The sequence below is a fragment of the Myxocyprinus asiaticus genome, chromosome 37 (genome assembly GCF_019703515.2).
Source record: "Myxocyprinus asiaticus isolate MX2 ecotype Aquarium Trade chromosome 37, UBuf_Myxa_2, whole genome shotgun sequence".
Classification (NCBI taxonomy): Eukaryota; Metazoa; Chordata; class Actinopteri; order Cypriniformes; family Catostomidae; genus Myxocyprinus; species Myxocyprinus asiaticus.
The window spans coordinates 10,179,499-10,251,587 of NC_059380.1; the positions used below are offsets into that span (position 1 = coordinate 10,179,499).

General features: G+C 37.4%; 1 protein-coding gene across 6 annotated transcripts; it reads left to right on the forward strand.

Annotated features, from left to right (window-relative positions):
• Positions 1–311: 311 nt before the first annotated feature.
• On the forward strand, positions 312–52,409 carry LOC127428046 (transcription factor EB-like). Of its 6 annotated transcripts, XM_051676067.1 has the most exons (12): positions 312–526; positions 14,510–14,602; positions 18,278–18,426; positions 23,052–23,316; positions 32,503–32,559; positions 34,911–35,198; positions 39,404–39,496; positions 43,484–43,601; positions 45,353–45,409; positions 46,121–46,196; positions 46,357–46,504; positions 48,514–52,409. In XM_051676067.1, the coding sequence occupies exons 4-12, from the start codon at positions 23,116–23,118 to the stop codon at positions 49,027–49,029; spliced, it is 1,554 nt and encodes a 517-aa protein (XP_051532027.1). In that variant the 5' UTR covers positions 312–526; positions 14,510–14,602; positions 18,278–18,426; positions 23,052–23,115; the 3' UTR covers positions 49,030–52,409. The 6 variants fall into 6 exon arrangements, with proteins under 6 accessions (XP_051532027.1, XP_051532026.1, XP_051532025.1 ...); XM_051676066.1 differs by lacking the exon at positions 18,278–18,426; XM_051676069.1 differs by lacking the exons at positions 312–526; positions 18,278–18,426 and adding an exon at positions 12,234–12,357.
• The last annotated feature ends 19,680 nt before the right edge of the window (positions 52,410–72,089 follow it).

The following is a 72,089-nucleotide window of genomic DNA, read 5'->3' on the forward strand; positions in this document are numbered from 1 at the left end:
ATTATTATGGCAAGACCTCCTTCAAAAGTTCATGCGTCGTCTTACTATAATATTAGATTTAGGATGGGATTTTTTATATAGGTATTATATATTTTCACATAAAATTCCCAATATAAATGGTTCGTTTTGATCAAAAGAAGTCGTTCTACCGCTTCAGCCCATCTGAACTACATTTCCCACAATGCATTGTAAGCGCTCTGATTGGTGGCTTGGGCTGTCACAAGCGCTCACAGGTGACGCGGGTACAGTGCTGTCACATCACACACACACATACGCACACACACACACACACACACACACACACTCAAAGCGCACTCTGAGAAAACAAATCGCATCATCACACAGAGGGGAGTGAGTTCTGCCGAAATTATCAAGAAGTTGTAAAGAGGACTCTTTTGCACTTTCGCTTGCACACGAAGCAAGAGGGAACTGATACAAGACTGGCTCTAATACTGCACAACTGCATCTAGCCGCTCGTTTCCAAAAACTCGCTCCCAACTCTCCCGTACTTTCTGACCTTCAGCGGGTAAGTGTTATAGCCCAATGCGCTCTACTTCTATGCACTAATAAGTCTGCATCTGCTTGAGTTGTATTAATGTCAATCTTACTCCATGGCGACAATGTGTACAACTAAATATTTTGCACGATAATAGAATGCAGGTACGCCACGGTGCGTATTATGTATTTTCCCCTTCGTTTAAAGTCATTGTATCTTTTGCCATAGGTGGAGATTGGTAGAGAACTAGTGAAATAACCGATGAGTTATGTTTTTAATGATTATGCATTGTCAAATGTAATAGTCTGTGCCCCCATCTCTTTGGACTTGGACTGTTATTTATTATAAAATTATTGTAAATATTCGATGCAGTTCTCGAGCACACATAATATTCATTATACGTAGATAAAAAAAATAAATAAATATTGCAGTTTGTGCACTTTTTTTTTTTTTTAGTTTGCGCAGTAACATCTTGTCCCTGGCGCACAGCCAAGCGCTTCATTACTGATACCCGATATGCATAAACTTTAAATACATATGCATGTTTTAACCGCGTTGGCTATATGTCTTATGTAATGCGAACTTTGCTGGAAAGCTCAGTGCAGCGTAGAGCCCCGTCGATCTGTCCTATATAAAAAGTGTAAACTATTTATACATAGGCTAATGTACAAATCTAGCGCGCGAGTTATTTATAGTGCAAAAGCAAGGCCCGTGAATACACTTCTTAGCCTAACCGAGACCCTGACAAGTCCTGTATAGCTGTGTGTACTGATCCAAATCAGAGAGCACATCTCATTGTAATTTCTTGCTCACATATGGTGTACTATGACGTAATAATTTGCGTAAAATGCACGGTCGTAATTACGTCTATACTGTCAGTATAATAATGACCACAGTGTCATAATAATGATCAGTTCTGTGATTTGTAGTAGCCTGTTGAACTGAAACCATGCACATGACATTCATTGGTAGTTTAATCAAGATACCCTACACAATAAAAGCCAGAAGACTGGGTATCAGTTCAGATTTCCCAATTTGATTCTATTCACAAGCTCTCGATTCGATACGTTTTGATTTAATTGTGATTCATTTGGGTATATTTCCGTTATGATGTCCATTTTGCATACATAAGAAAGAAATTATCTCTCAGCTATAGCCGTGAATTAAACAGGGAACCTTCAAACTTGGTACATTACAAAAGGGCATTCAACATGGCCCAAATTACGCTGTTCAGCTGCTATTTATTTAACAGATATTATAGTCAACACAACCAAAACTGAAGTAAAGTAGATCGATCTTGGGATTTTAAGAATCGAAATCATGATCGTTCAAATCAAGATTGCAATTAATCTGAAAATGAGACTTTTTACCCAGCCCTGCATGCACTGCTACAATAGAAATATATATATATATATATATATATATATTCAGATTTAGTTGAGCGAGGAAATGAAGAATAATAGAGATTTATGGTTCGATGAAAACTGATAGTATCAAGTTAATTCCTTGCTTGTTTATTGTTTTGTGTCTTTTCCTTCTGATACTGTAGAACACAACCCTTCACGCAGGAAAATTAGCAACTTTTAAAGCTTTAAAGCGGAAGGTGATATGTCTTGATATACCCCATGAATTGGTCTACCAAAGCCAGCCTATGGAAATCATAAATGTTCTTTGGGACTGTGCCCTTCTTCAAAATGGACAGAGGAACCTTTTTTTTTATTTTTAATGTTCAAATTTGATATAGGCCTACATATACATGGCCGTGGTTCTCAAAAATGGCTCGCTGGTATGTTCTAATAGGGTTGCAAATAGACGGGAAAGAGCTAAATCAATAAAATGCAACCAACCATTTCATTATGTATAGTTTGGATAGCAAATTAAATAAACATCAACTTTTAACAGGGAGGTGAAAATATGTTCCATATCTTTTGTTGTTGACGTCAAAGGCTTTGCTATATTTTGGTGCAAATGCATCTAGCAAACTCACTGACCAATTTTGGTACTGTGTTGGGCTGCCACTTGATGTCCAGTGCAAAATTTAGATCCTGAAGCAAAACAAGGGCTGAACATTGGTCCTTTTACAATGACTACAAGTCAGAAAAACAATGAAAAAGTTTAGTGTTTTCCTGTATTTGACTTTCACAGAAATTACTGCCTCTGGCTCTCATGGCTTTCCATTGAATTGGATGGGCCATTTTTATTGAGGCTTTCAAAATGTTGCCTCCACTGCTTCCTCGGACATTCTCTACACATTGGATATATTACTGCTGAATCATTCAAAGGAGAGAATTTCTGACATGCCAGAAAATCAAGTTCACCCGCAGGTCATATCAGATAATGCTATAGAAAGCTGGCGGCTTTATCTGTCCTCACTGATGGTAGCAGATAATTGCACACTTTTGTCACAGGTGTGGCACTGCATACAGCCTTGTCCTTCACACGCGTCGATGCGTTTGACCGGTGCCTGTAATCCAAACAAAGCCTGGGCATTAGGCGACAGTTATGTGTTTGTTTTGATGCAATTGAGTGATTTAGATCAGATACTGTATATGCAAAGTGTAGGAAAGTATGGTGGATGAAAGGTAACACCAGAACACTCACCTCTCCCACACTCCCATGAGCACATAAACACCCAGCAGCGAGGACAACGGTAAACACATTTGTTGCTGCGCATTGGTATTTAGGTTGGCTTGCTTTTGGTCTGTTTCCATTACGCTGCCATTGAGTCGGCTGCCATAACAGTATTTTAGTTGAACATAAACTACACTTGGGTTAATTCTAGATATGACCTAGTCTTCATGGCTGAAAAGGAGCTGCTACTCAAGGTCCTTTAACGTAACAATACATTACGGGTTTTAATGTACAAGCTTGTTGTGGCATGGGTGGCGTGGTCATGTGTCGGTCTGCGGGAGAGAGAGAGCAGTAAGGCACGCCCCCGTGCCACACTTGTGAAGGAAAATGAAATAGAACGACTGCAACAATAAAAATATTTATCCAATGTGATTCTAATTCAATAGCGTTTGCTTCAACAACCAGCACGCCATGTACAGGTCAGCATGAAAAAAGCTAAGCTGTGTCCTTTTGAGATACAATGTGCATCAAATCATGTGCCAAAAGCCTGCCTTGTAGATGCAACACCTTCCTGTAAATATGAAACCAAGTTGTGTTCCTCTCTGCTTGTTTTTACAATGGTAATCTGAGGTGATACTTGAAGCTGATGGAGCATGGAGAGAGAAAGCAGTGGGCCATTTAATGCAAAAACAGTTCAGTGTTTCTCAAAAAAATGGGTCACAGGTCTGTTCTGATAGGGCCACAGACAGCAGGGAAAAATCAGTGCTAAATGCACAAAATAATATGCCACTAACCATATATTTGTGCATAGTTAGGTTAACAAAATGCATCAATGTTTAAAAGGGAGGAGAAAATGCATGTTGAAGGCGTGCGACCAATTAAACTTTAAAGTATTTTGGCATAAATTCACCTGTCACATGGTAATAAAGCTAATATTAACATATGTAGCCAATTGTTTTCCAATTAATTAGCCGGTTGTTAACACATTTTCGAAATTGTCCATTTCAACCAATGTCATATTAACAACTTTACATTTTGTCTGGCATATGCAGTTCATAGCAATATTAATACATTTCAGTGTTTGATTGTAAGGATAGTTTTGTTCACTTTTGTACAAGAAACAATTTTGGTACCGTGTTGGGTCGCCAATTGATGTCTGAGGTAAAATCTGGGTCCTAAGGAAAGCTTTTCAACTGTAGCCATTGAAACTGTAAACTAAGTATTGCATATAACATTCTAAAAGTTCAAGAATAATGCTTGATTTTATAAATTATATAATTTGCAACAGTTATGGAACAAATTACATAAGTCACATTCTTCACTGATAGTGTACCCAAATTCATGACTCAAGGCAGCTGTTGGTGTGCTCTCAAAACTGCAACAGGACTAGGCTGTCCTGTTCTAATGTACACAGGAGTGAAATATCCTGTTTAACTTGTGGTTCTGACACCGTAGCCTCATCTGCACTGTATGTATTAGCAAGGAGTAAAGATACAGTCCGACCAGTAACATCACTCTTTGGAGAGTCTTTTAAAGGATGATACAGATCAAAGGGTATTAAAGTGTTTATGGTGAGCATTGAAACAGAAAAGGGTGTGTTGTACTCCGTGTGCTGGGGCAAGTCAGGCTTTGCAGAAGGGTGGTCCTTCAAAGGGACAGGGCCAGGCACTCCTAAAATAATTGCATTCAACAAGACTGAAGCTCGTCGCCCTGTGCACACTTCAAGACTCAAACAGCCCTATATGAAGACCGCTACGTGCATGCGATAAGCCATTCGCCCAAAGTCAGTGGGCATGGCCATGAAGTTTTGGTATTTTCACGCAACGATGCACTAAGTCAAGGCGTAAGTGGGTTGGCTAAATCATGCATGCAAAGTGCAAGCGATATAAATGAAGACAGCCCATTCATAAGACATTGGTAGCTAGTGAACAGTAGAAATATAGACCATTTGTGTCTTACATTATTTTGTGCAGTAACTGCGTTCTTCTTAAATGTCAGGTATACCTCTATGACACGCTCTTTATACACGTGTGGAAAAGGCAGTGTTCATAAGGTCTAAGCACTATTAATCATATTGATCTACTGACATACAACATCATGGCTAGTTTTAACTGTGGTTGTCAAGGATATCATTTTTTGTGCCATTGTAAATTTTGTGTTTGAACTAGTGATGTCATTTTCAAAATGGATTTTTGTGGAAATTAACAATAAATTAATAGTTTTATTGTTAAAGTTAATACCAGACAAAACGCACATGGAGGACTCCAAATAATATGTATCCCACTGTTATTTGTTTGTTTTTATCCCCATGTCAGCTGTCATAGCATGTTTAAACCTACTGTGTGCAATGTTTGTGTCTCGGCTTCACCTTGTACATCTCACTCTGCTAAACATGGATATGGTTTCCTTCTTTGAACTCTGACTAATGTCCCAAAGCATTTCATCTCTCTTTCTCAACCTTCCTCTCTTGCAACACATGCCAGATAGGCCAAAGGCTGACATAGTTGCCATACCTAGTGTAAAACAGTGCTGGTTCCATTGCAGCTTTGAGTGGGGGAGCCAGAGAGGGAGGTGGAATTCTCGCAGCAGAATCCTGCTTGTAATGCGGCGTAAGCGACACTGACAATCGCAAACAGTGTTCTGCCGCCACCAACGCTCCTAATCTCCCAACACATCTCCCGAACAGCCTATTGGCTGTGGCTCATTTCAAGGCACTCCTGTTGAAGACCTTGCTGACAAATTAAGGAATGTAGATGAGCTAGTTTTTTAAAAAAAAAATTGTTTTAGTTTTCCTAACGCAACATCTACATTATTCTGAAAACATTTTTCAACACAGCAAAGCATGAATATGTAACTTTGGGATTCCTCTCAGTCATCTTAATGTCATTGCTTAATGCATGAGTCAGTTTTTGTTCTCTTGTTGCTGATGAGAAAAGCTGTGGTAAAAATAATAGAAATGCCAAACCAGCTTGTTTAGATTTGTTGTCAGAGCCTAGAAATATCTTTTGCGTGCCTCTGCTTTCCATAGGCTATTGTCAGGAACACAACAGCTCCTTGGTCATAAACATGACCTCCTACAAAGGACCTGGGCCATTGCAACAGCCCCGCAGCTGTTCAAACCAATGAAAAACAGTTTTGTCTCTGACGCTCCCCCTCTGGCCCAAATTAATACTGTAAATACATTGTTGTCTGTATCAAGTTTATTAAATTGCCTCAGTGTATGTGCGCACAAGGGTTGTCTTGTCTCACATGTTGATTGTCAACGACCAGTTTAAACCCTGTTTTTGCTTCAGTTTGCATCTGTGTAACTCTTTTTATGTCTGTGTGTATCACGTCGAAAGCCAACACAGCGATGTCCCTTTGGAGGAAAGGTCACTGGTGGTTTGAGCGCTCCCCAGAGGTCACAGTTCCTGAATGGAAATGCGTGGTGGCCAGCCTTTTATTACCCATCATGCACCTTTTAAACAAAGCCATTGAAAAAGAGCTTTGAATTGATCACAAAATCCCACTCAGAAGGGAATCTTAGATGCATCAGAGCTTAAAGGGGATGCGTCTCATTTTTCGATGTTAAGCAGTGTGCCAAAACTTCTGAAAGTGGAAATACTGGCTCTGCTGGTGCTTTCAACATTGCTCTGTTTGTGAGTTTGTGGCGTGACTATGTTTTTTTCCGACCAATGGGAGATGGCCATAATGTTTGGGAAACATGTTTAAAAGCAGTCATTATTTTTGTGGTTCCGCCTGGTGTCTCTAGTGGTGTAGAAATTACGCATTTCACCTTTAAGGCCAGAAACATGGGGCATTTTCCAAACGGCAATTATGCACCCTCGAAGGGCACTCAAAGGGTCGTTCCAAACGAAAGTACAATTTTTTTATTTTTTTTTAAGCAGGGCCCTTCCACAAGGCTGTTAACTAGAGATGCACCGATACCATTTTTTCTGTTCCTATCAGATTCCGATATCTGAAATCTCAGTATCGGCCGATACCGATCCCGATCCGATACCAGTGTTGTTGTTTTTTGCATAATCAGTTTAGAATATCTTTACATTATTGTGTGGAACTAATTGGGGGTACTCTGTAATATGAAAAGAAACACAAACATCTAACTACACATTATTTCAATATAAATGTATGCAGTAGCCTATGAAGAAAAACCTTATTGTTAACTAGTTTACTGGATAATGTAGCAGCAAAATTAACAGGAATTCCAGTCTAAGTCTTCAGTAGAAAAAGAAGGCAGTTTTCTTTGCAAACATTTTTCAACTTGTATCTGGACTTTAAAGGATTCAGATCTCTTTTTTTGGTCAATTAAGTTGTAAGATATCAGTCCACATTTCATTCGCATAGTTATTTTTTGGAACCCATTCAACTTAAATATTGTTATAATTTGTAAACAAATAATAATGATTATAACAATACATTATTATTATTATTTTTATCATTGACTTAGAATTTTAAATACAACAGTAATATATTCAATCATGCACCTTTAACTTTAAAACCTTCAGGCTTTTATTTTGACATTCTGAACTCTCCAGGAAGTCCTGTAAGTGGTATGTTGGTGAGTTCACAGTAGTTTAATTTGCTTATTAAAATTCTAGTAAAATGTTAGGTTCTAAATGCATATTATAAGTGAATCAAACTATGAGCATCTACATCTGAGATGCTGTTCTTGAGTAGCGCTCAAATATTGCGTACCTCTGTGAAGGCTAAAAATAGTCGTGAGTGCATCACCAGCCTGTGCATGTGTCAACAGAGCAGCACCATTCACTAACGTGCTGGCGCTGCGCATACTGTATATTTACTTATTAATCACAGCCTTTTGTGATTCACAGGGCTATCGCACGTCTTCAAGTGGCTTTGAATAAAATGCACGAGTCATATGAACTGCTTTAATGGTGTTTTTATGGTTCTTTTATATAATTTTTGGAGCTTGACAGTAACGAACATGACTAATACACAGTATCGGATTTGGATCGGGCTCGTCGGACCGATACCTGATCTAAAAAGCTTCAGTATCGGATCGGTATCGGATCGGTGCATCCCTACTGTTAACGAAGGGTACATTCATGCAGCAATGCCATGCTACCTTCAGACTGCCCACATCAGGAGCTTTGTCCGTTGGAGTGAGTAGGGCATAGGGAATGATCACTTTTGTTTGGAATTTTCACATACTTTGCACGTCCGGTTGAACATATGGTGCATTCTTGCGTTAGTGTTACAGTAACAAACCTCAGAACTCAAGGGGGCGATAGAGTTAACCTCAAAAGCCTGTGCCATGAAGCTGTATTTGGTTTTATTTAGGTAAGTTGCTATAAAGATATTGACAATCTTACTTGCTTAGCAATGTTCTCTTTAAACTGTTGCTCCACCATGACAGTAGTTGACTTCACCATAGAAGCGGACAGTTCACACTAATGTCAGCTATAGTGCCCCTTGTGACAACGTGTACTTGCATTGTGTTATGAACTGTGGTCTGAGAAATTTTGGAACACAACTACAACCCCAATTCCGAAAAGTTCGGACAGTGTGAAAAATGCTAATAAAAACAAAAGGAGTGATTTGTAAATTATATTCACCCTTTGCTATATTGAAAGCACCACAACTACATCTAATATGATGTTTTACCTTATAAATTTTATTGTTTTTTTAAAATGTACAGTCATTTCAAATCAGATGATTGCAACACACTCCAAAAAGGTTCAGACAGGGGCAATTTAATACTAAAGGCAATTTGACGAGTTGAAATAACAAGGTGATGTGAAACAGGAGATGTTAAACAGGTGAGGCAATTGTGTCATAGTACTGTATAAGGAGCCTCCAAAAACAGCCTAGTTCTTCAAGAGCAAGTATCATTCAAGACTTGTCAATTTGCCAACAGATGCTTCAGCAAATAATCCAGCACTTTGAGAACAATGTTCCCGAAAGACAGATTGGAAGGATTTTGGGCATTTCACCCTCTACAGTGCACAGTATAGTTAAAAGTTTCAAGGAATCTTGTCAAATCTCAGTGCGTAAAGGGCAAGACAAAAACCACTTCAGAATGCACGTGATCTCTGATCCCACAGACATCACTGTCTTAAAAAACGTCATTCATCTGTAATGGATTTCATGAACATGGGCTTGTGATAACTCTATAGGGTAAGCTACCTTTAAAGTACACTCCGTTTCGGAATTAATCCTACATAAGGTGTGTGACCTCTTTTTGATAAAATTTTGCCAATTTCATTAACTTCAGCTGATGTTTGACTCCACTGAAAGACTGTTTTGTGACGTTTCAGTGTGCAGCTCAGTTGGTGGCAGTAATGCACCATATACTGGATTGCCAGCTGGCAGTAAACATCACATGAAGAAGAAAACTTTCTTGCCTGTGACAGCGCTATGGATCATGAAAAATCATTTAACAAATTAGTACATATATGAACAGCAATGGTGTTGATGACAGAGTTGTTGTGTTCAGTCGACAGCTGTTGTATTGCATTGTCAGTGTTGTCTTAAATTAGCCGGATAGCTAGCTGCTAGCTAGTGGCTACAGAGCCTGATTGGTTTCCATGACAGCAGGGCTGCCTGCTAATACTTCCTAACAGGCTGATTTCATGTCTGTGATTCAGTTAGCTAGTTGTGTGTATTACTTTGCCAAACTGCTTGCGTTTTAAGCAACACATACCTGATCCATTCGTCTAGACGAAGAGCATAAGCTAAATATAAAAAATTACTCAAAAGTTTATCATTGATATAGACATTTTCTTTTCCAATAAATATCAATATCGTTTTATCGGCCATCCCTAGGTGTAGTGTAGCTGAACGATTACTCAAACTAAAATAGAAATCATGATATGACATAGTGTGATTACAAAATCGCAAGAGCTGTGATTTAATTAAATAAGAAATAGTCTGCACGCGCTGCTCGCTGCGGTTACTGTATTTGCCCATCTCTGTTCTTTGTTTGCGTGAGGCTAAAATGCTGAGTGCGTTATATTTACAGTGCTCTGGATTCATTGATTGTACATTACTATTTAAATCTAATGTGACCTGATAATACAGGGTTTTTGTTGACAGAAGAGTGGATGAGAGCATTTCTTTGCTTAAAAAAAGCCATCGTCAACTACTTTCTTCAGTGTTCCTCCAAAATAAAAACTTCCTTCAAAATCAAGGCTTAAGGGCTTCACCAGACCACAAAGCAATACCACATACAAGTTAAGAAATTATTACATAAATATGGTACTGTTTTGTAATAATAATTATTATTATTAATTAATGAAAAAATAATGATGAAAAGTGGGCTGAGACCCTTTCACAAAATGGACAAAAACAGGTACACAGTGAACAGACAAGGTGATGTGAATCTGTTGTAAATCACATCGCAGTTTAAATTGCAATCACAATAATTTTCAAAATAATCACAATTTGATTTTTTTGTCGTTTTGAGCATTGTTCATCATTTGGGACACATCTAGTAGCTTGGCATCAAAACACAATCTTTTATGGGCAAAAAAAGTTTTGCTGTCTCATTCTAATTGTGGTAACTTGGGTTTGTGGCAGATCTGTGATCTACAACCAACCTTTATGGCATTTATTTCCTTTTTCACCAAAACTGCCTATTTTGGCTAAAGAAAATAATGAAAATATAAATTGCAAAACACTGCTTCTTTTGATGTTTTATTTTTTTTTTTAATTTATTTTTTTTTTGGAGAAGACCTAAACATTACAGCCAGACTGGAAGAGTGTACTATCAACATGATAGACTGGCAAGGTATTTATTTAAAAAATGGAAACTATTTAACTATCAGCTATTTGTTTCTTTATTTGGAAAATGTCTTATCATCTAATGTCCATTTAAATGTCACACATTCCATATTGCAGAAATCAGATTATTTTTCATCTGCACATGATCTAAAGCATGGGTGGGGATTATTCAGGCATAATGCAATACTCATTTCTTGTAACATATCTCACTTCCTCTTGTCTCACCCCTCCATTTCAATCTTTTTGCGGTGTTTTTATCTGCTCGCGATCCATTACTGTCTGATGTGAACCTTAAGGAATTGTCATTACATTTGTGGGACATACGCTTGTGATGTGAATTAAAAACAGTGCTCTAAAATCCTCTGGTTGTGACCTTGACACAAAAAGATTTGTGCTTGGCACAGGTTAGTCAAGGTCTTTATCATTGGGTAAATTAATGGCCTGCCCACTGCACTTGGCACTATGTCTTGGAGGTAAATCATGATATCATCTCGTTAAATGCAGATGCCCATTTGGCCTTTTACTAAGTCTGCTTTATGGAGCATATAACAGAATATAGACTGCTTAAGTAAAGATATTTCTGTACCTCTTTGAATGACCACAAGGGGGAGTCACAACTGTTTTCTTATTCTGAATGCACTAGTGTTATTTATCTATCTGTCTGTCTGTCTGTCTAATCCGTCCATCCATCCATATTCTGAATATTTATTGTACACAGTTGTCTACATATGACTTTTCACTACTGTTCCCATAGCCCTAAAACAGGAACAGTAGAGCATCTGAGTGCATCTCAAAAGTGTGACATTCATGTCCATGAAGGTTTTTGGTCATTATCATTATGTGTGACCTGGAGACCACATCCAGTCGAACCCCAATAAACTCTGCTCATGAGTCTACCATGAATGTAAAATTTGCTGTCCTCCCTGTGGTGACCATGTGTAGCAGTTACCGGTATATTATTTTGATTAAGGGAAACTTCCCTAAACTTACAGTAATCCAAATGTTCAGTACTTGATCTATCTGCCTTCGTATGAAACTCTCCACATGAGAGTCTTACTGACCCACTCTAAACCAGCGATTCACCAGAATCCTCCAGTCTAATTACATTTAGCAACAGACACAGATGAGACGGAAGAGGACTCGAGGAAAGAGATCGTGGACAATGATGGCCCCTTGTTCCTCTCTCATGGAAGCCTGCAGGGTTGTGGTCATTTAGGGGAAGTGGAGGAGGTAATAGACAGAGGAGGAGAAGTTGTGGACACTGTACTGTAAGGCTTCATGACTAAGGGTTTCCCTGTGACTGCTGATAACTTGCCCTCTGTATTTCTCTGTGGCTATTGGTCACGAGTGGCGGCGCTCTCAGCCAGCCACTGGTGCAGTATAAGAGCCAGGCTTCAACATGAAGGCTCAGTATTGTGTTGGGACACTAGTGGGGTTTGGACTAGGCTGTGACTTACAGTACATAAGGATTGTGTATCAAATACGATAAGATAATCATTGGCCAGTCCACTTTGCTTGCACTGGCTGTCTACAACTGCAATACGAAGGTACAGTATGGCAATTCCGTATAGGGATGGTGATTCTTGTTAGCCGCAAATCAATGAATTTTATGTGAATCATTCTTGATAATTTGATATAAAGAACCTAGGTTTGGCTCAAATACTCTCTTTGTTGTTGTTACCTTTATTAATAAGGGCACCACAGATTTAGTGAAAGGCCTCTGAATGAACTAAACATTTTGTGTTTTATTGGATGTCTCAACTGAGAAATGTTTTGCTTGCTGGTTGTCAAGTATTGTATTGCATTCTTGTTAATCCCTTGGGCTGTGCATTTATTTAAAACATGGTTGTTGAAGTATTGTGAGAAAAACCTAAAGTACTGGCTAAGACTCATAAGCTCAGACATGTGAATTATTATTATTATTATTATTTATTTTTTTTTAAGCGTTGTCTGTGCTGATTTTGGGGGAAATTCTGTTTAAAGGAGCTAAAAGCACAGTCAAATTAGCCCGAATATTTAACAAGCAAACAAACATACAAAGGGCAGGTAACATGTAGAGCTTTGTGAATAACAAACTTTCCAGTTCTGCAGAGTTTTATGAGTGAAGATTCCATGTGGGCCTTCCAATAAGTCAGCTAAACGCATTAGACAGCCCCTTTTAGTGCCTTATAGCAGCAACAACATGCATATATGGGCACCTGTTCTAAGATCAGCATATTAGGACAGAATTATTGTATTTGGATACATTATATGACTTTCATATACACTACCGGTCAAAAGTTTAGGGTCACTTACTCATTCTTTATTATTATTATTTTTCACATTTAAGGATAATTGTAAAGTCATCAAAACTATGGAAGAACAGAAATGGAACTACAGGAATTGTGTTATTTCTAAAAAAAAAAATCTAAAATAAATAAAAACTATGTAATATTTTAGCATATTCAAAGTAGCCACCCTTTGCATAGAATTTTCAGAAATGTACTCTTGACATTTTCTCAACCAGCTTCTTGAGGTATCACCCTGGGATGTTTTTTAAACAGTTTTGAAGGAGTTCCCATCAATACTGGGCACTTATTAGCTGCTTTTCTTAATTATTCAGTCCAATTATTCATCCAGTTCAAAAACATTATTATTATTATTTTTTAAATAAATAAAGTTTTGTAATGAAATAAATTAATATGGTGGCACAATTATATTTTTATCTACAAAGCTAATTTCAAACATTTAAGCATATGCCTTCAAATCAAAAGGTTTTTAAGATCATTAGAATCATTTCAGTCAAGTGACCCCAAACTTTTGAACGGCAGTGTATCATCCAACATGATCACATGGGAAGTCGACATACTGCTACTGAATGTTCCGGTTCATCAACCCCATTCAGCCAAGTTATTAACAAGTGGCATCTCCCATCAGACACTTTTCCATCAATTTAAATGTGGTTGCCTTTTCCTCTGGTGTGACTGATAGCATGTTGCACGAGTAGGATCAGAGACACGGTTCTGGTCCCATGAAAACCAGGAAGTAATCACATTCACATAATCAATGAAGAGCACAATTCAGGGGTTGCATTTTTCCTCTAAGATTGGATTTTTACTTCACTGACGGTTAGGCTTAGGGTTGGAGTTTGGGTGGTAAAGGTATAAAAATATGCATTTCTTATGACTGTATTACATTATTTACAACTAAAAATACAACTCGTTTTTGGTGCTACTCTGTGGACATTTTTCCCGGAAATTGGGGCTCATATGTTCAACAGCACTCCAGCTTCGTCCACTGGGTGGCAGTAGTTCGAATTTCAGTAAGCATAGACCGATTTCAGCAGAGGAACTTTCAAATTCACAGTGAGATCAGAATTTTAAGCATTGTGAAACATAGCTTATCTGAGGTGTTGAATCTATATGCATTAATGTGCTGTACCCATTTATATCTGACAGTTTGGAAACAAGTTTAATTAGATGTCTCACAGTTTGGCCAAGAAATCGACGTACCTATAAATAGATGTATCTGTTATGCACCTGTTGTCTTGTTACTTGGGCTATTGGAAACCGCACAGCCGCCGCTATCTGCAACATTCTCATCACTCCGATTGCACTCTGGCTCTTCCTGCTACAGCCGGACACCTCTTCATATTACTCAATCTGTCTCACCAGGCAAAGAATGACCATTATAATACTCATCCTTGTGTTTCTCTTCCAGTTTTTAAGCCCACTCATAGGCGGGCACACAGTCATGTAGAGAGCAGCGTGTGAAGGACGCCCAGATCACTTTCAGCACTTTCTACACAAAGAGGTAATTGTGAGATATTTCTCACAGAGATATATTAAAGGCATAGAAAGCTGTGGAGAATACACCATTTAGCTTGTCTCTGGTGCAGCTGGACTGTCTGTTAGAGAACACATTCAACCGTGTATGTTCCTGTAAATACCATCAAAGTGAATTGTTGCATTAGGGTTGTGATTGGGTTATAATTTCCTGTAGAAAAGGGTGAGTAATCACTGATAAAGATTGAGAAAATGTAGTTAGAAGTATATTTCATGGTTGTGTAATGGAGGAGCAAAATTCCAGAAGCACATAGGTTAATTTTTTTAAGTTAAAATGCTGTCTCCTATCCTAGCGTAATATGCAGAGACAACTATAAGTAAGCCATTTGTAAGCTGAATTAACCGTAAAGTGTAATATTGTCAATAATTTTGCAGTTCCATTTGGTGCTGCTAACGGAGCAGAAATTACATGGCCCACCTTTCAAAGGAGACATTTCCACATAACTGAGCATAATAAAGCAATTATGACTTTGTTTTTTGAGTATTTTCGGGTCTAGCAGAAAACTTGTTGCACGTGGCACAAACTGCACTCTGCAGCATTAAAGATGTAAAATTATTATTATTATTTTTAATGAAATATAAAGCACTCAATAACAGCATTGTCTGGTAGTGGTAAACAGAGATAGTTTCCTTTAATTTTAGAGTCAAGAGGTCAGGCAGTAATTGCCATTGCAAAAGACCATGCAAAAGACAGTATGATGTGTATACTTCACGTGAGCAGGGAACAAACACATTGGAACAAGTGACCCACAGGTCATTGTAGTCGCTAGATAAGTTAGAGTCTAATCAAGTTAGACTACACGCTAGTGCGTAATAGATCTTGACAGTGCTCTAGATTTTATCAAGCATCTTGACACGTGTACAAGTGGCACACACTGCATTTGCATTGTTTTCCCACCACTCTTCATTTCTAAAGTACTGAAAGCTGTTGTGATCCTATAAAATACAATTTTAAATCCATTTGATGTTTAAAGGGATTGTTCACTCACCCTCATGTCATTACAAACCCGTATGACTTTCTTTCGTGGAACACGAGGAGATGTTATGCAGAATGTCTCAATCACCGTTCACTTGCATTGTAAGGAAAAAGATGCAATGAAAGTAAATGTTGACTGAGGTTAACATTCTACCTAACTTCTCCTTTTGTGTTCCACGGACACAGAAAGCCATACAGAATTGTAATTTTGGGTATCCCTTTGAAGGAAACACTTAAATTTATTTCAAAGCATGTGTATGTTAACATTTCACAAGTCAAGAATAATCTATTTTTTGCATCACCATATGAACAGAGAAACCAATTGTATTCTAATAAGCAAGCACACAGTATGAAATATATTTTGACTACTTTGTCATGATAAAGTAGCCTGTACCTCTTAGACTAAAAGTTATTTTATCCCAAATGAGCTAGAGGTGTGACTCTTCACTGGCTTATTTGATGCGATTATGATTAAAAGGGTAACGATTCAATTACAAAACGATTCTCGATGCATCACGGTGCATCTTGTCCTCCAATTTTTTTATCAGCACACACATTCACTCAATTAAATAGTATTAAATAATTAATTTAGAATTAATCGATCCCTGGCCTATAACTGTAACTATCGGTTGCTGGTCCAGGCTGGCTACATGAGAAATCTGCTTTATTGAGAGTGCAAATGCCAGTTTCTCCTTTCCACACCACAGATGATAGTAAAATGACACAAATAGAGGGGTTGCTGCTTGAGAAGTCAATCGAGCTTCTTGTATGCGCTCTGTACCAACGAGTCAGAGACCGGCAATGAGTAACAGCCAAAGAAATAGAGTGCGCAATAGGAGAGAAAGGCATTGGGAAGTAGAAGACAAAAAACTATTTGAAAATAAAAACATCACCCAAGTCTCTCGAACCGCTGTCTCATCATTATTTTCAGCTGTTTTTACTTTTCCGTGCACAAGCCAATCTTTCATTTTGTTTGTTGATATGTTATCATGGATAAACTCTCCTGTTGTTTTGTGCTTCAGTTTGTGAATTAATTTTGAGATCATAGTTTCAGTCGGAGACGATGGTCGTTTGGTTGATATATCCAGTCTGTGATCAGTTCTGTAGTGTGCTCTTGGCTTTAGTGTACTGTATGTGCATCTGACCATCTCACTCAGTCTTTGGTGTACACATAAGCGCCACTGTGCTGCCGCGGTTTAAGTTGAACTCTGAGTCAATTCAGAATTTTTGAGAATTGTTGACGAAAGAATCGCGATGCATCTGAGAATCTAATTTTTTCTCCTACCCCTAATGAGCACTTACGCCAAGGAGGTCAGGGTGGTGTCCTGTGCATATGAAAGATGATAAACTTGTGTTTTTGGAAGTGCTTTTTCTCATTTGATATTTGGTGGATTGGCATTTTCTCTTTTACAGCTTATGAGTTTTGGAATGAGAACAGCAGAATCAGTGGCTGTAAAAGCAGAAGTTGCAGTGATGTTTATTTAACTGATTGCATGAGTCTGGGAGTGAGGTCATCGCTTGTGTTGATAAGAGCCCAAGAGTCATGATCACTTCGCACATGACCCAAGCATCATTTGGGGATTTTTCTCAGTTTTCTTTAAATCATGGGACCCCTGATTCAACTTATCAAATTTGAAGTGTGTCATTTCTGCACCACTAGTGGCATAATAGTGCCACTAGGGACTGTTTCCAAACAGGTTTCACAAAGAACATTTCCCGGCTTCCATTGTTCAAAAAAACAGGTTGTCCTGCTCTAAGCTCACCCCATTGGTTGAGGCCAGAATTGACGGTCCGCTCAATCAAAAAGGCAATGTTTTGAAAATGCCACAGAGCCAAACTGTTTACACTCTTCAGGGGGTAAAAAAAACCTACAAATGGCTACTTATAGTTGCCGATCTTTGCAGATTAAAAATACACATTAGCTTTAAAGATAAAGTGATAAATGCTGTATTAAAATAAAAGTCTTCTCTGGCTTCTCTGTGCTTATTAAGACTCATCATTCTACTGGTGTAAAAAGTAGGTTATCTCTTTCAGCTTTTCTGGGAATCAAAACTTGATTATTATAACACAAAAGAGGAAGGAGCAGGGTGCTGTGTAACCACGCACCGACACTGCGAAAATCATCCTCCTGTTAAAGAGCTGTCCTAGTGTCAGCCTTGCGAGTGTTAACTGTGAGCACGAATTCTTAGAACATGCCAGATAAGTTGGCTAGAATATGGAAAGTTCACTGGGTGCTGCAGAGGAGTACAATTTACACACCGGCAGTCCGTTACCCTGATGAAACAGGGTGTCTCTGAAATGAGGAACAGAAAGTGTGGGTTTATTTTTGGTTTTGCTTGCCTCGCTGCCTTGCTAGACAGGGTGGGTGGTAAATCAGGGTGGGCAGAACAGCCAACATTGTTTGGTTCTTTGCCAGACCCTTGGACGCCCTTCCTTTGTAGGTTACAGCGATGTCCAAAAGCCGACCCTTCGCTGTCTTCTGCTAAGATTAACTTATTGGCTATTTGTCTTTGAGAGTACATTTCAGGATTTAAAGGGATAACTCATCTGAAAATTTTATCTGATAAGCTTTGTGCATGTAGGTTGTGTTGTGTGTTTGAGTAGTATGGCTCACTTTTTTACTTTGCAAATTAAATAAAAGAGATTCTAATTTTTCCTCTGATGTAGAGATGCCATTTCCCTGGCTACTGCAACAATGGGGGACTTTGATAACAGGCTGCTTTGGATGTGTTTTCATCGGGGCAGTGTACGCCTGGCATTCAGCGATGGGTGGAGTGGGAGAGCTCTGCAGCAGAGCCGCATCACAGAAGAGGGTGGTGAGAGGAGCGCAGCGTCAGTATATGCAGAGTGTATATGTCAGTTTGTACAGAAATGCTCTCCTTGATATGAAAATGATGCAAGAAACAGACTGATCTCACTGTGAATTCGGCAATAGTAAGTCGAATGTTCTTCAGCTGAAATCGATCTTGCTTACCAGAATTCAAAGCACTGCCCCGAGTGGCCGAAGCTGGTAGCATTGTTGAATGTATGGGCAGATGTGTGCTCCAGTTTCTGGGTAAAATGTCCACAGAGTGGTGCCAAAAGCAAGTTGTAAAACTAGTTGTTTTTAGTGATTGATTTTCAATCGATTTACAGTACTGTACTTAATACTAAGTTATCGTCAGCTCCGTCACCCCAACATTGTGCAGCTGGTGATCCGCATAGTGTTTCGTTGTGGAGAGTTATGAGGAAAGGGCAAAAAAAAGCACATTTTGGAGTCATTTCGGATTCTGGGTTGATGGACCTGGGCAATATCCCATATGAACAGATATCAGGGCGAATGACAGGTATGTGCAGCGAAAGGCAACAAACAGGTACTACAAATTGTGTAGCAAAGTTTATGGTTGGCGATATGCAGCCGCTTAATGTGGTGGTGAGTCCCTTTTTCGGAAACACATTAGGAAATTAAACCGGAGCCTGCCGCTCACACTTTACTAACATTGTGCTGAGAATATGTATGAAGAGACAAAGACTATTGTGCAACAAGTAGCCCTATTTATATCTTGAAAACAAAATGTTGATACAGATTGATAATCACGGGGAAAATTTTCTGATTATTGATGCATAAAAAAGGCATCAATCCTAAGCATTTGAATTGATGCAAAAGTGTCATTTGAGATTGTGCTTGTCAGCAACTCGACTAAATGGGGTCAATGTCAGGGTACCGGCTAATTCAGTATTGGAATTTTGACTTGTCTTCTCGTTTGATCTTGTAGCAAGATACGAGCTGGTGCGCAACACTGAAAGCCGTCTGGGTACCGTTGGATAACAGACTGGAGGGGGGGCCCGCTGAATATGTTTTGTACCGGGCCCAAGCATTTCTAACTGCAACCCTGCAGGCAATATCTTGGCATCAGATTCAGAATATCATAGAGACTTGGGCCAGTGTTTAGGAACCACTCAGAAAGCCTTATCTACCACCTAGCAACCAACCAGAACAACCTTGCAACCACATAGCAATACACAACAAACCTCTCAGAAAAAAAACAAACTGCAAAAAAGCTAATTACAATTGCAGCTCTGGTGCCACATCCAAATTTTCCTCACAAAATCAGATACCACCAGGTTATTTGTTGCTGGTCCAGTTCTAAATCCCTGTTGTGACTCTGTCCAGCTGTGGCCTCTCTCTTTGAAAGACAGCCAGTGCTAAAGCACTGCTCTCCTGGAACTGAGTCAACCACTAGCCTCTGCCCTGGTGACAAAGCCTGAAAGTGTCCACTGACCAGTGCGAACCACAAAGCTTGCAGTGTGTGTTTCCCCCTCCACCACTGAAATGTACACTGTGGGCTAAATACTGCTTCAGTGTCATCTCAATAGGAGCTGCTTTGCTTATTGTACCTCTAATACAATAAGCTTTTCTCCATAGTCGGCCCTGTCTCTCCGGTTTGTGCTTTCCCCCCAATGGCTATGTACAGTATACAGTAGTTTGTGATGTGACATAGGTAGGGATGGAGTAGCCACAGAGAGCACCGGGACTATTCCCAATGGGCCTGTCAACTTGTGGGTTGGCTGTCAAAGCCAAATGTATACACAATGTAAATGGGGATGGATGCTTTACTGTAAAAAACAAACAAACAAAAAAACATACAGAACAGGTCAGTTTAATCAAGTCCAAATATGATATTGAAAAGTGAATTGTTATCAGTGTTGGGTAAGTTACTCTAAAAAAGTAATTAATTACTAACTACTAATTACATCTTCTACAGTGTAATTAGATTACTGTACTAATTACTCTGTCTGACTTCTATCAACTTCAACAAGATGAAAAATACAAGGATAGACATGACACTGTTCTTTTAATTCTTTCAAATAAATAATATAAAATCAAATAAATTATTCATGAACTGGTCAAAGAATTTAAGGGGGCAACGTTAAATTAGAAAACATATATTTTAACATTAGACGTTAGATTTCGATTTTAAATTCACTATTGTTTTATATAGAATTGTTTTATAATCTATACAGAATTTAACACAATTACATCAGAAGTAACTGTACTGTACTGTTCCTTACTTTTTTCAGTGAAAAAGTAATTTAATTACAGTAATTCATTACTTAGTAATGCATTACACCCAACACTGATTGTAATAAACTGGGATCTGAACCGGGTTTTACACTTACCTTTAAACCACCATGTTTTATTCTATGTCTTATTTAATTTGCCTTTTAATACTGCCTTTTCAGTGTTAAAAAAAAACTACGAAAAGGGATAGTTCACCCAAAAAAATAATCTACATTCTGTTATTATCTACTCATCCTTTTTTACTCACTTATTTTTTTATATAAAGGAGATCTTGGGCAGTATTTTAGTCTCAGTCACCATTCACTTTCAGTGTGTGGAGAAAAAGAAATTCAAAATAACATTCTGCTTATCATCTCCTTTTGTTCCACAGAAGAAAGTCATATGGGTTTGGAACAGCATGAGGGTGAGTAAATAATGCTAGAATTGTTATTTTTGGGTGAATTATTCCTTGAAAGGAGCAATATGTAACATTGACTTCAAGCGTTTAAAACGGGTACTGCAGTCCAAATTCAAAATATTGGAGAGAGTTGTCTCCCCCTCCCCCTTCTCTCCAGCCTCAAAGCTCATGCTGGTTGCCAGGTTGAGGACACGCAACAGGAACCAGCAAACTGACAATGGCAAGCTACGAGCCTTTGATCAGCTAATGTATATGTTTGCAATGGTTTTATTGTTTGCAAATTATAAACCAGCTCATGTGGATTTTTTATAACTCTGTTAATGTTAGTTAGATGTATTGCTGGCTTCCATGGCTGCAGCGCGCTGTGTTTGCCCGCTAACTTGTTTCAAATCTGGCAACCCGGGGTGTTGAAATACCATTGGGAAATGGCCAGTGGGCAGGATCTCACAGGCCAAAACACAAACAGAAATCCCGGCCCAGAATGGACCTTTTAAAGTAGAATATACTGGCTGTAGAATTGTTTTCGGAGAAGCCAGTATTTCAACTTAGCATGTTTCCTAAATCTCTGATAACATATTATGATCATTTTATGCTTTTATACAGTAAATATATTATATATTGCTCCTTTAAGTTAAGAAAACCCTTGGTTATAATTTCAAAGATATTGTGACCAAGCGTTTTCTTAACTTAAGAGGTTTCTGACAACCGGCTGCAGGCCTCATCCGACTTTATCCAACATGTGTAGCTTGCATATTCAGCATAGCATCTTTCTCAATAAGTACATCTAAATGCCACTTCCTGTTTTGTAGTGTTTGTATCTACACCTTCCAATAACAGCAAGTCATACTTGTTTGCATATTGGCCAGCAGCAGCCAAAAAAGAGGAACTCTTCTACATAGGGACTCCCCAGCACTACAGAAGAGACAGGGTGTGGGCATTTCTGTAGGGGGGGAGAGACATGGGGTAAGGATGTTTGGAGGTGTTTCCAAGTTTGAAAGGCCACTCATATGAGCTTAAAAAAAACAACAAAAAAAACACCACCTGATCCTCACATGACTTCCCCAGTCGCATTCATCATTATACTCGTCTCATCTGTGTTGTATTAATTCAGAGCATGGTTTCAAAGAGATGCCACAGGCTATTCATATTCTTTTGGGTAACACGAGGAAACCCGAATGACATTGGATAATAATTAGCCATGATGTTTTTTTGAAAGCATCATATCATGGTTAGATGGAAAGAGAGTAAGTTTTGGGGAGAGTAATAGGCACCCACAATAAACATGCTTAGAGAGATGCACAGAATTTTAGGAAGTGCTGGGCTGCAACTGTGGGGTTTATATAGATTCAGTGGCCCAGAACATTATTTGAACACTAGTTCACCCAAAATGAAAATTCTGTCCTCATTCACTGACTAATGTTTTTTCAAAACCCATATGACATTCTTTCTTCTATGTAACGCAAAAGATGTTATGTTGGCAGTATGTTAGTCTCAGTCACCATTCACTTTCATTGCATCTTTTTTTCCATTCAATGAAAGTTAATGGTGACTTTTTCATTTACATTTTTTGGGTGAACTGTTCCTTTAAGACACATTTAAAATGTATGAAGCCAGGTCAATCGCTCAAAAAAAAAAATAAATAAAAAAAAATAAAATAAAAAAAAAGAAGTTGGCTCTAAGAATTATTTCTTTCCTTTTTTTTTGTTTTTTGTTTTTTTGTAGATTCTGGTTTGCTATTTTATTATCTACTGCTATGAAATTCATTGAGTGTGATTTGAGTGTCCAAAAGTGTCCAAAAACTTTTTGCGGCTGCTGTATGTAAAGGAGCAGTCATCAAATTAGGTTATGAAGTAGTATCAGTTTTTTTTTATTGCGTAAATAGTGTCTTATTATAATAGAGTGATGTGCAACCACACTCAAGTAAAATTGCTTGTATTCATATTCTTCACATTTGCTGTGTCTGTCTCACCTTTTCCTTACAGACACTCCTTGCTCTTCGGGCTGGACTGCGCGGCGGCAGCAGCCCGCCCCCCGCGTCCCCCAGCCATGTCGTCACGCATTGCCCTGCGCCTGCAGCTCATGCGGGACCAGATGCAGCAGGAGGAGCAGCGGGAGCGGCAGCAGCAACAGGCAGCAGCCATGCATTACATGCAACATCGCATGCCAGGCCCGTCTGCGTCCTCACCAGCCATCAGAGCGCCAACTCACTTCCAGGCCCCCATGCAGGTCCCTGTGGAAGTGCTAAAGGTAGGTATATCCATCAGCCTTTATGTGGATTGTTAAATGCCACATGGAATATTGGTTAATCTCCTTGGATTTGAAGTTTTCTGATTCCATCATAAAGTGTAGTTCACTGTAGCTTCTCTGACCACATTAATGGCATAGTTCACTCAAAAATAAACATGGAATGGAATTGTAATAGAATTTACTTTTTTGTCCCCATGGGGAAATTTGGTTTAGACTCAATGCTTGTTACTTCCAAGACACCTGCAAAAATACACAATCATCAAAATCACAATACCATATATTACTAACACACAATGCACACACAATATAACCATGCAAACACCCAAGACAAATAATTTATACTCAAAGATTATCATTAAGCATTTTGACTGATGCAAGCACAGAGTTCTTGAACCTATTTAATTTGCATTGTGGAACGTCTACCCGAAGGTAACAGTTCATAACAAGACTTAAGTACATGGGAAGGATCACACAAAATTCTTCTTGCTTCCCTTTGTGTAAAGAGACTGGAGGTTGTAGCTACTGCATCTTTCTGACCTATTAATTTCATAGCGATTTGTACCAAGTGTGTTAACCTTGATTTTGACTTCATTCCATACCTAATGACACTCTCTAGCCCCGGTTCTACAGGGGTGCTAAGCACCCTCAAACGAACCTTAGAGCACACTCAATTGCAGACCAGGGCAAACTACTGCTCGCTACTGCCCACGGGTCGATTTATCATGAATGTTTTTTTTATTAGATCTTTCATTTATCTGGCTTTGGGTCCTATCTTGCATCCACAAGCTTTTAATATGCTCAGGGTTGCCAGATATTAGATGCAGCACCCCAATCAGAGATTTGTACTTACACAAATTGGAAATATTTCACCTTATGTCATACTTAATTTATGCGATCTGGCAACCATGTATGCGAGTGTGCATGCTCTTCGGAAAAAAAAAAACGTAGCGCCCAATAGTGCAATATTCTGCACAAAGAAAAGTGTGATGCAGCCACTCCGTGTCCATTCGTAAGGTTGTGTGTGCTGTTTAGTGCCAAGTCTGTGAGCAAATATTTTCAGTTATGAACTTTAGTAAAATCCCAATAGATCCTCATTCGCACACGGAGGGGACACACGAGCAAAACCAAGCGAGAGAGGAAAATGTTCTTTGTGTTATTTGTAATATCCTGAAGTCCCTCACAACTGTATGTGAATGTTACTCTGGCAGTAATCATTTATCAGTGTCATGCAGTCTGTTTTATTCAGTTGTGTGCTGAATGGGATGCCAAACAAACCATTGATGAGATGCACATCATGACCGATGAATGTGTAAATGGGTTGATAATGTTCTGAGAATAAAACAACTTTGTCCACTATGCGGCAAACATTAAAATAAGCTTTTAGAATCTATAATTTCCGAATATTTTATTTTACTATTAAACCAGACTCCTGATGTAGAGTGTTAAATTGAATATTAAATTAGCACAGCATTGAAGTATGGTAAAATAAACAATTAATAATTATACTCAGCCTTTATTCAGTTTTACTAACACATGATAGAAAAGTAGCAGCAAAACATCAAGCAATCGCAGAATGTTCTCATCAGTAAGCACTTCAGAAAATTGTGCATCATTCATTGAGTGCATGAGTGTACTACTACTTCTGGGCATAAAAGATACAGCTGTGCAGAAATTTTTATCTTCTCTCTTCCATGTTCTACTTAACGGCTCATGTGGCCCCTGTACCAAATAATTGTACATCCCTGCTAAATTGAATATGTAAGACTAATACTGTAAATTGGCAAGCAGATTTCCTTGAATCCCAGCAAACACACAAAATTCTGCATCAAAACTCATAAACTTATGATTTTGCAAATCAGTATGTCCTAATCTGCAGGCGCAACATTTTGCTGTCAATTTCAGCGACAGATCATGTGAAGGAAAAAAGACCCAAAATGAAGCAATAAATGTTTTAGACATAAAAAAAAAAACGAAAAGAACTTTACGTTGTTTTGTAGCATTTAAACATGATGTAATATATTAAAAAATGTGTAATTATGATACATCTCCACTTTATGCAGAGCACCCCCACTATTTTCAGAAGCACCCTCATTGATTTTGATCTGGAACTGGGCCTGCTCTCTAAAACAGTCTGATAAAAAAACTCCATAAAACCAAAATCTACGTGAAAAATACAATCTCTGTAGTCGAGCACAAACCCAATCAGCATGCGTATTCCAGGTAAGAGATCTATCTATATAAACTCCAAGGTACTTGTAGGACTGCACTTGTGTAATTGGCTGGTTATGTATATGCACTGGTTTGTGATCACCAATGCCCTTGGGATCAAATACAATCTCCTCATTTTTCATTGCATTTAAGGTTAAAGGTGCACTAAGTAAGATTTTAGCAAGGATTTAGCTGGCTCTTACTCTTCCCATCGGTCCCTGAAGTAGTTTGTGGATTTGGACTCTATACTGACACCCATCATCCTGGAGTGCTGTCGCTTCTTACCAAATGTGTTTGTTTATCATCTGTTTAGTTACTTTTAATCTGTGTTTTTATCTATCTCATATTACACACATCCCTATAATGGGCATTTTCTATCCAATCCTAATGAATTTTTGTGCGCTGCAGAGCGCCGGAATGTGACCGGACAGCTGCGACTTACGAGATCTCGGCCGGCTGAAAACCAGTTTGTGCTAGTGCTTGCTGTTTTATGTTGTGCTGCTTATCCATGATCCGTGCCATGATAGCTGCAGGTCGTAGCTGTTTGTTTCATCACTCCAGCAGGGACCTCTTGTTTGGACATTTTATCTTTCCACTTTTACTCATTCTGTTTGAACTGTCTGGTTGATCACACTCCTGTTTATCAGTACAGTACCATCATTGGTACTATTGATGACCATTGCATGACACAGTATCATGTGTTGTCAACATGGCAGCACCCATGAGGGGGTGACCCAATCCATGTAAAATTAATCTGCTTTTAAAGGATTTCTGATATGACTGGAGTCTTCATCTCACGTGAGTGTATATCATTTTCAACATATTTCTAAAAAATGCTATTTGTGTCTCTTTGTGTAAAACTTTTTTTAATTAGCAAAAACTTAGTGCAAATTTAAGTAATGCATATCACACCAGTCAACAAACTTTTTCTTAGAATGTTAGATGGTAGTATTATCTTGCTTGCAAAGTAAACTTAAAGGAATGTTCTGGGTTCAATACAAGTTAAGCTCAATCGACAGCATTTGTGGCATAATATTGATTACTACAAACTTTTTTATTTCGACTCGTTCCTTAGTGAGGCACTTACAATGAAAGTGAATGTGGCCAATTTTTGGAGGGTTTATACACAGAAATGTGAAGCTTATGGTTTTATAACCGCACTTGCATGAATTCTTCTGTTAAAACTTGTGTATTATTTGATCTGTAAAGTTGTTTTAATTGTAATTTTTACAGTCGTTTTTGGGTTTGTTGACATTGTATCGTCATGGTAATGAAGTTGTAAAACTGGCTATAACTTCACACAGAAAAGGTTAGTGTGACAAGGAGGAGGGCATGGCCGGGCCGTGTGGGTGTGTGGCCGGGGTGTGAGGATGCACGGCCGGCGCTGAATCAGCTGATCAGCGGGAGAGCAAGATAAAGGGGAGCTGGAGATGCCAGTTCGAGAGAGAGAGAGAGAGAGAGAGATAGAGAGAGATGCATGCGGCCGCGCTGCATGTGTGTGTGTGTTTGTTTTATGTTGAGTTTTACATTAAACTTTATGTTTACTGTTCAGCCGGTTCCCGCCTCCTCCTTGCCTGTCCTTTAACTGTTAGTTAGTAAGTGATTTCTATCACACTAAAACCATGTTTACATGCATATCCTTTATTTTTTGTGGCTATACTTTGGAAACAGTGAGTATTTTAACATTCAAAAATTGGCCCCATTCACTCCCATTGTAAGTGCCTCACTGTCACCTAGATTTTTTCTATTTTTAAAGAAAAGGAGGAATACATTTTTGTGGTAATCAACAGTATGCCACAAACGCTGTCGATTGAGCTTCACTTGTATTGAATCTGGAACATTCCTTTAAAATAGCAGTGTTGTCAGAATAAAATATAAGTACTGTGAGTGCCTATTTGAGCTCATTATTTACTCACCCTCATGTCGTTCCAAACTCATATGAATTGTGGAACACAAAAGAGGAGTTTTTGAAGAGTATCCTGGCTGCTCATTTTAATATAATGAAAGTGAATAGGGATTGGGGCTGTCGTGTATACCATAAAGTATGGTCAGATATGTTGCGAGGGGAAATGTAAGGTGCAGAAGAGGTAAGGGTATGTGCAGGAATTTAAATTTGATCTCAAGACTCACGAGAGCCAATGGTGTTGGCGACAATAGTGATTCTGCTCCATTTTTGTTTTCCATAGAAGTTTTGTAGTCCATTTCAGATCTTTGGTACAATGGGAAGATATCAGTGAAAAACTAATTAAATATCAGTCTGTTCCTCATTCAGAGCTATTGTATGGCTACAGAAGACAGTGAACAAGACGCATATTACTTTTATAAATCCTTTATGATTTTTATTTATTTATTTATTTTTTCATTTTGGAGCTTGACAATCCTTTTTCACTTTCAATATATGGAAGAGCGGCCAGGATATATTTTTAGAAAATATCCTTTTATATTCATGCGAATTTGGAAAAACATGAAGGTGAGTATTTGATAACAGAATTTTCATTTTTAAATGAACTTCTCCTTTAACCAGTATGAGTAATCTGCTGATGGCTGCTGTGAGTGCAAAAATGCCACATAGTTTGAATTAGTTCACAAACTCCCGACCTGACCCTATGCCATTTTTCTGCTTTTCATAATGAATATGTTGCCAAGAACAGGTGTTTGTGAAAATACTTTTATGACTTATCACTGATTTTCAATCGAAGACGCCCTCTCACATAAACCTCCACAAATGCCAAAATCTCTCTAATCATCATGCAGTTCTGTGTTCCGTGGTATGAATGAGCAACCCCATGAGACCCTAATCCTGCCTTCTATTGGGTAGTCTAGTGCTGTGGCCATCCTAGTGGTCCCAACAGGATGAATAAGTTCTAAGGAGTCCATGAAGACCAAATTAGGCAAGATTAGTTACTCCAGTAATCTCTTCTTGTGTTGTGGCAGCCTGGTGTTTCTGGGGAAAGAGTAGTGGCCGAAGATCTGAAGTCAGTAGGTCATGCAGGACTGAGCACTGGATTACATTTCAACCAAGATCAAAAAGGAATATTTGTAGAAGAATGCGGTGGAACGGTAAGAGGAAAAAGGGAGAAACGAGGGGCAGAGCTGGAAACTGGAGACTGAGACTCAGGCGTGTGTCCTAGTTAAGTAACAAAGAAATTGACTTGAGACATGACTTAGGTCTTAAGTCTTTATGTCTACAAGGGGAAATATTTTCTCTGAATATTGCAAACTGTTGTAGATGCAGGGGAGCCTCTCATGCACTCTCTGTTGCTTTTTCTAAGAAATCACTTTTTCAAAGAAATCGCTAAAAATATATCTTTTTCAAAAATATTAAATTAACCCTTAAATGCATGGGTTTTTCACCAAAGTTTATTTCATACCTGGGGTCTTCTCGACCCGGCACATATATCTATCACAAATGGATCTACAAAATGCCCAGATTGTGTACAATTTTCAAAACATTTTCAATACAATTAGAAAATAATAGAATAGAATATATTCTGATATATTTTTGTTTTATTTTTCAAATATCAAAGAAATTATGCAACAAATATAGAACAGGGTTCATTACTTCCACACTGTAATGTCATGAGACTCAATTGACTGTCAAACACATATTGAGCTACACATATAAGCTACAGATATTGTATGCATTTTCTTAAGCACTTATTGAGATGCACAACTTACATCATTTCAGTAGTACACCCAAATGACAATAGCCAAATTATACTGTTCATGTGTTACACTTGCTATAGTTTACTTCCAAGTCTCTTCTTCGTCAAATAGCAATGTAAAATGTAAATCAAGTCAATCATTGAAACGTAAGTGGCACTTTGAGTAAAATATTGCATGTACTGTATAATATGTAAGTGTACAAGCAAATGGAATACTGACCCAATATATTGGGTCTGTAATGAACCTAGACACTTTCATTAACTATATATATTTGTTGTTTTTGCAGTTTTGCCTATTCAGAAGAGAAAGGTTGATGTATACTAAAGACATGTGGGCATAACTCATTGATGAGGTACATGGGGTGGAATGAGGTCCCATGTCACTAAAGACTCGAGGGATGCATTAAATGGTTAATTGTCCTGCAACAAGTTTATAAAACCTGCAGCAAACAGAAAAATGTTACCTAACAAATTTAAGACTTAACTTGGGCTTGACAGTGAAAGTCTTGTGACTTAACTTTGAACTTGTGATGAAAGGCTTGAGGCACACAGGAAGAGAGAAATTTGACAGGTGATATGTTTCTGTCTGATTCTATAGATATTTTCTTGCATTCTTATCAGGTAGTTGAAAGGCGGCAACTTGTTGTGCTTAGAGCCTGCATGTACACACATGGAATTTTGAGTGTGGGTGAGAGTGTAATGTTATGAAACTTTGCACTGCACCTAGAAGAATTTATTAGGTTTTTTGCACAGAATGAAATTCCTGATTCCGCTTGAGTCGCTGTAAGCATGTGGACACATGGAGAAATTTTAGAATTTTTTGTTGTTCTTTTAGAGCCTGACTAAATATGAGACAATACAATGTTTTCCTCATGTCCCCACATTAATATCTTTTTTTTTTTTTCACTAAAAGCTGAAGTTTGTAATTTTTCTGCCACTATAGGGTCACCAGACGGAATATCTTAACGTAATCATTTCCTGAACAATCCCCCATTTATCGTTGGTTGGACAAATAGATAGTCCCGTCCCAAACTCACACCATTGGTAGATTCAACATTGCTGTGTCGAGATGCTCAAACAAACAGAGAAATTGTTTGATTTGTGTTTACACTTTTCTGGGAAGGGAACCTACAAATAGTCCACTTATTGCTGTCTCTGCATATTTTTTTTTATTTTATTTATCCCCTTCTCTCCCCAGTTTGGAATGCCCAATTCCTACTACTTAGTAGGTCCTCGTGGTGGCGTGGTTACTCACCTCAATCCGGGTGGTGGATGACAAGTCTCAGTTGCCTCTGCTTCTGAGACAGTCAATCCACGCATCTTATCACGTGGCTCGTTGTGCATGGCACCGCAGAGACTCCCAGCATGGGAGGCTCATGCTACTCTCCGCGATACACACACAACTTACCACGCGCCCCATTGAAAGCGAGAACCACTAATCGTGACCACGAGGAGTTTACCCCATGTGACTCTACCCTCTCTAGCAACTGGGCCAATTTGGTTGCTTAGGAGACCTGGCTGGAGTCACTCAGCACACCCTGGATTCGAACTCGCGACTCCAGGGGTGGTAGTCAGTGACAATACTCGGTGAGCTACCCAGGCCCTCTGATACGAGAAAGTATTTTAAGAATAGAAATTACACATTTCAGCCTTAAAAGTTTCAAAAGTTTATTAGAAGTTGTTAAATTTCTAATATATCTGTAGAGCCAAAAAAAAATATCACAATATTTTTTTTTTTCATATCAATCAGTATTGATATTTATCACAATATACATTTTATACCATCAATGGAGAAGGAAACACTGCCCGACGCATGTCTGCTATGAAACCTGTACAGGCCTAAAATTAATTACATCCACTGAAAGACTTTCTTGCCCATGACAGCGCAATGGATCATGAAAACACATTTAACTAAATAGTACTTAAATAAACAGCAATGGTGTTGATGTCGGGGTTGCTTTTGTGTTCATCCGATAGCTGTATTGCATTGTCAGTGCTGTATTGTTTGGTACACAACGATATCATGTCAGCCAGATAGATAGCCTCATTACTGGTTTGCGTTACAGCAGGGCTAGGTAGCCGCTAGCCAGCTAATTCTTCCTCGCCGGCTGATTTCATGACTGTGATTCAGTTAGCTAGTTGTGTATAACTTGGCTGAACTGCTTGCGTTTTTAGCAACACGCACCTGAATATAGAAAATTACTCAAAAGTTTTTCATCAATTTCGATCATTTTTTTTTTAGATAGTTTTATTGTCCAGCCCTTGTCTGTACATGTATTATCTCTATCATTAATGCTCTGAATAGACAGTAACTGAGATTACATCCTACATCCGATTATAAAAAGTTGTGTTAAAGTTTCTACAACTGCCTCCAAGATAATAATCTCTGTCAAATGAAACTGAATGAAAACTATGTGTCAGATTTCAGGAAGGTTAACATGGTTCCAAACTGATCCTGCGTAAATCAGTGTAGTGCTGTTTGAAGGGCTGTAATGATATATTTAATAGCTCTACATATGTTTTAGGGGCCATATTACAGAAACATCCTAAATCTAGATCTATCTGTTCTGTTTATTGTAACTATGGTGATTTCAGTTGGGAAACTTAAACTTTTCAGATCTTAACTTAAGACTTAATTTATATAATTCAGTGCCTGAAGAGTAGGTGACAATGACTTGTGCCACTTACATGTTGTTACTTTCCTCTCATGCAACCAGCTATGTGTCACCTTTGCATTAAGCAAAAGTGGCTACTGTTCAACACAGTGCCATATCATGTAGCTGGACATTTACTGCTACAGTTCGTAGATTGAATAAAAGTATGTGATAAAGACCTGTGTTCATGTGAGATGTCCTTCTAGACACAAGTTACCTTCTGTAATTTCACTCTGAAAGCTCAGAGCAACTGACCCTACCCAAAATGCCCTCTGCATAGGCTGCACAGAGGCATTTAACACCAGGGAAATGCCCTTTTGGACAGTGTCCCAAGTTTACAGCTTGCGTGCATAATTTACAGTCCAATATCCTTCACTAGTGTCAGCTATACAATTTTGACTTGCTCCACCATGTTTTTGTTCTTTAATCTTTCATATATGAACAAGTGATTGGACGAGTATTGCATAGTTTGACAACTTCTATCCACTAATCCTGTGACTTGTTTAGGAATGTGGTTGCTGTTTTTAATGGCTATATTTTTTTCACCTGTATGCAGACACTGGAACTCAAATAAAGGATCCAATACATATTTTACATATTTTTAGCTCTAATACATCTAGTATGTTTATTATCTTGTAATTATCATATGTTTCATCTAGATGTTGGAACATGGCTGCAGAGATTTTCTCCCTTTCAGACACAAGAGCATCTGTGAGGTCAGTCACTAATGTTGGACGATGACGTTCCAATTCAACCCAAAAAGGTTCAGTAGGGATTCCAGTCTCGATAAACCATTTTATTATACAGGAGATTTATTATGCTGGAAAAAGGGCTTCCCCAAACTGTTGCCAAAAAGTTGTAAGCACATAATTCTTTAGAATGTGATTATGTGCTGTAGCATTTTAAGGACTTTTAATTAGAAGGGGAGGCCACATACTTTTACCCGTATAATATACATTCTGTTTATCACAGCACATCTGTCATGCATATTGTCAAATGTCAGTTTGTGTAGTGAGGCACTCAAACACAGTCTTGCTTTGAAGTGGAAGAATGAGGACAGTCCAGTCAGACATTACCCCCACTCTTAACATCCATCAGCAGGTGTCCGTGTGGTTGAATGAACTCCTGGAGACTCTTTCGTGCCCCAGTGTCCCCATACATGCCTAGATTTAAACCCCACAGTTACATAAGTATCTGCGACTGCAATTTTGCCTAAACTTTAGCTTGCTGTGCCTGAAGGCTAATGGTGACAGAAAAACACTGTACTTTCCATTGGAAGATCAAGTCATGAGACAAGTAATTGCTAAAGTTTTGGTATGTGTTTTCATTCTACATGTTTCAAAACTTCAGTGCAGTTATATATTTCAAAGTTCTGTATATAACGAAAGAAATTTGTTTTGTAACTTATATGGGTGTTTCTTCAACTTTGTGAACTTTTAGCACTGTGGATTCTAGAAAGTGAAGTCTCGTTAAAACATTTTTCACACTCTTGGTATTTTCTTTTTTATATTCTGTCTACTAACAAAATGTCCAACAGTGTATGCATGCACCATAAAAGATGTCATTTTTGAAAAATGTTCTCAAGGTCATAAAAATTCCCACCACATTTCAAATTCTGTATTGTGTTTAATAGAATTATATGGTGGAAATGACGGAGATGAAAATGACATTTTTTAATTAAAAAATAAAATAAAATGGCCAACTCCTTTGTCTTGCTAAGACAACAATTTTATAGTTAACTATGATTTCATAGTTAACATTTGTATCCTAACTATACACAAGTGATATTTTTTATTTATTTATAATTTTATCCCCTTTTCCCCCAATTTGGAATACCCAATTCCTACTACTTAGTAGGTCCTTGTGGTGGCGCGGTTATTCACCTCAATCCGGGTGGCGGATGACAAGTCTCAGTTGCCTCCGCTTCTGAGACAGTCAATCCGTGTATCTTATCACATGGCTCGTTGTGCATGACACCGCGGAGACTCACAGCATGTGGAGGCTCATGCTACTCTCCGCAATCCACGCACAACTTATCATGCACCCCATTGAGAGCGAGAACCCCTAATCGCGACCACGAGGAGGTTACCCCATGTGACTCTACCCTCACTAGCAACCGGGCCAATTTGGTTGCTTAAGAGACCTGGCTGGAGTCACTCAGCACACTCTGGATTCGAACTCGCGACTCCAGGGATGGTAGTCAGCGTCAATACTCGCTGAGCTAACCAGGCCCCCCACAAGTGATATTTTTAAATTTTTTGCATAATTGTTTTGTTTTCTTCAAACATCTCTCATCTCATATTTCATCTCAAGAATCCTCTTCACTAACACTTTTGTCGACTTGTTTAACAAGTACACTAACTTAAAAAAAAAATACAAAATTTAATTGGTGGGACATTGTAATTTGTGAAAAATTTATAGAAATAATTTATTTTTAATTAATACTGAAATGGTTTATGTTTGTTTCACTCATTGTTTAGATAATCACAGTTTTAAACATTTAATAAGTTGTATTTTTGTACTGGATTTTCATAGTTTAGTATTAAAAGCGGGGTCTGGGATAAGGCTTAAACAGTAAAATCTATACACACACATAAAAAGTTGTCAAGTCTGTTTTTATTTGACCTTCTGATAACAAAAAGAAATCTTGTCTTAAAAGAAATCTTGCCCTAGGACATGAAAGGGCTCAAAGTTAAAGAAAAACCCATATATACATAAGTTATACAAATATATATAATTTTATGAATAGAGACAAACAGATTGCCACACCCCAAACTTACGCCATTGGTTGAGTGAATGTTGCTATGTGGGGCTGGTCGGGATGCTAAAGCAAACAGAGCAATGTTTTGATTGTGCTGCAGTGTTTACACTTTGTATGGGAATCAGCTTATGAATGGCTTAATGTTGAGTATTTTAACATAAAAAAATCACACACTTACCTTCAAGGTCAATATTTAAGGTCATGTCTTTTCTGTTAAAAGTGGTTAATCATTGTGCAGAATTTATGAAGTATAATCCTGCTAATAATGTCTCATTGTCTCATAATCTGACCTCTACATGTTTAAAGGTACAGACCCACCTTGAGAACCCCACAGACTACCACATCCGACAGTCTCAGCGGCAGCAAGTCAAGGAATTTCTGTCAACTACCTTTGCCACCAAGCAGACTGTACACGCTGTAGCAAGCTTGGTTCAGCCTTCTTCACCCACCATGGCCCAGGGTCAGACAGGAGCCGCCCCACCACCCCTGCCATCTCCATGCATGCGCACAGAGCAGCTCATGAACTCTGCTGGAAATAGCGCCCCCAACAGTCCCATGGCAATGCTCAACATCGGCTCCAGTCACGAGAATAAGGTATATACATTTTAAGTTCAGTAGTTTAAAGGGATAGTTCATCCGGAAATGAAAGTCCTGTCATAATTTACTCACACTCACATTGTTCCAAACCTGTATGACTACTTTCTTATGTGTAATGTTCTAATGAATATCATGTTCCATCTTTCAGTACAATGGCAGTGGATAGTGATACACTTTAAAGCTTAAAACGCAACCAAAAGTATCATCAAACTAGTCTATCATATTCCAAGCGAACATGCGAGCTACTGTGAACGAACTTCTCTCATAGCGTATGTCAAGATGTTTAATGAAATTTTAGATTGTTTCTCACCAAAACCTATTATATGACTTCAGAAGACTTTGAATATGACGGACGAGATGCATGGACTAATGATACTTTTGGGTCCTTTTTAAGCTTTCATTGTGTTGAGAAGACGGACCGTAATATTCATTTAAACATCTACTTTTGTGTTCTGCATAAGAAAGAAAGTCATACAGGTTTGGAACAACATGAGGGTAAATAAATTACAACATAATTTTCATTTTTGGGTGAACTGTTCTTTTAATTAACAGTAAACAGGTAGTTCACATTAAATACTGTTGGGTAGTTGACATTAAGGCTGGGTAAAAATATAGATTTTTCGATGCATCCCAAACTTCGTTAGAACAATGTTGATATAGATTCTTAAATCCCAAAATCTACTCTATGCGGCAACCCTCTACAAAGTGAGTAAAATGACTTGCATATGCCACCAAATTTTATGCCGTGCGAATAAAAATGTCTGTGATTAGCTACTGGCTGGTAAACATCTCACTCTACAGATTAAAGGTGCTTTAAGCTATTTTTTTTTTATGGAAAAATATGCAAAAATGTTCCTACACCCTTAAAGATATTAATTAAATAAGTGTCCTGAGATATCTCACTGGTCCCTGTGACAGCTGTAGGCTTTGTAAACAGCAAACAAAATGTGTCCTTGGACCGCGAACATGGACGCTTTTCACCTGTCAATCATTTTGCTCGTTCTCATAGTGTTGTATTTGAAGCAGATCATTGATGCTCTGATTCATAATGTTTGTCAGTTGAGAGCGCTATTGTGCCACTGTTGAATTTGACAGCCACAGGAACAAACAATGCTGCTCTTTTGCTTGGTTTCGGTCTCAAAATTATTTCTGGAGGGCGGCTAATCCAAAGGCTCAGTCGTGTGAAAGCTTCAGAATTCTAAAATTACTTACAGCACCTTTAAGTAGTAAAGGTTTGGTTTGATTAATTCCAAAGTCGAGATTCGCGCAATCCACATCTCATTGAATAATTTCTCTTTTAATACCCTTTCTGTTCTTTACCGTCAGTTGTTGATTTACAACAACAAAAAAGTAACATTTCATTCTAATTACGCATAGTACGGATGTGCTAAAGATGCGCTCACTGGTTGATGCCTGTAGTCTTAAAGAGACAGTACTGATTTAATGTAAATGGTACAAATAATATATGTAAAGAATAAACATGCAACAATATATATATATATATATATATATATATATATATATATATATATATATATATATATATATATATATATATGTGTGTGTGTATATATATATATACACACACACACACACACACACACACACACACTGGCGGCCAAAAGTTTGGAATAATGTACAGATTTTGCTGTTTCGGAAGGAAATTTGTACTTTAATTCACCAAAGTGTCATTCAACTGATTACAAAATATAGTCAGGACATTACTGATATAAAAATAGCACCATCACTATTTTAAAAAAGTAATTTTTAATCAAATCTAGACAGGCCCTATTTCCAGCAGCCATTACTCCAACACCTTATCCTTGAGTAATCGTGCTAAATTGCTAATTTGGTAATATAAAATCACTTGCCATTATATCAAAAAAGTTTTTAAGTTAAGTTAATTAAATGAAGCTTAACATTGTCTTTGTATTTGTTTTTTAGTTGCCACAGTATGCAATAGATTGGCATGTCTTATGGTCAATATTAGGTCAAAAATAGCAAAAAAGAAACAGTTTTCTCTAGAAACTCGTCAGTCAATCATTGTTTTAGGAATAAAGGCTATATAATGCTTTCAACTGCCAAAAAACTGAAGATTTCATACAAAGGTGTACACTACAGTCTTCAAAGACAAAGAACAACTGGCTCTAACAAGGACAGAAAGAGATGTGGAAGGCCAGATGTACAGAAGTACATCAGAGTCTCTAGTTTGAGAAATAGATGCCTCACATGTCCTCAGCTGACAGCTTCATTGAATTCTACCCGCTCAACACCAGTTTCATGTACAACAGTAAAGAGAAGACTCGGGGGTGCAGGCTCTATGGGAAGAATTGCAAAGCAAAAGCCACTTTTGAAACAGAAAAACAAAAAGAAAAGGTTAGAGTGGGCAAAGAAACACAGATATTGGACAGCAGATAATTGGAAAAGAGTGTTATGGATCTTAACCCCATTGAGCTTTTATGAGATCAGCTAGACTGTAAGGTGCGTGAGAAGTGCCAAACAAAACAGCCACATTTATGGCAAGTGCGACAGGAAGCGTGGGATGAAATGTCACCTGAGTATCTGGACAAACTGACAGCTAGAATGCCAAGGATCTGCAGAGCTGTCATTGCTGCACGTGGAGGATTTTTTTATGAGAACTCTTTGAAGTAGTTTAAGACTATTCAAATTAATGACTATTCAAATTGTAATAGTCATTTTTCACATTATTAATGTCTTGACTATACATTGTGATCAGCTGGAGGCCACTTTGGTGAATAAAAGTACTAATTTCTTTCCATAAGAGCAAAATCTGTACATTATTCCAAACTTTTGGCCGCCAGTGTGTGTGTGTGTGTGTGTTTTATATATATATATATATATATATATATATATATATATATATATATATGAATATAGTATATGCAATTTCAAGACTTTTTTAATGTAATACACTGAATTTGAATATTTTTCAAAAACTAATTAAAATATAATTTGTTGAATTAATTTTTTACAATTTTACCCAGAAGGGTTACCTAGGAAGTTAGAAGGTCCGTTTATAATTAATAGCATTACCTGAGAGAGAATTTATTTAATATGTAAGTAAAATGGACATTGTAACCAAAATGTGAACCGATATTGAATCGGAATCAAATCGAGAGCTTATGTATCGGAATTGAATCGAATTGGGAAATCTGTATCAATTCCCAGCCCTAGTTGACATGTCCTGCGGTGTGATGTGCAATATGGCATCTAAAACTATTTTAAACAGCATTTTGCTAATCCTTTTATACTTCCCATGCATAAAATTTTGCAACCTCACATTAATTGAGAGACTATATGGAACTATATATTTGTGCTTTTAAAAATGCATTTGTCACACCGTAGGACCCTTGAACTAGAGAAATGAACTAGAGAAAAAATGAAAAGAAATAGTGACCAGCCACTGCAATTAAAATACACACTTTCACTCAGACATTCATATACATTTTAATAAAAAATCTGAATGGTTTGGTGAAACATTCAGGAATGTCTTGACATTTTAAATTAACACTTTTCCAGTAACATATCTTCACTTTCCAGCATAACATCATGATTCATTTTGGTGTCACAACATCTTTATTTCAAGGTTTGCACGTCTATTACAGTTACATATTTAGCACCATAGTTTGTTCCTCTTTCAATTCACAGAAAGTTAATTAAATACCAAGTTCTTGCTCATCTCTAAATACACCATGCCTTTTTTTTATTTTCTCCATTTCTCACCTCCGGTGTTGTTGGTGTTATTTGCCTAGGTGCACACAAAGGTCAGGGTGTTAACTAACTTAACTCCTTTGTCATTGGAGTTTAAGTGGCCAATTATGGCCATAGAGGTATAATTACAGATTAAAGAGTGACAGGTTACCCACAGGATGGCCTTTTGGAACTGAGTAGACTTTGGTCCTTCATTCCTTCTTGTGTGCCACCAAATCCTATGAGAGGATGATGTGCTTGTGGCACACTAACAATCTTTGTTAAGCTTAACAACAAAAGGATTATGCCCATATGGCTATTGAGTGGGATACATCTTTCATCAGTAATTTCTAGTCATTCTATATTGTTCTAGTCAATTCATAAAGAAGGTTTCTTAAAAGTGTTTATATTTACTTCGTAGAATGCAAACCAAGTTTCTAGATCATGTGATTTAACAAGTACATTATCCGTCTGTGTTTGTTTTTGGGAAGATGGATGAGGTTATTGATGATATCATCAGCCTGCAGTCCAGTTATGATGACATCCAGCCTTATCTTGACACCGTGGTGCAGATGCCAAACACAGTAAGTAAAAGTCAGTGCTCTAAGTCTCGCTCAGTTTAGGCCTTTTAGTCTGTGACATCACTGCCTATGACTAATGTAGAGAGCTGAATCCCAGAAGGTACAGTAAGTGGAAAATTAACTAAATAATTCTTGTTTATGATGCACAGACTGCATCTTATTGCCGCTGAATAGGTCTATTTTTTGAAACCCCCGCAACCTCCTACATTGACAATGGAGGAATTATGCTAGATCATTTGTTGTGCTCTTTTTTTTTTTATGAAGGTTACAGGGATGAAAAGCATCTTTGTTGTGATCATTAAAAGTCAAGGCTAATTATAGCAAAGCACCGTCTCGGGAAAATGATGCAAGTGTTTTGCTCTCATGCAAACTCTAAGCAACTTATTTCTGGGAGTACTTTGCCTATGGATATATATATATATATATATATATATATATATATATATATATATATATATATATATATATATATATATATAAATATTGCATATCTGATTTAATGGATAACTAATATTAAGCCAATTCCAGCTTCCTGAAGCCTGAGGGTACATTTCTTTTTTTTTTTTTTTTTTTTTAAAGTATTTTCATGTGTTTAAATTGACTTACATTTTTGACCTGATTCACTCAAGGTCGAGCGAGCAGAGAAGACATTGCGTTCGGAATTGGGAAAGTTGTCGCACTATGCTTTGTATTTAAAGTAACTGCTCAACATTAACAATTAAGCCATACTCAGTTAGAGTTCAACTTGTTTACAAGGCATTTTGTGAATGTGGGGAAGGTGGAGATGGGGGAGGTTTTGGAGAGAGAGAAGGCTGGGGAGGGGAGGCTGAAAGTCCAGATAGGGGAAAGTTCAGTGTGTAGTGTTTAGGAGAAAGTAGAAGAGAAACGATCCTGGTGTGGCTCGGGTTAGTTTCTCTGAACGACAAGTGTGTGCAACCATGAGAGATTCAGATGCCACTATGAAAGATGCAAATAAAACATATGCCATCGTGGAGGTTATCGATGGGGAGAAGATTCAGCTGGTAAGGCAGTAGAAAACTGTCTTTTACCCATCACTCTCCTTTCTCCAGGCCGGGCTGGGGTTGGAAACGGGCAGGTGGGGTTGTTGATTTGCTGTGACTTGCCTTTACGTAATGCACTGCGTTTTCCTGGAAGCTGAAGAGAATAGAAAGAAAGAGCAAATGCCTTGAGCACTTTAAGGTCACTGGTAACCTTGTCATACATGTTACTCATAGCCTGTTGTGCTCATGTATCTGGAAATGGCTCGTTGTTTCTGGCTGTTTTGATTTTAGTTCGCTTGATGGTGGCTATATCCCAGTGTGTCCTTTTTGTAAAGTATTGAGTGAATGTGTGGAGTGATTGACTTTGCTATTGATCAGTGTCTCCTTAGGGATCTATTTCCTATTGTGATGATTGATCTTTGGTTCCAGCTGCTCTGTGGGCTTTGCAGCCTGTTTGAATGGACTTGGACATCTGCATGTTGTGTGTAAGGAGGGGAGGAATCCTTTTACCCATAAAGAAGTGATAATGCTTATTATGGTTTGGAGATATTTCAAGTCATCTTCTGGCTACCAGAAAGACCTTTAGCTTCCTGTCTTTGGGTTCAATGTGGGCTGATTGTAGAGATAGAGCAATAGATCAGCCAGGCTGATAAATCAGCAGATATTTTGCCATTTTGAGATTGATGGTATCAGCCAATAGCGATGCACACTTGGTCAATTAACAGAAACATCCCTTCTGTAAGTCTACCAGAAGCCGTGAAGTACTTTTTTAAATGAATAAATATCGTGCTTTTTTTTTTCAATTTCAGCATATACTGTAGGTGCACATCTTAATTACTTTAAACTGGATTTGCCTATATCAAATATATATCACAATTATATCCACATTGGTCGACCACTAGTTGACTGTAGTTATTCTTATACAATATCTTGTCATTTTTCCCTATTGATCTTTCCTACAGTATATACAGACATTTTCCTAAACCTTTATGCTTCTCTACAGAGGTATTAAAGGCCTAATCTTGTTGGCTTTATAATACTTGCTTTCAAAAAGGCAGTGCACTCGAGCTGTATGTGGCAATTAGACACAATGTAAAGTTCTCAATTCAGAGTTGATGTGTATGAAGAAAATCATCCAACTTGTTTAATATTTAACTAAGAATGAAACACCCTTGCTGAAAGCACAGTTTATTTGCATGCACAGTGTGCTCTTTTCAGCACTCAATTCACGAAGAAATGTTGCTCATCTGGTAACGGCGCAAACTCACTGCAGAGTGCAATGCCCAATCTTGCTGGCCATTCTGAGCACTATATAGCAGAGAATGCAGCTGACCACCACGATCTGGCACACTCTGCCGGTACTGTACAGCATCACTCCACTACTGTGCTCCAGATACCTAAATCAACAGTTTAAAATGCCTAAATGTGCGCTTGACTTTACCGCGAATCTGGATATATCCCAGGTTATAACGTTTTTCTCCATTTGATGAAATACTGCTGCCAAGATCACTAGAAAATGTTCACAAGCCTCTCCTTTAAATACAATTCAGTGTACTGCCTGCTTTCCATGGGCAGAAATGGGCAATGTTAATAGTGCCAGACAAATGTAGTGGATTTTAGTGAATAAGCGGTATCTAAAATAAGACATAGAAAAGAGGTGTGTTTGCGCTGAAAAGAATGATTATGGCTTAATTTAAAAACTCATTGTGCAGTGCTATTTTAGCGCATGGTTAAACTGGATTGTAGGTGATTACTGAAGAAGACGCAGGTGGAACACCTCATGCATAAAGGGGCCCAACTGTGTAGTGAATTCGCCCCGACTATGTTTTTCAGAGGGGTGTTAGAGGTTTTAAAGGATAGAAGAGACACAGTGGTGAAGAGGTGGGGTTTAGACATAACTCCTAATGGGACTGCAGCAAAAGACTGCCTCTGACCCTGCTGGCCATGTCTCTACTTTGATTATTGCTTCAGATCACTTCTCTTTTATTAGAGATTAAAAGCCTCTCAGGATGGAATTCCCAGCACCAAAAAGACATCAAACAACTTCTGTTGGTTGCATCGTGCATGTAAATATTTGGAATGATTGTCATTGCTTATCAGGATGCAGCATTCGAGAGCTTGTATAGAGTGAGTTCAAGCCCTCCCTCATCCTACACTTAGATTAGTTCTCTTAGTTTATCTTAGCATTTGAAATGCTTAATGAGCCGTTTCTTTGTTTCCTGTATATATCACTGCAGCAAGCTAGGTAGAATGACTGATCGGAGCAAAAATCATAAGGTGTAACGAGAATGCAGTGTACTCTCAGCTGCTGTCTTTGTCGGCACTGTGCTGGCTTTTTACTGTTGATTTGTGTTTGTTTGGCATTGTGTTTCACAGTAGCATTCGTGATAAGGTATCTGAGGTTTCCGATAGCGTATTTATCTGTCAGAGCTCATTAGAAGCCCAGGACTGCTTTGCTCACAATTACTGCATACTGCAACAATGAGATGGAGTATAAGATACAACTGGTTTAAAACAATAAAGAGGTCGATAAGAAAGAACTGTGATAGTCAATCATTTCTCTCACCTCAGGAGCAATAGCCGAGTGTGATATTTCCTTGCATTTTATCTACATGTTATCTCTAGCATTTATTGCTTTGTTCTAAAGATAAGCTGATTGTTTATTGGGCTTCCAGTGATTGTGGTGATTTACCAGGTTTACGCTGAATATGGCTTCATAAAAATGCCATTTGCAAGACAAACTAGCTGAATCTTCTCCTGCAAGGAGAGTATAGGTTGTTTTGTCAAATAAAGTGACCAAGGAAACGCACTAGTCCTCAAATACAGGAGGACATGCATCATATGCTTGCAAGATTTGTGCTATCGATTTGTAATTTGAATTGTTTGCCATAGATCTCATAAGGAACATGTTAAGAAAGAAACTTTTTTTTAAATGCTGTTATAGTCTTCCAACTCACTAAAAAATCTTGTATCTCTTTGTGCACTGTAGCTCCCGCTGTCTAGCAGCCACTTGGATGTCTACACGGGGCCAGGTATGACCGGACCAGCGATCGCCATGACCAGCAACTCCTGCCCTGCCAACCTGGCCATAAAGAGAGAGATGTCAGGTAGAGCCTGTTAGACACTGCTGTTAGAAATTGCATGCAGTTTGAGCTATCTACTGATATATTGCAGAAGTTCAGTGTTTGCCCGGTCCATACTTCTAACAGTCACGGAAATTAGGTACATTTTAAAAAGTCATAGAAATAGAATTGTTTTCAAGTTATGCTATTCTCTATAGCATTTCATTGGCTAGAAATTGCTCTTTGCAGAGTGTTGTCTCTATCTGTCCTTATCCATTAATCCAAGCGACTTGGAAAATCATGGAAATTGATTGGTCAAAAGGCAGCCTGAAGTTAGGTATAGGAGCTTAAACCCTTTCGGCCATTGTTCAGTCAAGTTGTTGTCCTTTTCATCCAGAGTTTTCAATCAGTTGTCAATGAATTTCCAAAACATATAGATTTATGACATTTTAAACTATTAACCAATTTATAAATTTAGAAAGAATTATCTGTTAAAGTAATATTCCGGGTTCAAAAATACATTTCGACTTGCCCCTCCTTTCCTTCAAAAAAATCAAAAATCAAGGTTACAGTGAGGCACTTGCAATGGAAGTGATTGGGGCCAATCAGTAAACGTTTCAATACTCGCTGTTTCAAAAGAAGAGCCATAAGACGTAAACAGTAAGCAGGTTTACGTGATTTTAGTGTGATAAAATCGCTTACTAATCTTTTCTGTTTAATGTTATATCCAATTGTACAACATTGTTGCCGTGATGACGAAACGCTGTAAACCCTAAACGACCATAAAAGGATGATTAAAGCAACTTTACAGCTCAAATAATACACAGCTGTAAAAAAAGAACTAATGTAAGTGTATTTGTAAAATTATAATCTTCACAATTATAAGCTTTGCCTTTAAACCCTCCAAAAATTGGCCCTGTTCTCTTCCATTGTGCCTCACTGTAACTCTGATTTTTGCTTTTTTTAAAGAAAAGGAGGGGCAAATCGAAATTTATTTTTGTGGTAATCAACATGATGCCACAAATGCTGTTGATTGATCTTAACTTGTATTAAACCTGGAATATTCATTTTTATGCAATATACAGTATGTGACCTGCTCCATCATTTTGAGTAATAATTTTTACATTTTTAGTTTAATTCACTATAGTATGAAGGAAGGTCTATATATATATATATTATTATTATTATTATTATTATTATTATTATGTTTCTAATCCAAACCATTGTTGAGATATAATCATTTAAATGTTTGGTGGTATAATCATTGAAATATTTTCCTTTTACTTTAGTGCATCAGAAATGTCAGAGCAGGACATATTATTTTGTAATGATAGTTATATGTTGTTAATGAAAGTTACTATAAAGTGTTTCCAAGAAAATATATATTTTTTATATACAGTATATATACTGGGGATCCCTGAGTTAGCTGAGAGTTTGTCTGGAGGTCCCCGGGTTTGTCAAGGTTGAAAACCAAATTACTGAAAACCATTATGCAAAGTGTAATTTCTTTACCTGCCTTATAATGTGTTAACATACTAACATAAATAAATAACATGCAGTATAAAACAAACAGAAAACTGAGCATAAAAAAACACTGCTTCACAACTATAGGACTTGAGAATTCTTGATTACATAACCCTACTGGGTTTTTTTTTTGTTGTTGTTGTTGTTGCACTGCTTTAAGGCATTGTCACTTATTGTCACCATTACAGAGTCTCATAAATCCAGTTCAGACAGCATTTGCATGTATAGCAAGCAAATCATATTTGTCATCACAGTTGCATTTTTTTCCCCAGATGCTGAAGCCCGTGCTATAGTTAAAGAGAGACAGAAGAAAGACAGCCACAACCTGAGTGAGTGTGCACTATTTTTCCCTCATTTTTCTCAGTTTGCAGTCCTTCACAGTTTAAAGTACACTAGCTCTGCTTTGTCCTGCCATTGACACCCCCTTCACCACCATCCCTGGGTAAATTCAGCTGACAGCACACTATACTTTGGTATATCGTTAACTCAGATCCTGCTAACGTGGCATTAAAATGTTATTGCCTGTGACAATTCACAGGTATTGGAGTTGTACAATAAGCCTTAGTACATTCTGCTAAGCTTTGCTAAGCTTGGCCCTTTCCCAAGTACATCAGTATAAGACGGTATATGGTGCCATATCTTTTGCATTATAAACACTTTGCTAGGAATACAGCAATTATAACGTGAGAGCACGCAGTAGTAGTATTGTCCAGAACCAGTCCCCTCATTAAGCAACCCTCATTACGAAAAGTTTGAGTCAGAAAACAGATTATATAATGAGTATCTTTATAATACCCAAATGAAGTCAAGTTCGGCTTAAATGAATGGATCACCATGCTGGAGAATAGAGTCTATAGTCTATAGAATATTCTATTATATACTAGTTATGGGGTTAGAATGGGTTAAGTGACACTGCAGACACTGTAGTGACCTGTAGCTGACAGATCACTGTTGAATGTGTAGCTAATATAAAGTGTTAATACCACCAGTCATTACTATTACTATACTAACAAACTCTCTTCACAAACTTTTTCTTTTAGTTGAGAGGAGGAGAAGATTTAACATTAATGATCGAATTAAGGAGCTAGGCACCATGATTCCCAAAACCAATGACCTGTAAGTTTGCCTTCATTTGAACACTTAAATGAACATTAAATTTCATTCAGACCAGACTTAACTGTATGGAGGTGCATTGTAGTACACTTTCCATACCATTTGTTTTTTTCATCGATAAGGGCTTTTTCATCTTTCGAATTTTCATCTGTAATTTGTTCAGGGATGTGCGCTGGAATAAAGGTACGATTCTGAGGGCATCGGTGGAGTATATTAAGCGCATGCAGAAGGACATCCAGAGAACCAGAGAGGTGGAGAATAACTTCAGGAGGATGGAGATGGCCAACAAGCAGCTGTGGCTCCGCATTCAGGTGATGAACATTCATTCTGCACAATCACATACTGGATGAGTGATGCAGACTGTATGAGATTTTGAGCGATGGTGAATTTATTTGGTTTTCAATTTCAGTTTAGTTTTAGTTCAGTCATTACAACTCTCAGATACATTTAGCATGTTAATGTGGGTATGACAGATTGATAGGATATTGGACTTGGCGGACTAGATCTGCTATACGGAGACTTGCAACTGCTAGAAAATACAAACATACTAAGTTAAGCATGTGGACATGCTGCTGCTGCATAATTAGACAAAACGCAAGACATGCTGCATCAAGCATGTAGGACATGCTGCTGCACAAATAGACATAAAAACAATTCCCATGTAGCAGATCTAGACAGGTGATGCTGAGGTGGAGGTGGGTTTCAGAGAAAAACCCTCACAGCACGCTGCATTGAAACTGGTTTATCTCCAAAACTGAGCAATTAAAATGTTAGACAAAGAAAGTCACACAAATTGATTGGCCGCCTGATTGCATGTCAAAGGACCAATCACCTTACACAATGAGAGCCGATTGGCTTAACATTCACATTTGAGTCACATCTGAGCAAGCCAATTTGCTAACAGATAACAAGTTCAAAGAACCTATCAGCTAGCGCCAAATAGAGTTTCCTGGCTGAACTTTGGCCACTTTGTTTAATGGTGCATAAACAGCAGTACTTGCAGACAATAAAACGTGTTTTAAATATGGCATAACTGCTACATTTAGTAGTGCAATGTATCTACCATCACTCTGGCATCATCAAAGCATTTATGATTTAGCAGCTTTATGGACTGGATCTGCTCAGATCTCATGTCAGCCTCAAATTACCTGTACGGTAGAACAACTAGTCGCTGGATGTGCCAAGTTCATGGCATAATATATGTGAAAAATATTCAAGAGTCATGAATGTGACTGATCGTTGCAGAGCTCTTTTGGCTCACACGATTCTTTGATTAGTGATTCTTCAGGATCATGGGTAGTGTAGTTCTTCACCAAAAATTCCATTATTCCATTATTATTATTAATCCATTATTATTATTATTTTTAAAGAAGTTGATTGATGGCATCAACAAAAGCATATACCATTGATTAGAACCTCTGTGCTAAGAGTAGGTCAGTCTTTTAAAGGGATAGTTCACCCAAAAATTAAAATTCTCTCATCATTTACTCACCCTCATGCCATCCCAGATGTGTATGACTTTCTTCCTTCTGCAGAACACAAATTATGGTTTTTAGAAGAATATTTCAGCTCTGTAGGTCCATACAATGCAAGTGACTCCAGTGGTTATATTCATCCTTCAGAAGTGATATGACAGGTGTGGATAAGAAACAGATCGTCATTTTTTGCTAGAAATTCTTCTCCCTTCCCAGTATGGGGTGATATGCATGAAGAATGTGAATCATCAAAACACAAGAAGAAGAATGTGAAAGTTACAGATTGACTGAGCAGGGAGGAGAAATTATAGTAAAAAAGGACGTAAATATTGATCTGTTTCTCACCCACACCTATCATATCGCTTCTGAAGAAATTGATTTAACCACTGGAGTCTTATGGATCACTTTTATGCTCACTTATGTGATTTTTGGAGCTTCAAAATTTTGGCACCCATTCACTTGCATTGTATGGACCAAAAGAGCTGAGAAATTCATCTAAAAATCTTCAATTGAGTTCAGCAGATGAAAGAAAGTCACACACATCTGGGATGGCATAAAGGTGAGTAAATGATTTTTTTCGGGAACCAGACAGTTGCGCCCTATTGGGCAAACTACACTGATTGGGAGATAAATGAAATCAGACCATACAACATTGATTGAAAATCAGAAAACAACATTTTCTTTGTGAGTCAGTTTCATTTTTATTCGTATTGTAGTCCACATTCATAGTTGCAGTTTAGTTTTCGTTTGTCTGTTTTTGTCTTTATAATAGTTTCCAATTACGACAATAACCTTGGCTAAAACTTGTCATCTCATTATGGTTGTGGTGCTTGTTCATTCTTCAGGAGCTTGAGAGGCAGGCACAGCTGCACGGCCTGCCCAACACCTCTCCATCTGGCCTGAACAACATCGAGCTACTAAACCCCTTCGTCAAGCAAGAGAACAGCCCAGAAAAGAACCACCTCCCACATCAACCCCACCTCCCTCCTCACTACCCCCAACACCAGCAGCACCAGGGTCAGCCACAGCCCCAACCTCACCCTCAGCTCCACCAGCACCTCCACCCACAGCCCCAGCTGCAGTATCCGGCTGTGGGCAGCTCCCAGCACTTTGACTATGCCCTGTCACTGGATGGGGGATTCCCAGTATATCAGGATGGGATGGGGGGCATGGGAGATCTCGGCTCGTTGGGTGGAGGTGTCACACCGATGGGAAAGAAGAGTGAGCTGAGCTTCTTGCTGATGGACGAGGCCCTGTCGCCTTTGGGTGGAGACCCACTGCTGTCTGCAATGTCCCCCGAGGCTTCTGTGGACAGCAGCCGCCGTAGCAGCTTCAGCATTGAGGACTCAGACATACTGTGACCTGGCCAGCCTCGTGTGTCACTGCACCATATGCATATGATGCGACATACACACAGAAATTGCATGTAGTTACACAGTTAACAAGGAAAGGTACGATGCAGTTGCACCCTGCCATCTGTAATACAGTTTAGGTGTTTCCTTTATAGTCTGATACTTTCTACAGAGCCATGCTTTTCATACACAAACACTTTTCACTCTACGCAAAAATGCACATACTGATAATTGGATACATGCAATATAGACCAGCTGAACAAACAGAGAGAACTGATATGCTTGAATACTGTCAACCAGAATTGGCCTATATTGTTCCTGTTGCACAAAAACGAACACACACAGAAACATTATGTACCCCGCAAAATGTTCTGAATATTGTTTGATAGGCCAAAGAAATTTAGTTCAAACATTTATGTCCACACACTCACATTCTCTATCTATAGAAATCCTTGACTTTTTACCTTTAACATGCTGTATAACAGCCTTTTCCCCACGTGCGAGACTGTCACACCCACTTAATGTCCTCTAGAGCTGATTATTGGAGCCTTTTTTCACTTGAATTATACAGCCACATCTGAGCTCTTAGATAGACAGACAGGAAGCCTGCTGTACCAGCGAGAGTAATGCAAAGGCAGCTCATCCACAGACAAAATAGGAAGGACAGGGTTTCCACAGTCATGGAAAACTTGGAAATATCAGGGAATTCCACTTGTTTTTCAGTCCTCGAAATGCCAGAAATATCTGCTTTAAAATATTTCTTCGGCTGAATATTGGTCACAGGTAGATTAAAACTTGCTTGCCAGCCATAGCAATGCCTAATTTGTGATCTCATTGTTCTTTTGAGTCGTTTATTTCAACAAGTCGATCGAAACGGTTCAGAAATTGGTCTGAATGATTTATTAGCGAATTGGTTAAGAGTTTAAATCATTTTAAAACATCCTTATCCAGTGATCACAAATGACTGGAGAGGTCATGGAAATTCATTGGTCAAAAAGTGTGGGAACCCTGGAGGGGTCATGTAATGTCCATGCAGGAAAATGAAAGAAAGAAAGAAAGAAAGAAAGAAAAAAAGATAAACAGCTACTGAAATGAGTCCTACTGCAAAAAAAAAAAGAAAAAAAAAAGGCCAAATCTTGTACTGATATTGGTTGAAGGGATAGTTCAACCAAAATTGAAAATGATCTCATTATTTACTCACTCTCATGATATCCCAGGTGAGTATGACTTTCTTTCTTCACCAGAACACATTTGAAGAAAAATAGAAAAATATCTTAGCTCAGTAGGTCCTTAAAATGCAAGAATGATTTAGAGTAAAAAAAAAAAAAAAAGTACTGAAATATTAATCTTTTCACTCCAAAAGCGATCGTGATGCTTTAGAAAACATTCATTTAACAGCTGGTGTCGTATTGGATGTTGTTTATGCTGACTGTCTGTGATTTTTGGAGCTTCAAAAGAGAAATCGCCAGTCACTTGCACTTTAAGGACCAACTAAGCTAAGATATTTTTCTATTTTTCTTAAAATGTGTTCTGGTGAAGAAAGAAAGTCATACACACCTAGGATATCATGAGGGTGAGTATATAATGAGAGAATTTTCATTTTTGGGTGAACTATCCCTTTAAGGTAGTATTTTTCTTAAAAGGCCATTGTCATACTCAGGTGTGAATCTCCACCAGCTTGGAGAGACTTTGAAAAAAGCTACCTTAACTTACTTTTAGAATTAGTTTTATGTGTTTTATGTAGCTGCTGTTGTCACTGTTGAGGATGAAACAACAAAGGCAGGCTTCTGTTTGAATAACAGACCAGACCAGGTGCTAGTGTAACAGTACAGTTAGTGGACAGAACAGCAGATCATGACATAAATTAGCTAGTTGGTCTCCTAGTAAGGTGCCTTAAGGCCAAGGTCGGATTCTTCTAGAAGCACACGGTCAAATGCATGGTCCTCTCATGTTGGCACGCAGTAAAATAAGAGCCAACAGCTGTGAGTGCCGTTTGCCAAGTTTGAAGTTCATACAGCCCAAGGTGCCTTTCAGGAAACCTGGATCAACTTGAAATTTGATCCAGCTTTTGAGATGTACAGTATAGGAAAGGAAGTGGAATATGTAGTAAAGGTACTGTACATTGTTCATATAGGTTTTCTTTCTTTCTTGGACTTTTTTACTTCCCCAAGTGCTGGGGAAACCAATTATAATTTAATTGACATTATAAAGATTTTATGAAGTGAATGTTTTATGCCACTAAGCCACTTAAATGTATTTTATCTGTTTTAGTTTTTTTTTATTTTATTTTATTTTTTCTTCTAAAAAAAAAAAAAAAAAAAAAAAAATCTGTCTAACTGCTGAGCCATTAAAATACAATATACAAATATTTCATCTGCCATTCTATCATACAAATGGCTAGTGCAGAGCCATATTATATATTTTTTTTTTTGTTGTTTTTTTTTTTTGTACAAAATCATTAAAACACATCAGGCTTTTAAGAGGTTAAAAGAACATGTATAATGTTGTTTTTATATTGATTTGATTCCTTCTTTTTTTTTAAAGAAAAAGACAGCTATTTGAAGAAAATTGATACTGTTGAGTAGTGATTCGTTGTTTTAATTCAATTTTAATTAATACTGAGAGTGTGAATTTTATGTGTTGTTCAGTTTAGTAGGTTAAACTCAAGGTGACTTGTAGTCTGCCTTTGTCAAGCATGAGCTTTAATTGAACCCATGTGCTGTTCTCAAAAACAAGATCCAAATGGAGAGCGGTGCACTTCCAGTGTATTATTAACCAGCTCTCTCTGTTTTACAGTTTTAAAGGTACAGTTCATAAGTGCCATCTCCATCTGTAATATTTTACACATTACTATTATTATTGCAGGTGTTTGTTGTCATGACTGTGCCTGCCTACTGCAGCATTATTGATCATACATTGAAACAAGTTAGAACCAACCAACACCCTTGTCGAATCATGTTGGTTACTCTATGCAAATTTTTGACTTGGTTAGCTAGAATAGGCATAGCAAAAATAAAAAAGAGACAAAATCTATGCAAGGGCATTTTTGGATAGCATAGCGGGAGAGGGCTTCTAATTTAGCTTGTGTGACAGTTTTGTTTTTAGCCATGCACCAGGAATGAGAAGGTTTGCCATTAAGAATGAAGATAAATCACTTGAAGTAAAGATTATGCTTTGGTAAAATGTCTTGATTTAAAGGGGAAAAAAAGACTCACTATACAGCATGCTGAAAGACAATACAAACAGAATGTGACTCAAATTTTTAGCAAAACCCTCTGAAGGCCTTGAGAATGTTTCAGTACTGTGTCATGTCTATGGGATTTGCTCTTTCAAAAATCTCTAGAAGTAAATGACACCTCTCATTAAATGTATTTAAGTTGATGGGAAAATGGCTGGCTTGTGTGTTTCTTACGCTTTCGAAGGGGTTTCACGGTGGTGAGGATGTGAAAGTGTCACAGCAGTGCCATTAGAGGGCGCAATACACTAACATACTCAGTTACAAGCAGATGGAATTGCCTTGTTTAACAGTGGCTTTTCCAGGGTTATTGTAAAATAAAACCTATATAAAAACATGAATAAAATAATAAGAACTAAATAGATTTTCATGATTGAAAAACTGGTATAAAATGTATATATATTATATAAATATTTTACAAATTTTGAAACCATAACACATTAAATTTGGCACCCCTATAATATTCAAACTAAGATAAAAACTAAATGTAGGCAACTAATAAACTAAAACTAAAAGTCATAGGGAGAAATCTAAAGAAAACAAAACTAAAATAAAAAGGACTAGGTGACAATAAAATAGGAAGTGGAAGTTAAATTAAAAACTCAAAACTATAACCCTGCTTTTTTCAGAATGGAATACTTATAGATACTAAGTATATAATATGCTGCCTACTATGTTTTAAAATAGTATGTGAAACAGAACACACATAATGCAACAATAAACATTTCAAACAGTGGTATGCTACATCATTCATAAGATCTCATTATGTGTAGTTCTGCGTGTAGCATCCATTAAAAAAACAAAAACCTATATGGTTATTAAGCATTTTAAAGAAATTTCTGTGTAAAAATGTGTTTTGGCAGTACAATCAAATACGTAAGAAAGTTAATGGCCTATGATATCATTTATGGTTCATTCATCACACTGAAAATGGAAGGTCAAGTATCGAGGACAGCATGCTTTGTTTTATTCAAATTTTAGCAAATTTTGTAGGTCATTCTGGGGATTTCATGCATATTGAATATACACATACTATGTATTCTAGAGATGAACGTAGTTTGGTGCGAAAAGTGCAAATCAATCCCAGAACAACAGCAAAAGACCTTGTGAAGATGCTGGAGGAAACAGGTAGACAAGTATCTATATCCACAGTAAAATGAGTCCTATTTGACATAACCTGAAAGGCTGCTCAGCAAGGAAGAAGCCACTGCTCCAAAACTGCCATAAAAAAGCCAGACTACAGTATGCAAGTGCACATGGGGACAAAGATCTTACTTTTTGGAGAAATGTCCTCTGGTCTGATGAAACAAAAATTAACTGTTTTTAACTTAAGGACAACAAAGTCAAGGTATCGGAGCGGCCATCGCAAAGCCCTGACCTCAATCCGATAGAAAATGTGTTGGCAGAACTGAAAAAGCATGTGCGAGCAAGGAGGCCTACAAGCCTGTCTCAGTTACACAAGTTCTGTCTGGAAGAATGGGCCACAATTCCAGCAGCTTATTGTGAGAAGTTAAACAATTTAAAGGCAATGCTACCAAATACTAAAAAAGTGTAATGTAAACTTCTGACCCACAGGGAATGTGATGAAAGAAATAAAAACTGAAATATATCATTTTCTCTACTATTATTCTGACATTTCACATTCTTAAAATAAAGTAGTGATCCTAACTGACCTAAGACAGGGAATGTTTTCTACGATTAAATGTCAGGAATTGTGAAAAACTGAGTTTAAATGTATTTGGCTAAGGTGTATGTAAACTTCTGACTTCAAATGTATATATATTTATACACATAGCTACTAAATACAGCAGAGTAGGATGGTAGTACACTATTCCATTGAAAAGACACTAAAGTAAATACACACTTTTAAAAGTAATGGCATAAATACTGTTTATGCCAAAAAAAAAAAAAAAAAAAACAACAACTGCACAGCTCAAAATGCAGGGTTATTTTGCAGTATGCTATTACAAACATAACATGCTTTTTTACAGTATATTTGTGTGCACATTTTTTTATTATTTATCTTTAAATTGAATTATTCAAATATACACTCAAAACAATATTCAAGCCTATTTTTAAGATTTACAAATTTCATAAATAAATTCCACTGAATTGAATTGTGTAACGTTTAAAACAATTTAATTAATAACATTTAAAATATTTGATTTATTTTATGAAAGTTTACTCAATTCAGTTTGAAGGAATTTTGTTATGAAATTGAAATGCGTAAATCTTAAAAATATTTGTGTAAGTGTTTTCATTTTAAAACATGTCTGTTGAGAGGAACAATGAACAACAATATGGGCAGAAATTAAAATATAACATGGGAAACATGTTTGAGGTTTTATACAAAAATATTGGAGGATTGCAAAATATTAGAGGAAATGGTTAATCATCAGAGATTAACTGACCTCTTTGTTTTCTCATTTTATAACAATATCACACACTCTTAATGTGTTTTTTAAGTCTCATTACTTATTATATAATAAGGATCTCAACGGCAACTTGACTCAAGCACCATACTCATTCGGTTAGGCACAAATAATGATTTTCTTAAGAGTATAAAAGGATGATTTTTGGGCATGAACTCTTATTGCTTAATTCAAGCATCAATCACAAGTAATCTGCCATAACCAATTAATTTTCTTAAACTCTCATGATTCAAGAGGAGATCATCTTCAGTGTGGAAAATGAATAAAGAAGTCACAAAATGATCACGCTGGAACCTCTAGGGGGCATCAGAGAACCACGAAACGCCCTGTTCTCCCACTTTAGAGTGGGGCCTCATTTATTTCCTGTAACAATTACAGAAACAGCACTGCAATGCAATTAACCTATTTTTAAATACCATTTTATTAGGGCAGTTTATCCCAGATAAAGCTAGGCTTAAAATAGGACGAGGTGAGGAATAATTAGCTTGCAGTCATTTCAGTAAGGCTTTTGCCACCTCTCGCGAATGAAACGTTCGGGCCAAGAATTGTGTTGCTTCATTAACTGTAAATAGAGACGAGAGAGAGAGAGAGAGAGAGAGAGAGAGAGAGAGAGAGAGAGAGAGACAGGAGAAATAATCTGCTCTTAATGCATGGCAACAACTAAATTGACCTTATGTCTCTTGATATATCATCTAAAGAAAACAAACATGTATCAAAGATAAACAGGACTCATTTGTAGAATGCCATAATCAGATCTAATTATCACTATGTAGAGATTTGGTAAAACCATAGGGCTTGATGAAGACCCTGTGAGAGAGTACTGATGTTTGGGGCAGTTCCTGAGTAGTTTGTGCTGCTAGCTGAATACATATGCACAAAATAACACTTAAGGACCAGTTACTACAAAAATGAAGGAACGTTTTATCTATTCAAAAATTTAGTTTTAGGGTTTGAGCTCATTTTCTTCTTCAACACACTCAGCAACACTGCTTTAATGAAAATGTTATAAAATATGTAAATAATAATAATAATAATAATAATAAAATATGTATATAAAAATCTTTACGTTTTTTTTTATTTATTTTTTATTTATTTTTTTATGCACTCTACTATACATATGAATTAGCAATGCCTGCATTTATTGTGTGATCAATTATAATGAGTATTTGTCAGCATTCTGGAACATAAATCTCATTAAAAAAAATCTCACATTTCATTGAAATATGGTTGGTTTAATGTTTGTATGTTTTACCCTATTCAACTGCAGTTTAACCCAATAGCTGAAAACACATGTACAGAGTCCAGATGTCCCTTTCTGAGAAGAACGTAAGAAAAGAAAAGAATTTCCTACTTGAAAACTCACAAAATATTTCTTGAGTTGTTTATTTACGATAAATAAAAATAATAAATAATACACCTAAAGTTCATTTTTCCATAAATGTGCTGATTTGTGATGTCAGACATTTTATAATACCAAGTAGAAAATAAAGTTGTCGTGGCCTAACCTCAAAACATTTAGTATCTCTGAAAAGCCAACTGTGGCATGTATGGTCTCAGAGAGAGAGAGAGAAGAAAAAAAAAATCCTCTGTAGAGGACCAAAATGAATGGCTGGGTCTCAGGAAGACATAATCGTGCAAAGTTAGGAAAGCAAAATAAACAGCTTATCAACTTTTAATAGACCACATGTTTTATGTGGAAAATTTTTGGCTTAATTCCAACAAAGTTATTTTTAACACCGCACTCTCTCGTGTATTTGTTCTTCTTTAGGTTCAAATAGGTGTGTAGATCCAACTGGCATACGTCATATATACTGAGGTGATGATCCACACACAGGTGATACACTACTCCTTTTTTATATGTTAGGAGAAACACAGACGTTTAGGCACTTAGGCCTTCCTTGCACTTCGTGCAGAAACGTCTGTATTTCCCCTAACATACAGTATAATAAAAGTGCATTTTTGAGCTTAATAAATATGATAAATACTAATAACAATCAATTTTAATGATTATTTTTTTTTTTAAGGACATTTACATTTAATTTTGTGCTGCACAGTTTGAAACAACATGCAGGTACATGATGACAGAATATTCAATTTTGGGTGAAATATCCCTTTAAGAACATGCTTACATTTGTGCTTACTTTGCATATTTGTTGCCTCTAATTGATGCCCAATGTAAAATCTGGGTCCTGAAGCAAAACTAGTGCAAGAACTACTTCTCTAAATCATTACCAGGCTAAACACTCTCCAGAAGATGTAACTTTTTTGGAGTCTTTTCTCTATCAGACGGCCTCTCCTTGTCCTCCTCCTCCTCACATGCATCTGTCATTTTTCCACCATGTCCCATTTCTCTAAGGGTTTCTCTCCTTTACAACATATCTGTCCTCAAATTAGGAGTACATCATCAGAGGGAGCAGAGGGCAAAAGTCTGCCGATTGAGATAATTTAGCCTCTTGATGCATGGGCATTGGAGGCCACACATGCCTATCTTTTTAACAGGCATGTTTCAAAATTTCTGAGGAGGCGGGGGTTGGAAGAGGGAGGCTGTAAAATTGGACTAATTGGGATAAATTTATTACATTTTGTCCAAAAGATAGCAAAAATACTTTTATTAACACAAGTGACATTGTGAAGTTCGTAAAGGTTTATGCATAATGCCTTGTTTTAAAACTTCGGATATTGCTTATTGATCCTACCTTTATCCATTACCACACCATTCATCAGGAGCTTTTTTATGGTCTTGTCTCAAACAATCGACAGCTCATTTTCTCTGGTGTGACACAAACCATCAAATGTGCAGATTCTTAGCAAAATTGAAGGTTATGTATTCTTTATGGTGTGATGATCAGTAGTAACCTCTGCCTGTCTGCAGTGGCTTATTTTAATGAGGTAGCCAAGACCAAACTCTGTGTCCTGAGAGAAGCCTCTCAAAAAGAGAAAAATAAAGTTGGACAATCGACGCATGGAGGATTGTGTTAGAGAAGTAAATTTGTGGCTTTTTTCCCTCCAGAAAGGTCAATTATGTTCGGTGACAGCTTCCTCTCAGGTAGTTACCCTGTCATCTTCCTCCCTTCGCGTACTGCAGGCTCCTCCACTACATATTTAATACTTTTTTTCTTCTTTCAATCGGGAAGAAATTCAAAGGCCCAAATTGGCAGGGGTGAGAAAAGAAGGTGAATAATTCTCTTCTGCATTAACATGGTTGGGAGACGGATTGCCCTTTCACGTCTGGAGAACTTGAGTCGAGGCCAAAGGAGCACAGGTGAGAGAAGGAAGGAAAATGACATTGTTCAGCCTTGAGGATGCGCCGCTCTTTAATCCAGCACATTTTCTCCCTCATGATGCTGCCTGCGACCTGAAGATGTCTCACAAAGTTCTTTCTTCTTTTCATATAGGCTTAATTAAGTAAGCTGGGCTTGAAAACCAGGAAATAAGAGTTCAATTTACAACTTATACAATGGAAAGATCAAATCAACTCACTGGCAATTAACAAGAGAATGAGTGCGAATAAAAAATGGGATTCTTCCACCAAGGGCCACTTTTGGTACTGGTGTAGTTAAGGATTAGTCAGAAGGTCATCTGAAACCAGGGAATGACCTTGGAGATTAGATCCCCAGTTTCCCCATTCAGACTCCACTGTGTCCTAGAGTAACCAATCAAAGCTGCCCCAAGGATGGATCTGAGCTTCCTTTGAGGGCCACTGCAGCAGCAGCTGGGCCTGCAGCTCCCCCAGTGATCAACCTCTGTGTCATTGTATCATTTACAAGAATGGAGGGGTGCTAAAAGTTTTTAAAGTGCATACAGTATATAATTAACCCTTATATTGTGTTCCGGTCATAATGTATTTTTTCTTAAAAAATGTTTAATTTCTTGACTTTATTCACAAATGGTATCTGAAGGGGGGGATTTTTTGGTTTAATTTCACTTTGTTACACTTGTTGTGTTCCCGGCCATTGAAACTGAATGGATTAGACTACAAAATACAGAAATATTAAGTGTTCAGGAGCATCCCAATCCTTTAGATGAGCACATATGTGGTGGATGTGTATTTGCACACACAAAGTCCTCGGACGTGTGCACACACAAACACAAACACACACATGTTGGTGTGGCTATTCTTATGAGGACTCTCCATAGACATAAACCACATTTATAGCATAATAACCTTGTAATTACCAGTGTGTAACCTAAAAACAATTTCCTCGTAAACAACCCAAACCCGCCCACACACACACACACAGACACACACACAATGTGTGTTGAGCGCCATTTTGTCTTTCCATGTACACTCTTTGAGGTATATTTCAAGATTTACTTAGCATATTATGCTGTGTTTGGGCTCGTTTGAATCGGGATAGTTTGCTGTAAGTTACGATATGTCATTGTCTATGTTATATGTATGTTTCAGAAAGTAATAAGGAAAAATGTGACAAAAAAACACTCCTGTTAATTTTTATTTCTGTGTGTCAGTGGGAATTGCATACATTTATACTCACTGCAGTTTGGCCCCTAAGTGAAACAAATTTGCTCCTTGCATTCTACTAATTGAGACATTTCCAAGTATATATATAACACATATCATCTTTTTTATGGTTTTACCAACTCTGAGAATAATTGTCGTGATAACAAATTTGTAAATGATGTGAACGAAACAGATTTTTTCAGCTAATTAAATAAAAATGATTATTATTTAACAATTGGTAAGATCATCTATATGCATTCAAAAGTACAGATTCTAAGCTTTAAAATGAGAACTATTTTGTTCAGATAAAGCAAGTGGTTATTAATTTATGTATTTTTTATGTATTTTTTTCTGTAGGGAGTGCCCCCCACTGGCCCAGTATAAGCTCAGTTTAATAAATCCTTCTATCAATTAAAAAAAATAAATAAATAAATAAAATAAAATAAAATATATATATATATATATATATATATATATATATATATATATATATATATATATATATATATATATATATATATATATCCAGTGCACAAAAATACAACAAGACAGAGATAATAAAAAAATAGGATAAAAATAAAAAGTGAATAGAAAATATAAGTATATACAGAAATACACAATAAGACAATATATATATATATATATATATATATATATATATATATATATATATATATATATATATATATATACAGTAGGTATGTACAAATACAAATATGTTACATACAGATAGTACAAGGGAATGTAATGGCAGAAGAGGTAGGATATGTTGGATACATATAAATAGACTAAGCTGTGTATTGCACATAATTATTGCTCAATGGGTCAGTTTTAACTGTGCATGAGTTGGGTAGCCTGAGGGAAAAAACTGTTCCTGTGCCTGACGGTTCTGGTGCTCAGAGCTCTGAAGCGTTGGCCAGAAGGCAACAGTTCAGAAAGGTAGTGGGCAGGGTGAGTGGGGTTCAGAGTGATTTTTCCAGTCATTTTCCTCGCTGTGGAAGTGTACAGTCCTTGAAGAGAGGGCAGGGGGCAACCAATAATCCGCTCAGCAGTCCGAACTGTCCTTTGTAGTCTTCTGATGTCTGATTTCATAGCTGAACCAAACCAGACAGTTACTGAAGTGCAGAGGACAGACTCAGTGACTGCTGAGTAGAACTGTATCAGCAGCACCTGTGGCAGGTTGAACTTCCTCAGCTGGCGAAGGAAGTACAACCTCTGCTGGGCCTTTTTCACAATGTCAGTGTGGGTCTCCCACTTCAGGTCCAGTGAGATGGTAGTGCCCAGGAACCTGAATGACTCCACTGCTGCCACAGTGCTGTTCAGAATGGTGAGCGGGGTCAGTGTTGGGGTGTTTCTCCTGAAGTCCACTATCATCTCCACTGTTTAGAGCGTGTTCAGCTGCAGGTTGTTTTGACTGCACCAGACAGCCAGTTGTTCAACCTCCCTTCAATATGCAGACTCATCGTCATCTTGGATGAGGATGATGACTGTAGTGTCGTCAGCGAACTTCAGGAGCTTGACAGAGGGGTCCTTGGCAGTGCAGTCATTTGTGTACAGGGAGAAGAGTAGTGGGGAGAGCACACATCCCTGGGGGGCACCAGTGCTGATCGTACATGTGCTGGAAGTGAACTTCCCATTATTTTTCCCAAATAGTACCATTTATTAATAGTACAAAAATTCCAGTGCAGTAAAATAATTGATTAAAGGTCAGAATACATAAGGCACTGTAATGAAATGTTTGTTTGTGCTTCAGAGTGTGTGCGCGTGGTTGTGAGTGCGTGATCTTGTGACGAATGTTTGTGTATACTCCGGCCAGCCCCTAGCTGTGTTTTCCTGCATCTCTCTGGCTGAATAAATCTCCAAGTTATATAAACTAAAATAAACCAGAGATGAGTCTGATTAAGCCCCAACCTGTGGGCCTTGCTAGATCTCGACACTCTATTCTGCATCAGGAAACAGGACGCAGATGAAAGACCACAGTAAATGCATCATACAGCCAAAAGGAAGGGAAGGAGCCAGCACCCAAAGAACCAACAGGGGGAAGTAGTGGTCCACATTTCACCGTGTCTTCCAGGTCAGTTAATAAATGCCTGAGGGCAGAATGTCATGTTCTGTATATTGCAACTTTATGTATTTGTTGGTGTTTGGTGGGTGTTTGGTGACAAGTGTTGCCATGTTGCTGGCCATCGTACAATAAATAAAACATATCATTTATCATTGTTTACTCCTAGTTTGATATGGAAATTGTCACACATACAGCAAATAATTCAATCAAACAATAACATCAATACACACACACACAAAAAAAACAAACAAAAAAACAAAAAAAAACAAATTAGCCTATTTTTAAGATAAGCATTTAAATTTCAACAACTTAAATATTTTAAATATAACAACTATAATATAAAAAAGAGTGTGTGTGTTTCTTTTGTGTGTGTGTGTGTGTGTGTGTGTGCAGGTTTAACATATAATTTGCTTAATCTGGCCCTATAGTTTTCTTGAGTTTCACTCACAAAATACAGTATTTTTAAGATTAACAGTTCATTTCAAGATTTATGCATTTCAATTTCATAATAAAATTTACATCAAATTGAACTGAATAATTTTTTTAACAAAATAAATAAAATAAAAAACTTCAATATTTTACGTTTTCCTAATTTAATTTTGTTAAAGATCCCACAAGTTAATTTGAAAAATTTTTATGAAATTGAAATGCGTAAATTAGGGATGTTAATTATTAATAAATAATTGATTAATAGTCATTAAAAATGTAATCGATAAAGATTATCGATTATTGATTAATTAATTTCAGAACAAATGTGTTGGTCTAGTGGTACCATTTCGCTAAGTATTAGAGGATCTATGTAATTTTTATTTTAATGAGACAAAATTCCATCTGCTCTTCAGTGGATGTATATCTTGACACATGTGGGGACACATTTTTTTGTATTTTTCTTTGCGATTCGCCTGGAAAGAAGTGGATCGGAGTGAGTGCACACGTCTGTGTGCAAGAGAGAGCATTACAGGGTGCCATACTGGACCGCCACTGATTGTAAGGACCAACAGAGCTGAGATATTCTTCTAAAAATCTTTGTTTGTGTTCTGCAAAAGAACAAGAAAAAGTCAGTGTAAGTGATGAAAGAATATTAATTTTTGGGTTAACTATTCCTTTAAGTGACTTAAAAGTATGTAATGCTTTCTATCATTAATAAGCTGAAAGGCTAGTGGTGAAAGCAACATTTACAGAATGCGCATGCACAAAAATCTTGACATGAGAGGGTTACCTTCTAGATGACCGCACTGGACAGTCTGTCTATGCAACTGAACAAAAGAACCACAAACATTTTGCATTATTTTTATTTTTCACTGTTTTTGTATTCAATATAGGGCATATAGCAAGACGCCAAACACAAAGGTATTATGTAGATTCTTAAATTTCTTAAAGTCCATTTTAACAGTTTCATATTATTAAAACATCTAACAAAGAGTTTAGATTTAGCTTTATAGAATTATAAAACACAATTTAACACATAACAAAGATGATTGACAATTTAATTGGATTGATAAAGTGAGAAAGAGAGAATAAATGACAGAGGGCAGCTTTATATATTTATTAAGTTGGTGCTTGATCCTGAGGACTGAAATGCAAGAAAATTATTACACAACAATACAATTAACAATAAACACTGTTAACACCACTTGATATTTGATAATAAAATGGAAAAAGGGACTGCTGTCCAAAGTGAAGTGAATTCATAAAAGACAAAACACAGAAGATAACATGAATGTCAAACACAAAGACAAAAAAAATATACCTAATGGGATCAAAAGTCTGAGAAATCTAGTGAAAATGCTTCTATTTGGCATATAATCTTAAATATTTCTTCTTCATTTTACATCATAACATTTATTTATATTGTTTCAAAATCTTAAAACTTTTTTATCTCCAGTTTTGTTTTTTGTTTTTTTTTTTTTTTTTTTTTTTTTTTGTTTTTTTGAATGCCAGATTTTCAGTGTGGTCTCAGAATTTTGGACTCCACTATATTACTATGGAACATGAACAGTTTACACATTAAAAAAGTATCAATTTCTGGTATAAAAGAACTGTGAAAAGAATAATACAAATTATGGTCTTAAGTAAAGGTGCAATAATATCCTTTTTTTTAGAATGAACACTCCTAGAAGTCAATTCACCATTCAGCCTTGATACTAGCACTGGAATAAGCTGGTCCTACAGTCATAAATCTCACTCATTGGAGTAACAATCCTTGAATAAAATTAAGACTTATACAGCACCTAAATAATCCCTTTCTTATATCTGCCAATTTAAAGTCTTGCACAATACCGCTACTGCACCAATTCCACTTAAACCCACTTTCTCTTTGCTTTGAGGAGCCAAGAAACCAAACCTGAACTTCAGTCAGAGTGAGTGTGTACTGAAAGTGTTGGGTCGGATCCAGTCTTCCTCGGAGATATGTGGTGACTTAAAGTTGGATTCCATTTTCACTTTCCAGGTAATAAGAAAAGTTTCTTCTTTCGTCTGTGCTACCTTGCAGGAGATAAAGCCCTGGAATGACTTTGTGGCAGAGAGATCTTAACACCACATAAGGCTCTTTAGAAGCTCTCCGCAATACTATTATTACAGCTCTTGAAAAAAGAAAGGAGATGGAGAAAGTGAGGAAGCTATAGGAAACAAGTTAGACGGTAAATGCAACGGAACCTGGTTACAATTAGAGGGCAATTTCCAAAAAGGTCAATGAATTCAGATAATATCCTTAGAGGGAGGAAATTTAATACCCTTTTTTGCTGAATTAATTAATTGTAATATTAGGCTCACTCAAGGGGACATTTTCTTGAGTGATTAAGCAAGCACATATCTTTAAAAGACTCCTCAACCCTCTTGGGTGCTGTGCCTTTGAACCTAGGGTGTAGCGTATATGTATATATAATGCATGAGTGTAAAATAATATGCATAAATGTGAGCTTATACCTCCATCAGAGAGGTGCAACAATTATTCAGATGACAAATAGTTTCTTTGCTCCACATCTCTTGGAGGCTTGATATTTTTTGTTCAGAATGAGATGGAATGATTTGTTTTCATTTTATTTATGCTGAGTATGGTATTCTGATTGCAGACAAATTCAAGTTCACTTGTCAAACAATCTAGGTTATTGAATCTCATTGAGCAATTGAATTAGCCTCTCTACTTCAACTAATCTCTGATCAATCACACAGGTGTTATTTTTATTAGTTCCATACTGCCACTTAAAGGTGCACTCAGCATTTTCCCCTCATTAATAGGTTTTACCTCTAAAGAAATTAATCGTATTAAAAAATCATGTACCCTCACATGGGATTAAAACCAGATCACATGTCCAACTGAATACTACACTCTCAGAAAAAAAAGATACTGTTTAAGGTACAAGGCCGTCACTGAGGTGGTAGCCTTTTAAGCAAACAAAAAGGCATGTTTGTTTCCCCCAGAGGAACAAAATGTATAAATGTACATCTAAAAGGTACACACTAGGTTTGTTAGGGTACAATAATGTACCCAAAACAAGTTATACTAGAACTCTAGTTTAACTAGAGGTACAAAAAAGTTCCCTTTCAGAGTCCCAACACAGTGATGGCCCTTAAAAGTACCTTTTTTTCTGAGAGTGTATTTGCTTTATCTCGATAACCCCCCTATTATCGGATTCTTTCGCTCACAGAATAAATGAATCATGATTGCAAATAGCAAATTTCTACAATGGCATTGGTAATCTAAAACAATGGCTTATTTTGCTGCAGTCCACCGCGCGGTGTTAGGATAGTCGGAGATCACTGCCATATTGGCAAAAATGGCATCTTTAATAAACTTTTGTATGTAGAGGGCATCGATGCCTCGTTAATGTGTCAAATGTGATGCCTCATAATAGCATTTGAGGAGCATTCTTAACTTAATATTCTAAACCATTCTAACTTATATATTTGGGCCGACTCTCTGGCACATTCAAAAATTTCACACACAGCAAACATCTCCTTGATATTACTTTCATTTTTTTTATCCTTGTACGAGCCCCCCTTCCTTTTTCTTTCTCTATTTTCAGGGGTCTGTTTTGTCCCAGGCCCCTTTTCCTGTCAATTGCTATGCCCTGGGGAGAGTGGCTCAAAGACCTGCAACATGACAGCTTCCTTAACCTGCTGCCAACAGTCCCCAATTAACCCCTCATAATGCATCATGTCCAGCAGGAAAATAACCTCGCTCATTCCCTTTCAGACTGGCAAACATGTCAATCACTTCTACCCACTGATATGTCAATCAAATCCTCCCTTTTGTAATGCATCTGAGCTTTTTTTTTTTTTTTACCACTCTACAGCTTTGCAGAACTGTTACAAAGTATCATCGTTCAGTTTGAATTCTGTTAGCATGCCTTGATAGCATTCTTTTTGTTGTTTGATCTCTCTGTTGGTTGTCAGGTGGTATACTGTTTGTGCTGGGTAGGGTACAAATAGACAGTGAAGGCTGGAGCAATGGCATACTCCTATTCAGAGGTGTCATGCCCATTAGATTTATGAGCCATGTGGATTTTTAATGTACCTTTCAACATTTTTTTTGCATCTTTGATAAGTTGCATGATTATTGTAGGTAAAGAAGTTTTTGTCTAAAACGCTGTGGTAGAAATTATCCATTTGTATATCTAAATTTGGTCAGTCTACTTGAGTCACATCTTCATGTAAAGCATTACTAAGAAATTAATTTCACTGAAAAAAGTAAGGTATTACTCTTAATTTTTCAGTAATTTAATAACAGTTACTTCTGATGAAATTGTGTTAAATACTTTATAAACTATAGAACAATTCTATATAAAACAATAGTGAATTTAAAATAGAAATTTAACATCTAATGCTTTAAATTCTTTGGCCAGTTCACTGATTTTATATGATTTATTTGATAGAGTTAAAAGAACAGTTTCATGTCTATCTTTGTATTTTTCATCTGGACAAGGTTGATAAGGGTTTTAGAAAGTAATTAGTAATATGGAATGCAATTACTTTCAGACAGAGTAATTAGTACAGTAATCTAATTACACTGTAGAAGATGTAATTAGTAGTTAGTAATTAATTACTTTTTTAGAGTTACTTACCCAACACTGCTCAGCAGATCATTTGCTTTAAACTGAAAATTTTGTCATCATGATCTACCCACCTTCATATCACTCAAAATCTGTATGACATTTTTCCCGTGGAACACAAAGGAGTTATTATCAAAATGCATGGTGACTACTCACACCGATCTCACAGTGAAATTGGAAACAATAGGTTGACTTTTCTGTTGCAAAAATCGGTGTGTGCTTAATGAAATTTGAAACACTTCCCCCAGTGGGCAAAGTGTTGGGTGTATGGGCATGTGTGAGCTCCATTTTCCAGGTGTAATGTCCACAGAGGGGTGCCAAAAGCATGTTGTGAAGTGATTTGTTTTCAGCTGTACAGGCTGTTATACAGTTCTCAGCAGGGGTGTAACTGCAGTGTGGGTAGCCACCCTAGGACCTGGGGCCCGGCAGGCGATGAAGGGGGAGGGGGACCAACAGGTTCTAAGCACTGGGACCCGTAAGATCCAAGTTACACCACTGGTTCAGAGGAATACATTTTATAAACTGTACCCCCAAACTAAATCCTTAAGCTAAACCTAACCATGAGTGGAGTAAAAATGTAAAATGCAGTATCCAAACCTGGGTCTCCCACATTGCTTATGCAACGTGCTTCTGGTCACACCACAGGGGAAGGTAAGCAACTTGAAAGCCGATGCAAACATGTCTTATAGGAGATGACGCTTATCAGTAATTCGGAATAATGTGGCCGAGCCTAGGGTACCGGAAGTATCGGAATCAACATTGCGACCTCCTGTGCGATCATGTTGGATTACTAGCTGTCAAGTTCAGTTAAAACTTTGCTTGGTTTATTAAAATGTATACATTTTATTTTAAAATCTAAACCCAGATGCCCTTGCATAGTTAATGGAAACTTAGCCACTACAAAATACTAACATGCCTTGCACTCAATGATTTACTTATTAAAGGTGCACTCAGCGATTCCTGAGAAACAATTTTGATATTCAAACTCAACTGCCAAAACAAACACACCCCTCCCTTCAGTGCTCCTTTGGAAGCTCCACCCCCAATTTTTAACGCACACCAGCTCCAGACACTCACAACTCTCTTGCTACTAAATCTAACATTACAACAACAGCATATATGGGTTCTGTGAAACTTAGCAAAATTTATGTTACCCACCTATCTAGAAGAAAAATAGCAACTTCTGCATCTGTCTTCAAGCCTTTTACCTCCTAGCCCTTGATTTATCATAATCCTTCTTTTTTAGTTTATATTCATCTCACCTTTTTCTCTTGGTCTGTTTCTCAGCCATTTGTCCTCCTTGGAGTTTAGAAAGTTTGCATCAGCCAGATTTGCCGTCACTCTTCTAATGAATTTCCCACTCGCTCTGCTCCCACCCCCCATCCTGTGTACGCGCAAGAACCACCCCCTGTTGCTGATTGGCTGGAGTAGTGTTGTGTGGACTTTGTTTTTGTCCCATTTACAGAGCCAGGGCTATGTACAAATACTAGATTTTTTTTTCAGCCCACCCACAGAACGGACAACTAGCAGACTGTGAGGAAATTTTTGCAGAATTTGACAAAAAGTGTATTGGATTAGTATTACTGAGTGCACCTTTAAATTACACCCATGCTCCTATTTGCCCACGTTTACTATTTACTGTATGAAACGTTCGCAGAAACCAGGGCTGAAATAGGAAATTGTATTTTGTTATGGTCTCACTTTACCGGAGCACAGGATGTCTCTATGACGCTGCACACGGTACTGTTCTAAAACATCTTCTTGCTAAGTTCAGGGGTTAATGTTTTGGTGTCATAAACTGCAGCCTCCTTTTAATGAGCATTAATTGAAAACACCAAAAGTTGGGCACAGTCAGGATTGTGCTCTTAAACTTTGCAATTTTCCTACTCCTCACACATCCTCTCCTCCATTTGCAAATCTGACACAGTAGGTTTCTTCCACTGTAATGATCAAAGTCATATTAAAACGATGCTTTGGGGGGGGGGGGGGTGGGGTGCAGGGGGCAACGCGGGCGCCTCCGGCTTGGGTTCCAGAATTAATTTTGAGATGAAAATGTTGGTTTAGCGCAATCAAGTGATGTTGTAAACATTCCTCTACCTCAGGCATTGTGCTACCATTCTCTGACCTTGCTAAACATTCAGGTGCAATTAATTATTTCACTGAGATCTAGCGAGTGCTTCAAACTGATTAGCCTCCCTGGGGGGGTTGGACATTATTTCTCATCATGAATTTTAATCATCCCAAAATGTATCGATTAATTATTAATTAAGTAACTTTAAGTGATGCCAGGTGGGTATAATTTCAAAAAGAATGGGAAAATCCTTTTGGGGATGAAGACTTTAAAGGCACAGTGAATTTATAAACCAATTGTTGGCAGTTTGGTGTCTTTCATGTTCAAAAACACTTTTTCTCCCTGAAGTGGGTCTTTGGTCTTGTTTGGACAGAGGAGACTAACTATATGGACATTTTTTTTTTCTCTTGTTTGCACGGAGCAGCATTTCTTCGCTTCTATACCCTGGGATGTATTTAAAATGGAGTGCACTCTCTTTAATTGACAGAGTTGTACTATTTAACAATTGCCACTAAGAGCCAATATGTGAATATGAACTTGTCTGAAACTAATCTTGTCTGAAATGAGTACTTACATTGAAACTCCCAAAATAAAATAAAACACATAAGTGATGGCAGTTTTTGGCCCCAATTAAATTAATTGTCCTTTATAAACTAGTTTTTTTCATAAACACTGAAGCTTAAACAAATAGAGTCTTGACAGCTAATACTATGCTTTCAAATAGGCCAAAGTCTAGTCATATACTTTTAATAAACAAATTAACTAAAAAAAAAATGGATTTTTTTTTCTTTAATGCCATAATCTTAAAAAAAAAAACAAAAAGAAAAAAAAAAACTTTTCTAAAATTCAATCAGACCATCTGAATAAGTGTCACTGATGTTTATAACTTAATCTAAATCATTGTTATTACCACAAGTGAGATGTCCTTGTGATCTGGAATAACTGCATTAGCGTTCATCTTCTAATACTGCTGTTGTCTTTTTTTAATTAGGTATGTTGTACAGGATGTTCCCAACCTGGTCTCATAGAATGAACGTTACTCTATATACATTTTTGCAAACTGACTTTTACATTTCTACGTTTCGCTGCAGTTTCCTGTTGAAATGAACACTACAGGCGCTACAACAACTGTGCATTTATTCATTGTCACAAATCACGAGTACAATTGCTGATTATGACTTTATAAAAACTTATTTTTCACTCTATTATTCACCCCCTGCTGTTATGATATAAAAAAACATTTTCTTCAGTGCATGATTTAAAAAAACGATACATTTTAACACTTGTATTACAGACCCACCTACATATACACACTTTTCCCTGGATCATTAGCTTGTTTGGTAGCTCACTTGAAAGAGCGTTTGACTTTGATCTCAACAACTGCAGTTTGAGTCCAGCCAAAGATGCATTTAGAGAAAGTGGCATAGAAGCGATTCAAAATGATGTGGTTGCTTCAGTAAACTTTTTTATTTATTTATTTATTTTTTTTACTTCGAATTTGCATTTAAAACACTATCAGTTAGGTGTTGTTTAACGGTAAGGATGTCTGTTTTCTTAAACTCTCATTTATCTTTTTGGACACTACTGGTTAGGTTTAGGGTAAAGTTTTAGGTTAGAGTTGTATGTTTTACTTCTATCTATAATTTACCTTAAAAACCATGTTGGATCACAACGTCATTTCGCTCGGATTTGGCGCCCCCTGATGGATAATTTACTTGTAAACTGCAGCCAAACGTGTAATGAAGCATGTAATTTCAGTTTTGCAAAAATGTTGCAATGTTCACATAAATTTTATGAGACCAGACTAGATGTTCCATGGCTTGAACTGACACTGTGGTGGACCTTAGTTTGCTGTAGTGTATTTGAATATCACTGTTCACTTTGATAAAAAGTGTACAAAGTCCAAACACAGATAATATCCAGTGGAACTTTGCATTTTAATCCCATTTACTGAGATTTATGTATAAATAGTGCTGTCTGAATAAAAAGAAGAAAAATCTACTGAATTCATTACAATAAGCAATTATGCAATTTACTACAGTAAGTAATTCATTTAAAAATAATAACCTGACCTATTGTTGAAATGTCTAACTAAAAAGCCTTTGATGTTCCTACATGCTCAGGGAAAACTTCAAATGCCAAGTCATTCAAATTTGTATAATTACATTATTAATAATAAATAAATAACAAGCCCAGGCAAGGCAAGGTAGTTGTACTTCAAATTTCCCTAGTTCTGTTCAAATAGACGTATATTAACCTATGCATCAGGTCCTGAGTGAAAACACATCAAATTATAAATTACCTGCCTAATTATGGCTGACCCCAAATATCCTACAGGCTTGAATATTCATTATGAAATTTATCCCAGTCTCAAAAAATTATTAATTCCTTCCTTCTGTATCTCCTCTCACTCTCTCTGTCTCTTTCTTTCGTCTGGGTGGACTGTGAATAAGAATGATTAATGAAATTCTCACACATACAAATTCATCATTCTCAGGGAGCCAGAATCGTAATAAGGATCCAATTAAAGACACAGTAGGGAAAGAGCAGTGGGGGCTTTAGTTACACACTGAACTCTGACTGCGATGAGGGCAAGTGAGATAAAGAAGCAGAATCACTTAGTTTGGCACAATGTGCTTTGGTGATGTTACCGATATGCTGTTAAAATGATGCACTTTAAAGGTAACTTGAGAAATGTGGTTGAGCACAACTATTTATGTTATGTAGCCTTCCGAAGAAGAATTGAAGGGGTGCGTGAGTCATATCAGAATTATTTTTTTGATTTTTTATGAAGGGGCAGTATTTGCCCACTGGAATTGATTGTCAGGGGCATTTATGACTTTTTATGGCTATTTGAACAAAGAGCATATTGTGCATGTATGTTCAATAGTTCACTTGAATAAATTAATTGAAATCAGTTCCCAATCTGAACATTTATGACTGTTAATGATAAAATTAAATCAACATAAAACACAAAAGTAACTGTAAATAATGCACAAGATCAGGGCTAGGCCTAATATTATGAAATATGTCAAATGTTACATGTTAAATGTAAAAAACAAAACAGTGGAACCATATTTTAGCCCCCACATTTCAAATGTCTATGGCTTCTTTCTGTCACTATCTGTGGCACTTTTGCTCCGAGCCCTGCTTGATTTTTGACCCTGGTGTTATAGCATTACATACGTTGATTGTCTAAGGCGTATGACACCTTCAACCTCTTCCTCTCTGTACCTCTGCCATCTGCTCTCTGTTGTGTTAACAGAGGCCTAAATCATGTTTTGGTAGCTCTGCACCCCTGCCTGCCTGCACACTGCTTAATTTCATGTTTGGTTGGATTCTAAGATGGCTCATCCGCCAGCCAAATATTTGTTGTGGGTCGGCAGGGTAATCTATGGCTGAGTACATACACTTATCTTTTGAAGCCGCCACCAGAAAGAAAGGACACTGGAGTCATGGAGGGCAGGAGGTTGTGTGCTTGCTGAACCCTGTGATAAAAGCATTTGGATAAATCCTCAGCACTGCCAATACTACTTCAGCTATGGGGCATTAGGGCTGAATCCACTCTTTGAGACCACTTCAAAATGACTTACTTTGATGGAACACAAAAGGAGAGGTTAGGCAGAATGACAGCCTCAGTCACCATTCACTTTCATTTAATGAAAAAAAGAAGGATGCAATGAAAGTACATGGTGATCGAAACATTCTGCCTTACATCTCCATTTGTGTTTCACTGAAGAAAGAAGTGTCATA

What these genes read in the sequence shown, in the direction of transcription:
- LOC127428046 (XM_051676067.1), top strand. Translation starts at nt 23,116, where the DNA reads ATGTCGTCACGCATTGCCCTGCGCCTGCAGCTCATGCGGGACCAGATG. An exon ending in GAAAGACAGCCACAACCTGA is followed by an intron (nt 45,410 to 46,120) that starts GTGAGTGTGCAC and finishes TTTTTCTTTTAG; the next exon opens with TTGAGAGGAGGAGAAGATTT. An exon ending in ATTCCCAAAACCAATGACCT is followed by an intron (nt 46,197 to 46,356) that starts GTAAGTTTGCCT and finishes TAATTTGTTCAG; the next exon opens with GGATGTGCGCTGGAATAAAG.